General features: G+C 35.7%; 4 protein-coding genes and 1 long non-coding RNA gene across 5 annotated transcripts; 4 read left to right on the forward strand and 1 right to left on the reverse strand.

Moving 5' to 3' along the window:
- Positions 1-370: 370 nt before the first annotated feature.
- LOC122308779 (rust resistance kinase Lr10-like) lies at positions 371-2,637 on the reverse strand. The gene is made up of 2 exons (XM_043121986.1): positions 1,810-2,637; positions 371-1,626 (listed from the first exon to the last, which is right to left on the reverse strand). The coding sequence occupies exons 1-2, from the start codon at positions 2,498-2,500 to the stop codon at positions 482-484; spliced, it is 1,836 nt and encodes a 611-aa protein (XP_042977920.1). The 5' UTR covers positions 2,501-2,637; the 3' UTR covers positions 371-481.
- Positions 2,638-2,836: 199 nt separating this feature from the next.
- Positions 2,837-6,547, forward strand: LOC122308778 (LEAF RUST 10 DISEASE-RESISTANCE LOCUS RECEPTOR-LIKE PROTEIN KINASE-like 2.3). Its single transcript, XM_043121985.1, has 7 exons — positions 2,837-3,642; positions 3,857-3,889; positions 4,004-4,036; positions 4,207-4,233; positions 4,694-4,753; positions 4,892-4,939; positions 5,240-6,547. Exons 1-7 carry the CDS (start codon positions 2,865-2,867, stop codon positions 6,370-6,372), a joined length of 2,112 nt encoding a protein of 703 aa, XP_042977919.1. The 5' UTR covers positions 2,837-2,864; the 3' UTR covers positions 6,373-6,547.
- A 14,567-nt stretch (positions 6,548-21,114) lies between these two features.
- Positions 21,115-29,962, forward strand: LOC122309638 (probable protein phosphatase 2C 8). The gene is made up of 3 exons (XM_043123169.1): positions 21,115-21,536; positions 21,591-21,873; positions 29,388-29,962. Exons 1-2 carry the CDS (start codon positions 21,180-21,182, stop codon positions 21,834-21,836), a joined length of 603 nt encoding a protein of 200 aa, XP_042979103.1. The 5' UTR covers positions 21,115-21,179; the 3' UTR covers positions 21,837-21,873; positions 29,388-29,962.
- LOC122310436 (probable protein phosphatase 2C 8) lies at positions 27,262-29,701 on the forward strand. Its single transcript, XM_043124311.1, has 2 exons — positions 27,262-27,463; positions 29,388-29,701. The coding sequence occupies exons 1-2, from the start codon at positions 27,262-27,264 to the stop codon at positions 29,699-29,701; spliced, it is 516 nt and encodes a 171-aa protein (XP_042980245.1).
- A 33,033-nt stretch (positions 29,963-62,995) lies between the features above and the next one.
- LOC122309642 lies at positions 62,996-64,474 on the forward strand. The gene is made up of 2 exons (XR_006242477.1): positions 62,996-63,417; positions 63,807-64,474. It is a non-coding gene; the product is annotated as an uncharacterized LOC122309642 (long non-coding RNA).
- Positions 64,475-72,089: the final 7,615 nt, after the last annotated feature.

The following is a 72,089-nucleotide window of genomic DNA, read 5'->3' on the forward strand; positions in this document are numbered from 1 at the left end:
ATAGAGGACAGAAAGTTGTAGATGTTCCCTCAAGTCAAATTTGAGCCATATATAACTTAAACTCCATCTTCACCAGATAATTTAATTATTGAGTTTTTAGATGGTTAATACTAATAGTATAAAGTGAATTGATAATTGGATATGAACTCAAAACTTTATATATGATCAACAACTAATTAGAATCATTGAGTTATCGCCATTAATGATTAATGGGTCACGCATTATGCATTACAAGTATACAATACAAAATGGAAATCTTGGTAGACATCACTAAAGCAATGTCATGTCTACCATAAGAGTACTAGTCAATATCGATTAGCTCTTTCCGAAGTACCAAATTTTATTCGAAACAAATATGATCATATCAAGCTCATATGTAAGAAGCAACTTTGAATTCCTTCATGATCATTCCAACATAAAAAATAATAATGTTCAACTACAACATGATTATTTCAATATTTTCAAAACAAACTCATAAAACTTAATCTAATTCGGGGATGACCTCCAACTCTTGGCCTAAATGTGTTATAGGTTTCCTTGCATGGATTCTTGTAGGGCCTGGGGAGGCAAAAGGATTAGGGGGCATAATTAATTTATCTCCTTCTCCTTCCAACATTTGAACCACAAGTTTCATAGAAGGACGGTCCATTGGGTGCCACTGGATGCATTGAAGTCCCACGATTGCAAGTTTTTTTGCAATTTTCATATCTCCATCACCCTCGATAAAAACTCGCAACTCTTCTTTTTGTTCTAAGAGATTGTAGATCCATTCTGGAAAGTATACTTGGCTAGCATTTTCCGACGTCAAGTCAACTGTACTTCTCCTTCCTCCAACAATTTCAAGCAACAACATTCCAAAACTATAAACATCTGCTTTATAAGACACAGTCCCAAAGTTTCTAGAGAACACTTCAGGCGCAATGTAACCCATGGTCCCCCTGCCTGTGGTCATAGATACTGCACTTTGATCCTTGGAACACAACTTTGCAAGACCAAAATCAGAAATTTTTGGAATAAAGTTTTGGTCTAGCAAAACATTATGAGGTTTGATATCAAAATGGAGGATTCTTTGATCACATCCTTGGTGAAGATATTCGATTCCTTTCGCCACACCGAGAGAAATATCATGCAATCTGTCCCAACCAAGAAAATGGCTCTTAGAATTCTCTGAAAATATAAACTTTTCTAATGAATAATTTGAAAAGAACTCATAAACTAGTGCTCGTCTAAATCCATCTGCACAAAATCCAACCAAGCGGACCACATTAACATGATGGATTCTACCCATTATTCCAACTTCATTTATGAATTCTTCACCATTTCCCATGGAACTGTTCAAGATCTTCACAGCAACGTGGATTTCATTAGAAAGTTTTCCTTTGAACACTGTTCCATAGGCACCTTCGCCCAATTTCTCCGTAAACTGATTTGTAATCCTTTTAAGATCAGCGTACAAGTATCTCGTGGGCTTGTAGCTTCTGTAATCATCCAAGAAATTTTCAATTCTCTTCCGATATTCTTTTTCTGCTTTGTCATTGCTATAGACGCGATAAAGTGCGAAGGCCAGCAGTAGGAAAAGAGTCGGACCTAAAATGGCACCTGTGGCAACTAATTTTGTTGATGCACCTGTAAAAATATGGATTTGATATATATTAAACGTGATTAAACGTTTTAATTTATTTATTTATTTTATCATTTCGTGAATCTTGCAGAAAATTCCCCGTGGCAGAAGATCATCGATTATAAGCAAAGCCTGCAAAATTGTTAAGAAATTGAGTAAAGAATTGGTAATTGTATAGAAGATGATACCTTCGGTGTGTTTGGGGATGCATTGAATTTCTGACTCAATACAACTGCTATTAGTACATATACAACTCCTGCCTTTCAGTTCACAATTTCTGCAGGCTGGTCTAGACCAATTCAAATAAAGGATATCATCAGGATGATATACACCATCAGCTGGAATTGATCTAGCGCTATACATCTTTCTACAAGGTAGTGTGGGCAACGAATAGATTCCATCATCATCACTCAAGACATAAACTTGGTGGCTATAGCTAGTGTCACTAAGACAAGAAATGGCCCTCCTATATGTGAGTGCTTCTCCTTCAGTATGGGAACAACTGAAAAAGGAAAAGTCATCAAGGCCCAATCGATATCCTGTGAATTGGAAAGGTGAGGAAGATAAATTGAGTTGCTGGATCCCTCTTGGAAAGCAATGATCAGGATGATATACTTGAAGTTCTTGAGATTTGTAGTCAATCTTTTTGACAAAAAGCTTGACTGAAATTGGCAGCTCAAGCACTGTATCGTGTGTATCGGAGCAGGACAGATGAAACCCAGGAAAGCCACAGTAGTCCGGGTGGCGATCTTTGAGTTGGAAAGGAAATCGGATGGCTGGGCCGTGGCCGTCACACCGCCGTGATACGGCACACTCATCATGTTGGCCTTGCCCGTGGTGTAAGATGAAAAGCACAAACAAGAAATATGACTTTGCCATTCTTATTACGATCGAGCAAATACTTTATTGTCCGATCTGTTTTCTGAGCCTCTCGTGACTAAAAGGAAAACAATCACACTATCTTGGGGCGATCCACTTGCAGTCTCAAATTTATTGAGGCAATGATCGTAAAAAATATAAATAAATTTAATAAGAGGATTAATTAGTTGGTAATCCAACTAATATTAAAATATAAAACTGGGCCTACAAACCAAGACTAGTAATTAATTAGCAATATGTGACGCAGGTGCTTACGTCCGACTAGTTAGTAGCGTGATGTGACGCTGGTGTACACTACTTAAATATTGTTTGTTTACAGCTGTGGAAGTTATGCGCTATACTCTCTCTCTCTCTCTCCCACACAATGAAGATAGGTGTATCCCTTTCTGAAGGACTCATGGGCCTTATCGTTCTAGTTGTGCTGCTACTTCATCAAACTTGCAGTGCTAAGGATACAAATCGGGACTGTGTTCCTTCTTCTTGCGGCAATATCCTCAACATAGGCTCTCCATTTCGATTGGAAGGCGATCCTCCAAACTGCGGGTACTATAACCTGTCATGTCAGGAAAATCAAACCGTGTTACACTTATTTGCCGGAGAATACAATGTACAGGAAATCAATTACATTTCCCAAACAATCCGGGTTGTAGACTCAGGTATTCAGAAGGATAATTACTCCTCCATCCCTCGTCATTTTCTATGCTACAATAATTTCAGTACTCCATTTGGGACTGATCTTACATATTTCAGTCCCTACTTCTTGAACGCCGTAGTTTTGTTGAACTGTGAAAAGCGAGTGGATTCCCCATGGTATCTGAACAAATCTAGTTGCTTTGGCAATAGAGCGTATGCTTCCAACTCATCCTCATCCCAGCCTGAGGCTGGGTTTAGATATGTGATATATAACCACACGGACCTAAGGGATGTGGAGGACTTGTGCCAAGTAGAGCAAATATTTTGGACATCGTGGCGTGGCCTGATCAATCTACGAAATGACCCAAGTAGTATTTCCTGCGAAGACTTTCACAACCTATTGCTATACGGTTTTGAGCTTTCTTGGCTAACCCCGTCTACAGATTATGGAAAGTGCGGCATCTTCGAGTTTAGCGAACAACGTCGTTATTACTGCAAAACACGTGCGGGTGAGTAAACACTGCGGGATCCGATTCCTTATTAAATAAACGATGAAGGCTACTTTAACGAAATTTCTAGGACATAATTTGATTTGTTAGGTTTAAATTTTAAAATTTACTTTTCAAATTAAATTGAACTATATGGATGGCGTGTAGTATAAATAAAATTATTCAATTTCTTTATGCATGTATAACATTATTTATCTTTTCTTTGTCAAACCAGGAATTCTTGGACTGCCATTTCGGGTATACAAAGGTGACCTTTTTATCTCAAAATTGAAGATTAATATGTGATCGAAAGCACAATGAAAATTTTGAATTGATAATTCCAACCACTAACGACGTTTGTTCTTTTCTTTGTCAAAATCAGGACTCCTTGAGCTACCACTATATTTGTTTGGTGGTAAGGCTCATTTCTATCTCCAAGTGTAGGAATCACCACGTGCTAGCTTTTCGTTCCTATACACCGAGCTGGGAAATGCATGAAAGGAAAAATAAATTAATTTATACTTTTCGTTAATTATTTTTCATGGATGCTAATTTATCATGTATATATTTTTTTAACTATTGTAGGTAGTGGAGTAAGGCAGACAACCATCGGTAAGATCATCTAACTCTGTTTTTATTTTCTCTATTAAATTCTAATTTTCATGGGTGATCATATATTCCTTTTTTCTTGTGGTGGGGGAGGGGAGAGTGAGTGATATCATTCCTCCCTCATGAACCACTCCTTCCAAATCATATAGAAACTCTTGAGTGGAGCTTAATACGAAAGCAATTTAATTTGCACAAGGGGCTCCTTAATTTGATTTCCACTCTAAAAACTTCACTCAACAGAGACAGTTGAGAGATCGATTTTCTGATGCCTCTAAATTAATTTGCACGAGGGACTCCGGTCCCACTCTATGAAATTGCTCTTTGAAGCATGAAATTATTAGTCTCGATCAGCATTTGGCCAATTAGAAGAAATTTTTAAGTACCGTTACTTGAAAATTTTTAAGCTGGGTTTTAATTCTGACTTTCCAAATGCTGATGTTATTCTTGTTCTTTGTCAAAGCAGGAAGGCATATCGGTGATTTTATCTACAACTACTATTTCAAGTACGGTTGGAATGAGACAGGTGAGGTTTCAATTTAAGTTTTCGGGACAATTCAATATGAATTAATAAATATTTGATCTACTTAACTATTAATAAATATTCAATTTAAGTTTTCAAGTCACTTTCTTCATTAATTAATTAAATTATTCTTTCTTGTAGGTCTTCAGGAAGTCATAGTATTCGTGAAAAGTTTAATCTTAGATTTCGGTAAGAAGCTGCTTTGTCATTTATTTTCCTTTTTAAGATCATTATGTAGTAGGGGACTGAAAAGTGAAAACTCATCCCCCCGGACTGGACTGACTGAACACCCATAGGGACCCGTCCATTCGGTCAGCGGGCTAAATTATTTTATTATTTTTTCATTTTTTTTGCAAATAAATTAATTAATTTTTTTTTAAATTACTAAAATTAAAATTAAGTAAATTACTTTGCGCTTAATTACTAGAAATGAAATAACACATGATATGTTTCCAGCTTATGATCTATTTTGGTGATGCTTATTAATAGGACTATACCATGGAGCAATAACTATGTTGGGGGTCCCATTTGTACTTGCATTCTTGATATATAAATGGCGCAGGAGACATTTATCGGCGTTTGACATCATTGAAGAATTTTTACAAAACAACAATAATCTCATACCAATAAGGTATTCGTACTCAGAAATTAGGAATATGACCAAGAAGTTTAAGGATAAACTAGGTGAAGGAGGCTATGGCACTGTCTTTAAGGGAACACTTCGAAGTGGCCGTCTTGTAGCTATAAAGATGTTAGGTAAGTCCAAAGCTAACGGACAAGAATTTATCAGTGAAGTTGCAACAATTGGAAGGATTCATCATATTAATGTAGTGCAACTAATTGGCTTTTGTGTTGAGGGATCAAAACGTGCTCTTATATATGAGTTCATGCCCAATGGATCTCTAAATAAATACATTTTTTCACAAGAAGGAAGTCTTCTTCTAAACTATGAGAAAATGCATGATATTGCTTTGGGAGTAGCTCGTGGTATTGAGTATTTGCATCGAGGATGTGAAATGCAGATTCTTCATTTTGATATCAAGCCTCACAATATTCTCCTTGATGAAGACTTTACTCCTAAGGTTTCTGACTTTGGTCTGGCAAAACTGTATCCTATGGATAACAACACTGTTTCTTTAACTGCTGTAAGGGGGACATTAGGATACATGGCCCCTGAGTTGTGCTACAAAAATATTGGAAGCATCTCTTACAAAGCCGATGTTTATAGTTTTGGAATGTTATTGATGGACATGATGGGTAAGCGAAGGAACTTGAATGCATTTGGAGACCAGTCTAGTAAATACTTTCCCAGTTGTGTCTATGAGGAAGTGCAAGATAAAAATAGCATAACCATAGAAAATGGAATGGAAGAGGAAAAGAAAATAGCCAAGCAGATGATTGTAGTTGCGTTATGGTGTATACAGATGAAACCTAACTATCGTCCTTCAATGAATAAAGTTGTAGAAATGCTTGAAGGAAGCATTGAAAATTTACAAATACCTCCCAAGCCTTTTCTATCATCACTGGAGAGGGAACCAGAGGATATTGAAGACAATTCAAATCTTACTTTCCCATCAATTCAATCAAGTCAATATACTCAATCGTCGATCCGAAGTAATTGATATATTGATTGTTGGTTTTACATAAGGAAGCTAGTAGCCCTAACCAATAAGGAAATCATGTAATATTTGACAGTTCAAAAATGCTTCATATTATTATGTAAGAAATTCGTGTTCCTTTTTTTGTGATTGCTTTCCTTATTCCCATTATCTTTTATTAAGAAATTTTGTTTGCTCATATCTTAGTAACGAATTTGACTTGGTATATTTTTATTATTCAATTTTAATTTAATCATGATCTTCACCTGCTTCTTGAGTTTTTCATATATTAGTCATTGTAAAGAGCTCCTGAAATGTCACGAGGCCGTTGCATTGGTTCCAAGGCCCTATGTTGTTTGTAGTCCTTAAAAGAAAACCGTGAGGATAACACTCTAAAGTCCTCCATAACCATTAAAAAAAAAAAAAACACCATTTGAAACTTTCAAAATGGTAAAAAAAAAAAAAAAAAAAAGATCTCCTCTACATAATTCTCAAAAAAAAAAAAAAAAAAAAAAAGAAAGAAAGAAGAGAGAGCCATTTTTGTGACATCTACATGTCCTATTAATTCTTGAAATCCTTCCCAGCCACTATGGCTAATGATTATTTCATGATATGCATATAATTTCATTCTTTTCGGCCATCTTAATTATATTTTGTATTTGAATTTTGTACCCTACACAACAACATTATTACCTCTATATATAACACCCACATATGTCCTTGTTGCTAAAAACATCATTTTTATAACTATCAATTTCTAGAATATTAGAGAGCACCTTGCACACATCCTGTAAAAGTTGAATAAACTAAAATCTTGTCCTTTACTTTTTCTAAAATCTTTATGTGCAATTTTTTTTTATTTGAGATTTTATTTTGGACCAGTTGGAGAAATTAGTTATGACCACAGTCGTAGCCTAGTAAGTTAGTAACTGATGATGGCTCATCACTAGCCTAGACCCATATCAGTATATCTCACGGACAGAATGTAAGACATCCCCAAAAGAGTGGAAAAACCTCAAAGCCTAATGCTTCTCTCTCTCTCTCTCTCTCTCTCAAAGCCCACCCCCCAAAACATGGGCTTCACTACTCTTTATTAAAGAAAATAGATGGGCTTAGTCACTTAACGCTTCCCTAACAAGATTACTAAAGTTGTCTGGATGGAGATCCATTAGTAATTATTGTTATCTCTTTCGATTATTTAAATGGACTCGATTAATTTTTGTAGGATTATACCTAAATTTGATAGATGCCAACTTATTTTTTCAATAAATTTATATATGTTTATCATATTGAGCAAAGAATAATAATTTGAAGAATGAAACACCTACATATACAATGCAGCTTTGATTCAACATGGGATTGATTCTATAGTGATTTGTACTTTATAAGAGGACCTTTATTATCTTACTTTTTTTACTCTCCTTGATAGATTAGATCATGATGAAGATAACTCACAACCCAAACAACCTGCATGCAAGTGATAAGGTTAAGATTGAAGGAAACAAGCAAGGTGATAAGCCTTCAAACTAACCCTATATAATCTTGATAAACATGTAGAGTTGGAGACAGAATCAAATACAAGTGTATGATCATTTATAAATAAATGTGGACTCCCTCTAAGAGTTGGAGAGGAAATCCTTCTTTACAAAACAATGCATACTTATAGTTTTGCACTTATTTACCTGTTTTCAATTTTAAAATTTGTTTATCTTGAAAATAAGCTCAATTTCATGAAATTTTCGAGATGATTGTTAACGTCAACAAAAAAGGAAGAAAACAAACGTCGTCCATTTAAAAGACCGAACATATTATATATTTTAACAGGCATGGTATTGGCCTCACTAATTGATCGAGTGCCATGTTCTAGAACACTCCGTGGCATAGGCTCATTTATGTGTGTATATATTGTATAGTAACAAGTTTCATAGCAAATTCAAATTATCATTTCTTTTTTTTCAATTTTAGTATAATTTATGCCCAAACGTACACATGAAAAGAAATCGTCGATATGATCATTTGATCTTGAACAAGAAAAATGATTTAGTAACCACATACTCCCAACTTATTATGGTATGCCATAACATTAAAACTGCTTGTATAAACATTAATTTCTTATGCATATATAGCATTTTAAGATATATTAAGAGTACCACTTGTCCATATCATCAAACTATCTAATAATTACTTGTCAAATAGTGCACATTTAATAGAAGTGGCGCATGATGAACTAAATATTAGTTTATTTGTATCCATTTATGTTCATTTGACAATATTAAATGAATAATTTAATTGAGATTTTTATTGAAAAAATTACTTGAGAGAAGCTTCGAGCAAAGAATATTAACGAATTTTCTTTAATTTCAATGTGTCACATCATAGGACAACAAAATTTGACATGTGTACTCCAAAAAGACAATAACCAACAACGAGTAAAAGAGATTCTAGAAAATGATCTCCTAAAAAGAAATGAAGAAAATTCTTTTGTGTAGGTTTGTTAACCACAACATCTCCTTGGTATTGCAAGAACCCAGAAAACAGAGCTCATCATTTTGTTCTCTCTTTTCATTTTCTTTTTGGTTTGGCTACTATATCTTATTTATTTTCAATTTGAGTTTTGCTGTTCATCATGATCTCCACACACCACACTTATTTTTATTATTTTTTTCTTTTATTCTTCTTAAATTAATTAAGTTCTTTTACTCATAATCCATACGCCCTATATTTGGTAAGAGAAAAAATATTTAAAAAATTATGTGTGGTGCATGGTGTGAGCATGATGACTAGAATTTTTCAATTCCAAAAATAGTAAAAAAAAAAAAAAAAAAGGTTTTGTTGTGGTGCGTTTTTCTTTTCCAATGGGCTCTTTTCTACATTGGGCCTGCTTTAACTTTGTGTACTTTGCGCGTTGTGGGCTTTCAAGTAAAAACCAGTCGATCAGGCAGGGTTTTTGCTTGTGGTTCGTTGATAATATAGATTGCTATTGTTTATGATATAATACCAATGGATGATTAAGGAAGGTAGAAAGGGTGTTGAATTTTGTAATATCATTCATCCTCATTATAAATATCATGCCTGGCCGAGCTACAATTTGGTTTTCTAAACTTTAGCAGGCAATAAAAATAGAGAATTGGTATGAGCATAATTATTTTACAACTCTATAATACAATATTATTTCTTTTAAAATCAAAACAAAAATTAAAGAAATTTAAAATGTATATTTTTGGATAATAATATACTTATAATTCTTTTTATAATTATTTTACAATCAATCAATGCTAGTATACAATTTCATTAAAATTGAAATTTAATTTTTCAATATTATCCCCCACTTAATATGGAGTTGTAAATAAACTATTTTTCAATATTTTATCAAGTAGTTGTTTCCTATTTGTATATTGGTTCTATCCCTACTATATGGGATAATCCATTATCCAGAATGCTACCTACCATAACAATTTTCTTTTCCTTAGGAGACTTTTCTCATTTGTGGAATCTAAGATTTCTTACTGAGTAATGCTAGATACACAATTATGGAGTGCGTAAGTACTGTGCAATCATTTGTCAAAAAGAGTGTGTGATACTTACACATTCACGACTGCAAATATTATTTCTCTTTCTTACTATATTTTTTTTTCTTAACTATAATATAAGAAAAACTAAGGTTGTACCTGGTAAAGAAAAGTTTATACCTCTCTAAAAATCTATGTTTACAGTATATTTTCCTTTTTTTTGCACTTTTTTTTTTTTTTTTTTGCACTTTTTTTTTCTCAAATAGGTCAACAAATATCTCATATAATGCCTTTTGGTCACCAAATTGGTACGATCTCCAAAACACCGCACTCCCTGAGCAATGATCTATTGCATGGGCCAAGAAATGGTGTCGTTGAACTAGCACATGAGTCTCGCACAGCACAAAAGTCGCACATGAGCTCCATGCATCATAGAGTCCTTGGGCTTAAATTTTTACGAATTACGATGTGTCTGACCCCACCCTATTCCCATCGCCATGCAAAGCCACACGCCAATATAGCGGCCAATCCTCATTTGGTGTTGCCGGTGATATCATTACTTTTCGTATATCGTTATCTCATTATGTTCTGGTTTTCCCATAATGAGTTCATGGAAGTTATGGAAGTACAGTTCTACAAAAGCGCCAGAACAATAGACTGCAGTATTTGTGACAGCCTCTTAGAAATTCAATGAATGAATCTTTTTAAGCTTTAAGAAGCTCTTGAAAATCTAAAATTTTTCAAAATTGAATCAATCGCATAGATTTTAGTTTGTCAACATAGTCAGTATTGCTGCTCACTATGCTTTCAGAATCGCGATTTTATTTATTTGAGGTACCTAGAAGTGTTCAAATGAAATACTGTCTACACCATTAGTTTCGTTTTCATATTTAGAATTTTATAGCGCAATAAAACCCTTTTCAATTTTCGAATGAAATGCTTACTTGAAAAAGTATTTTAATTATTTCGAGGCACTTATGAATCGAATAGGGGTGTAGCCAGTCCGGTTTGGTCTAGTTTTACAGAAGTTTTAGAATTAAACTGGTTACACTAGTTTTGCATTTTCAAGAACCGATTCCACACTGGTTACCCTCCTAAACCGGTACTTCCGGTTTTACCGGTTCTGGTTCGGTTTTTCAGTTTTAATCAAGTGTCAATTTATATTACATATTAATATATCATAATATTATAGTGTTAATACTATAAATTATAATATTTTGTTAATATCATAGTATAATACTAATATATATCATAGTATCATACTAAACAAATTACAAATGTTCATATTTAAGATTAAAATTTTATATTATAAATTATAATATAAAATTATTTTATATATGATATATAATTATATATAAAGATTTCATATATAATTATGTATATTATATATAAAATATATTTTATATATTATTACAAATTTAATTTATATATATTTTTAAACATGTCCAGTACGAGCCAGTTTTTCGATTTAAACTTTCACCCCTAGAGTCAAATTTCAACAAATGATTTGCACTTTAAGAATAGTATGATTATTTAGGATTTTATAGTACAATGTTTACTTGATTTTACAGTACAATGTTTACTTTTTACTTTTTCGGACTAAATAGTAGCACATAGAGCAGTGTTTTCAAAATCACAATATGAAATATCCAAATTAGGTTAAATGTTTTTTGTTTGGACACTTGGTAAGATTTTAGCCATACTTAACAAATAGTATTGGACACTTGGCACCAAAAGGAACCGTGTGATGGAAATGAGAAGGAAATTAAGCTTTATGATAATGCCACCTAAGAAAACCTTATTCCATCCAAGCATCCAATTTGTGTCAAACCAAAGAGAGTTTCAACCCTAGAAAATTCCTAAACATTTGGAATTCAATTGACACTTCAAAAACTTAGTTGAAATTGAAACCCTAAATGCTTTTCCAAAACTCCAAAATTTGCCTTTAAACCCTAAATGGACCCAATTTTAACTTAGTGCTTAATCACTTGATTAGATAACTCCCACATGCTATTAAGTACTCAAATTCATATTGTGACATTATTATTTATTCTATTAAACCTTAAAATTCATGGAGCGGTGACAGAAAATACTATCATGGGGGTGGCGAGTTGTTGCTCACCTTACTTGTAGGGCTGTAAATGAACTAGTCTGTTCGATAGCCCGCTCGGTTAAATTCGAATAAAACTCGACTCGTGAAAAGAAAAAAACTTGCTCGTGAAAGCAGATACCCGCTCAATATGTAAATGACACATACTCGATAAAACTCGATTCGACTTGGCTAAATTTTGTTAAGGCCTAACTCGTTTATGCTCGAATTGACTCGTTAGCTTGACCTGATTAAAATTCATTCATATATTGATAAATATATACATACATATTTTATATATATATATATGTATTAGTTAATAATATAAGCATACAACTTTTATAATGAAATATACAATATGTAATCTAATTACTTATGTCTATATAGTGAATATACTTACTTCATAGGTATATTTTATAATTTGTATAATAATTAGTCGGTAAAATTTAATAATTTCATATACTAGTATATGAGAACTATATATGAAATAAATACATGCTATCATATTAAATATATGTATTAATAATATATATAGGCATATAATATATTGTTATTTTGGATAAATATCAACTAGTTAGATATTAATTATTTATAAATTTTTTAAAATTTTATAATTCAATAGAGGTTATACTTGTTAGTTGTATAAATTTAATATTAAATATTTTATTTTATTTATTAATTATTAAATCTTATTCCAAAAATAAAAAAATAAATAATTCGAGCTCGAGCTCGAGCTCGGCTCGACTTGAACTCATTTGTGGGACGAAATCGAGCTCGAGCTCAAGTTGAGAGTTTAGCTTATTGAGTCGAGCTTGAACAAAGAATAAAAAAAATCTCGAACTCAAGTATTTTGAGTCGACTCTAGCTCGGCAAATCAAAGACCAGCTCGGCTCATCTCGATTACGGCCCTGCTTACTTGTGTGTGGGTGCCAAACTTTTGTGGCTGACCGGTGTGGAGGTGCAAACGAGTGGAGGTGCAGACCTAATTGGTGTGGAGGTGGTGACCTCTTTTACAGGGAGCAAAACCTTGTCGGTAATAGAAATCTCCAGCAAGCTAGTTGGGGTTTGCTACGGCCCGAGCTGCAGACGACAGAACCACTGTCACATGAACTATGCATGCCATGAAGTAAAAGTTGACGAGTTTGCAGTGGCGAGAAGCAGTCTGATTCTTCGACTAGGTGGCTAGCCTTGCCCTTCACCGGGCAAAGGAGGTGATCATGCCTGCCGGCTAAGGCCATTGGGTGCACAGTGGTGTGCGCACGTCAACATGCTCTCACCACCTGTGCTCACAGTGTGTTACTGTTGCGAGGAATTGATGGTGGAAGTTGTCCGTTCTCGTGGTCGGACCTGGGCGGCATGGGCAGCACTGTGCATGGAGGCGACTGGCCCTACACATGAAACAACCGAGGATTGGTTGGATCAGGGCCACGCCATGCATGCAGGTGGCTGGCAGAAAATGCTAACTTGCAGAACCACGTACGACGACAGAAAACATCGGGAAGGAGCTTCAGGGTCGAGGGCTACCTCACCGATGACAGAAAATGCCAATGGGTTAGGAGGCGGCTGGTGGTGGTTGTTGACTGGCTCGCTGGTTAGTGAGTTGTTGTTAGGTGGTGCTGCCCGTAGCATGTTGCACCCTTTGTTCGTCGGATCTGACCATGCCACTAGGCGAGAAGCACTTCTCCGGCAACAGACAATGTCAGTGGTCTCAGTTGTGGCCACCAGTAGTCTTGCAAATCCCTAGGCAACTGATGGGTGGCTTCCTACATGCTCCCACGCTTCTGGTGCGAGATAACAGTAGGGAAATCATTGTTAGATTTGTTCTAGTGCTTGGCCTAGTGGCCAGCTCTGTGCCGAGCTAGTCACTGAGGTGGTGGGCGACAAGCTTGCCATGCACGGGGGGCCCCACTGGGGATTGTGCCGTAAGCCAGCACACGGGACCATGCACATTACGTCCTGTGCATGGTGCATGTCGAGTTCGTGCCCACTCATATCTACACACACACACATACATATATATGCATGTTACGGGATCATATACATATATATGATATGTTTTAACAGATAAATTTTGAAATAAAAATAATAAATGCAAGGTGGAGGAATTTATCTTATATTCTGAAGATAAATTTGTGAGCCAAAGAATCATCCTTATCTTGATTCCGATGTAGATAATAAATCGATTCCACAGATGGTACCAATTGTTAATGCCTTAATTTGCACAACAGATCGAAAGGAAAGAAAAAATCATCCTCAGCCCACGATGATGATTTGGGCTTCGATAAGGTGTTCTTCATGTTCATTCACAAATACGTGATAAATAAACAAATAAAAATAAATATAACGAGACACAGGGATTTACGTTGTTCAGCATAATACCTACGTCCACGGATTGTTTGGTGGCGAAATCTACTATAATAAGTGATTTTACAATCTCTCATAGGCTCACATATTTCATAATACAATAGAAAAATTTAGTCTAAACGTAGAAAAATTATGGTGAGTCTAGGCGTCAGGAGCTCCAATAGAGAGAGTTTGTTTGTCTTATATAGATATTTATTTCTTTAAAGTGATTAGATTGAATTTGCCTTGAAAAGTTTATTCTTTTTAAAAATATAAATCTTTTTTTTTTAACAATCTGAATCTTTTATCTTATTTTTTGACGTTATCTTATAGCTAAATTATATGCAGTTGATTTAACTCATATATCTATTACAATTAATTAATAATTATTTTATTTTTATTTACAAATTACCTTATTATTATTATTATTGATAAAATTCTCCACTGAATTTTTTTTTTTTTTTGAAATAACCTCTGTTTGTATTCATATCAGTAACGTATCAATTGTTTACAGATTTTGTCATCTATAACTTTCTGTTTACAGGCAGGTGGGACACTTTCCATCCACACCCTTTCCTCTTCTATGTTCAGACCCATCTTAGCAAGACTATGAGCCACTTGGTTACTTTCCCTGTGAATAAAACTCAGCTTCCATCCATTGCAGCTTCTGATGGTTTTCTGAAGATCCCCAACTACTTGGCCTTCCCACGATTCATCTTCTTCTTCTCTGTTTACTCTCTCCACAACCTGCAGTGCATCCCCTTCGAACCATACAGAAAAACATCCTAGCTCCTTGCACAGTTCCAAAGCTCTATCTAGAGCTTTACATTCAGCCATAAAAGGAGAGGCAACATCCATGATTTTTGCACTTAAAGACAAAAGTACATCCCCTCTAGAGTCCCTCATTACCACCCCTATTCCAATTCTTCTTTCTTTTTGTTCTACAGCTGCATCAAAGTTCACTTTAACAAAAGGTTCCTCAGGTTTCTGCCACACCATTTCCCTATTAGCTTTGTTCTTTTTCTTCTCACCAGTTTTACCATCACTTTGCACCTGTTGAAAATCCTCCAAGCTGACCAAAGCTCTTTTCATAACACTGGTTGGACTGCAGAATTTATTTTCAAACACCCAAGTATTCCTTCTATGCCATATCGACTGCATAATGGCCACCACCTTTTCCACATCTGTTTGAGACAATTCCCTTTCCATTTGCCTCCAAAGGTCTTCAAAATCCCTACCAATCGAGCTCCATTTATGCACTGGACTGCCCTCTTCTGCCCATACATCAGTAGAAGCAGGGCAGGACCACAAAGCATGCACTATTTCTTCCTCTTCTTGAAGGCAGACTGGGCATATCGAGTCCTCTACCACTCTTTTTTTATATAAACTCAGCTTAGTTGGCAAAATATTGTGAAGGGCCCTCCACATCAAATGCTTCCACTTCCCTGGAACTTGTAGAGACCAAACACTCTTCCACCTCTCCCCCTCTCTCACAGGACTTGAAACTTGTCCTTGCATCTCTTTATATCTTTGAATTTCAGCATGGTATGCACTTTTCACAGTGTACTTACCATCCTTTGTCAAGCCCCAAATCATTTTATCAGAAGCCCCCATTCGACTAAGAGGGATAGCACATATGACAGCAGCTTCCTCTTTACTAAAGACCTCCCTAACCAACTTACAGTTCCAGTTTCTTGTCCCATCATCAACCAATTCACATACCCTTGCTTCAGGACTTAGTACCCTTACTGGAGATTGGACAGAAAAGGAGCTAGGTACAGGCATCCACTTTTGCCCCCAAATTTGTATATCCTTTCCATTTCCCACCCTCCACCTCATACCACTCCTTACTACTTCTTGTACTGACCACAAGCTTCTCCATATATATGATGGCATGCTACCCAACTTCGCCTCAATAAAATTTCCTTCCCTGAAATACTTTTCTTTAAAGATTTTTGCAACCAATGAGTCTTCCCTTTTCATTAGTCTCCACCCTTGTTTTGCCAACATTGCTTTATTAAAAGTCTCCATATCCCTAAAACCGAGACCACCCACATTTTTAGATTCCCCCAACTTCATCCAATTTTTCCAATGTATACCTGCCTCCTTCTTGCCTTGTTTCCACCAGAATCTTGCCATAATTGTCTCAATATCTTCACACAGTTTTTTAGGCAATTTAAACACACTCATAGAGTATGTTGGTATAGCTTGAAGCACTGCCTTGATCATTATTTCTTTCCCTGCTTTGGATAGAAACATGTTTTTCCAGTTCTGAATTTTTTGCCAAACTCTCTCTTTGATCCCTTGGAAGGTTCTATACTTTGCCCTTCCAACCATTACTGGAAGACCAAGGTATTTTTCATAACTATCACATCCAGTTGCCCCTATCTCCTTCACCACTTCATCTTGCACTGGTTTCTTGACATTTGAGCTGAACATGATTGCTGTTTTCTGCTTATTAATGGTTTGGCCAGATGCTAACTCATAGTGGCCCAGAATACCATCAATTCTCTTCCACTCCTCAATTTTGGCTCTACAAAAAATTACACAGTCATCTGCAAACATAAGATGGTTAATCTTAGTTCCCCCTCTTACTGCTGAAACCCCTCTGATCTGACTCTTCTGTTCTGCACTATTCAGTAACAGACTTAACCCCTCTGCACAAATCAGAAAAAGGTAAGGGGATAATGGGTCCCCTTGCCTTAGACCTCGAGAGGGCTTTATATGCATCCCAACCATCCCATTTACAATGATTGAGTAGGTAACTGAGCTCACACAATTCATTAGCAGCTTTGTCATCTTCTCTCCAAATCCCAACTTCAACAACATTCCATTTAGAAAAACCCACTCAACTCTGTCATAAGCCTTTGCCATATCCAGTTTCACAGCCATACAACCAGTTCTTCCCTTTTTCCTAGTATTCATGGAGTGTAACAATTCATAAGCAATCATTATATTGTCAGAAATTAACCTTCCAGGGATGAATGCACTCTGGTTCAGGGATATACAGCCTTGCAACACCTCTTTCATCCTATTTGCCAGCACCTTTGAAATGAGTTTGTAAAACACATTACAAAGGCTTATTGGTCGAAAATCCCTTACTGAGTTAGGTGTTCTCACCTTAGGGATTAAAGCAATCAGTGTGTGATTAATTCCAATCCTCATGTCCCCACCATTTAGAAAATCTATAACAGCCTCACAAACCTCCCTACCAACCACCTCCCAATGTGTTTTATAAAACCCCACTCCAAATCCATCAGGACCAGGGGATTTTAAAGAAGACATTTGTTTTAAAGCCCTTTCCACTTCCTCTGGTTGAAACTGTCTCTCCATTCTTTTTCTCTTTTCACTATCTATTTTCAGCTCCACTCCACCAATACAGGCCTCTACCTGCTCTATTGTAGGGTTTGAGGAAGTATAAATCCCACAAAAGTATTCCCTGAAAGCTCTTTCAATCTGCTCCCATCCCTGCACCACATTCCCCTCCATATCATCAATCTTTGCAATTGTACTTTTCCTTCTTCTTTGAGAAGCACACACATGGAAGAACCTTGTATTTCTGTCTCCCTGTTGTAACCAGTGCCTCTTAGCTCTAATCTTCCATCTCAAATTCTCTCTTTCCAACAACTCCTCCACTTCCTTACTTTTTGCTTTAATTAAAGAGAGCTGTAAATTCTCTTCCCTCTCCTGCAATTTCTTTAGTTCAGCTAATTTTTCTGTTAATTCTTTCTCTGCCCCCTTAAACATCTTTTTACTCCATTGACTCAAAGCCCCCCTACACCCTGCCAACTTATTTTGCACTTTTTCTTGTGGCCCCATCCTTCTTCTACCTCTCTCCCATACTTCCTTCACTACCTCCCTACACCCCTCCCCCACATCCCAACTTATCTCATATTTAAAGGAATGACCTCTTCTTACCCCTCCCCTTCTTATTTCCCAATTTGCAGTAAGTACCACTGGGCTGTGATCTGAGCATACAGCAGGCAAGATATCCACCTTTAACTCCACAAACTTACTTCTCCAACTATTATTAGCAACCATTCGATCTAGCCTCTCCCTGATGACAGATCCATCCTCCTGCCCATTGCACCATGTGAACTTACTCCCCCTCCATCCCAAGTCAGTTAGAGAACCATCTTCTAATACCCTTCTAAAAGCCTCCATCTGTTCCTCCCTCCTATCCCTTCCCCCTTGCTTCTCACTATTACATAAAATCTCATTAAAATCCCCCACTACCAGCCACCCCTTAAGTTGCCCAGGATTAAAGGATGACAAAAGATCCCAAGATCCTTGCCTTTTATTCGAATCTGGGTGCCCATAAAAGGCAGTAAGTAACCACTTGTTTCCCCCATCCCCATCATCAATCCAACAATTGATGTGTCTATGGGAAAAGTTAATCAACTCCACCCTTTCTTCTACCCTCCACAGCAGTAGAAGACCCCCACTAAAACCCCTCGAATCCACCCCTACACAACCCTCAAAACCCATTTTCTTCAACAATGTACTCCCTTTATTTACTGACATCCTAGTCTCCATCAAAAAAACAATATCAGGCCTAGTTTCCCTTATTGTTACATAAAGGGATTGAACTGTTCGAGGGTTGCCCAGCCCTCGACAGTTCCAACTTAAGATTTTCATGGCTGTTGGCGGGGCTGCCTCACAGCCTCCGCCAATACATTTGATACCTCAACCATTCTTCCCCCTTTTTCAGCTTTAATTTTTTTCAGACCCCTCACACTACCTCCCTCTTCTATCCCCTCCCCCAATAGTTTCCTCTTAGAACTTTTCAGAACCTCAGGAAGCAGGCTGCAACCTTTTTCCCTTGCCCTCCTCTTCCATCTCCCCCCATAAACAGTTTCATTCACATCTTCTTCCTCAATATTTTTTAAATTTTTTCCCCCCTCAATTTCTTTCACCACTTCTATACTCCTACTCTGCATTCCTTCTGCATCTCCCTGCTCTCCTCCTCCCTTTTGCATCAAGATTAGTTCACCCATATCCACCTCCTTCTTACTTGCTTCAGGCCCCTCAAACTCTCCTTCTATTTCTTTTTCATAACTCGAATTTTCACCACCCATTTTTTCCTTCCCTACCTCCCTCACCACTTCCACCTCCCTTCTATTCTCATAAAGACTATCTTCACCTTTCTCACCCCCTCCTTTAACTCCTCTTTCTTCACTCATAGCCTCCCTCACCATCCCCTCTTCCCCATTTTCCCCCTCCTTCTCACTCACCTCTTTACCCCATCTATCTCTCCCTTCCATATTCTCACTGCTCCCCTGATAATAACTGTCTCTATTTTTTCTAAAAGAATCACTTCTCCAGAAAGTTCCCCTACTAGTTTTTTCTGCTCGAAGCCATGCCCCAAACTGAGGCCCCTCTCCCCTTCCCCCTCTTATCTTACTACAATCCGATCCATCATGAACCATAAGCCCACATTTAAAACACAATCGAGGCAGTTTTTCATATTTAAAACTCACCCACACCTTCTTACCTTCCACAGCAACCATGCGCCCTCTTGTGATAGCTTGCTGGATTGGGATCTCAATTCGCACTCTCAGTGAGCTACCCCATCCTATGCCATCCTCAGGAACATCGACCTCTACAACCCTGCCCACCGTACTACCAATCATCCTCCCACTCTCTTCACTCATGCTTCCCAATGGTAAGTTCAGCATTCTGATCCAGAACACTTCAGTGTCAAAAACTATTGACTGTGCTTGAGCCAATCCATCAAACAGTTTGAGAGCAAAGAGATGGTTATCAAATAACCATGGCCGGCCATCCATCACTCTATCCTTATCTGCGTGTGTGGAGAAAGTGATGATAAAAGTGTTTGGCCCAATCTCCTTGAACCGTGCCGGCTTGCTCACCCTCCAGATCTTCCCCATCGTGGATTCCACAAATTCCCTCCCAATCTGTCTATCGATCCAGATCTTCCCAACCAGACTCTTCCCTCCCTTCTCTCGCATCCTTTCCTCCATTCCACCAAGCTCAATTGGTGAGCTCTCCTTCTCCGTCAGCCTGAGGTTCTCCCACATTCCTTCCAGCCCCTCCATACCTTCCCCCGTCGGTAGCATTCTTCCTTCTGTAACTGCCATAACAGAATTTCCCACGCTAAACTCCACCTCTAACAGAAAGCTAGAGAGGATACTCCAATTTTAAAAAAAAATCGAGACATCCTTAGTGGACCGGGCTCCATTCAATAAATTAAATTCTCCACTGAATTGACTGTGAAGCTTGTCCTCAATCTCGTTCTGCACAGGTGACTCAATCATAGCTCTCGATATTTTTAATCCAAAAATCATATAATATAAAATAAATATTTATTTAAGGGAAGAAAAAGGCAAATGAGAACTGGACACGAAATATCAGCAGGACACAAGGTACGAGGTCCAAGTCGGGCACGCGATCCTGCATCTCACGACACCCGTACTCTTTCAGCACAGACATGTGCCTTCATGGATGGAACATTCATTGTCAGAGGCGGGAAGGGCCGAACATAAAAGGAAAAAAAAAAAAACAAAAAAAAGAAAAAAATGCCAACCCAAGTTACCCAACACACGAGACGCCACGTATTGTTATTTCTAGCCACCCACCGTCCCTGTTAGACCCCACCGGCACTCATAAAATCTTTCTTTTTCCCATTACCGAATCACTAACCGCCCGATCGTCTCTCCACGCGTCCAATATCTTCATCTCTACCGTCCACGTCTGTGTTTTGAAAAATCGAAGTCAGTGGTCATGCATACCCATCTGTCCCCAATCTAAGGGCCACGTAAAACCAACGGCCACGATTTCATGTATTTTTTTTATATACTACTCCTGCGTCATTCCCCGTGAAAAATAAACGCAAGCCGAAGCCGACGTCCGATCACATCCCTGTGAAAATGGCGTTAGATTCCGAAGAGCTCAGCCAACTTAACTTGACAAAAACGAAGAATACCCGTCGGAAGAGGCTGAAAGTCCGGCGACTAAAGTACACGTATCGAACGAAGATCCACGTCGAGCGACAGAAAGGGAAACAACTACTAGACGAGAATAAGGAAGATTATCACCACACGGTGGAGAAGAAGATATCGTTATCTCTGACATCGTCCTACGAAAACGACGAGATTTTGTCTTTCCGGAGAGAAAGTCCGGAGAGTTTTACTACCTACGGCTCGGTGTCCTTGATAGGGAGGAGGAGAGAGATGGAAGATGCGGTGAGAGTGGAGTTAGGGTTCATGAAAAAGAGTAAGATTGCGGTAAAGTACGACTTTTTCGGCGTTTACGATGGGCACGGAGGGCCCGAAGTGGCGACGGCGTGTGAGGAGAGGTTGCATGGGGTTCTGGTTGAGGAGAGAGATGATCATGTTCAAGGTCATGAGGATGAAGGGATGGATTATTGGCAGAGGGTGATGGAAGCGTGTTTTGGTAAAATGGACGAGGAGGTGAGGGATAACGGGTTGGGAAGGACGGTGGGGTCAACGGCTGTTGTGGCGGTGGTTGGGGGAAGAGGTAGTGGTGGTGGCAAACTGTGGGGATTGCAGGTCGGTGATGTGTAGTGGTGGTGTGGCCTTGGCCTTGTCTACGGATCACAAGGTACGTACGTTTTCTTGCCTTTACTTTGTTTTGTATCAGAAAATTTAAGAAAAATATCCATTGGAAGCAGCGGCTTGGGGGCTTTGAGGTCGACACGTTGTTTGATATGTTGCAGCTGTTTGGTGTAACGAAAGTACTCTTAATAAAAATTCAGCAATTTAATCAGTAAAGAAATTTTGTAGGATGCGGTGCGGTGGAATCGGAATTTACTACGAAGGAATGAGTAAGAAATGTCTTCTCGGAGAGATCCCCGAAGTAAAATAATAATAATAATAATAAATAAATAAATTGCAGGGCGTTAGCTATTTCTTCTGTTCTCCACAATTTTGTTTCCCCAGGCAGCGCTAATTATCTATTGGCGTGAACTTTATTAATTAAATCCCTTAAGTAATTAAATCAACAGTGTTTCGGGGCCTGAGGCATGCATGCTCTTTGTCAATTAATTAAATCCCTTAATCATTCAAGGGATTATTTAGGTATGGTTTGAAGAGTCTGATGAAAATTTTGAATTTTAGATGAAAATTTAAAATATTATATTTTTGTTATAAACTCAATGAAAATAGAGAAAGAAATTCAACAATAGAAAGAGAACTTAGAAAGGTTCTGTAATTGATTTGTATATCAATCTTATCAATTTCTTAAAAAATTCAACGATATATATAGGCGTACAAAGGGGACTATGCTAGTTCACTATGCTAGCACTATGCACTATGCATTTGACGACTAGATAAATGTGGTCATACAATTCAAGATAGTTTATAACACTTTTCCTTTGGATGACCATATTTAAAGAATATGCCTCGTTAAAACCTTGCCAAAGAAAAACTTTGTGGGAAAAAACCAATGGCGAAGGAAAAAGAGTACACTATTCATATGTATCGCCGAGTGCTTTAGGATTGCCTCATTAAAACCTTGTAAAGGAAAACCCAGTGGGATAAAACCTTAGCGAAGGAAAAAGAGTACAATCAGCACAAGTATTCAAGACATTACTTCCCCTGAAAAGTGCATGATAACAGGTCTTCAAACCTCCGCATTCCAATGTTCTGCATAATCTTCTTAAATGTTGCAGTTGGTAATGCTTTAGTGAATAAATCTGCCAGATTTTTTACTTGACCGTACCTTCTTGATATCAATTTCAACTTTTTTCTCATGAATTGCAATGATCTTCTTGTGTGTATCTGAAAGATAACTTGCATTTGTACATCCAACTAACTGTGGACTTGATCCATGTTGATAAAATAATCACAACTGGATCTTTCTGCTGATCACTACTCTTCTGGAGTTGTACTCTTCTGGAGTTCTTGTAAATAACACAGTTAGTGGAGAATTCATCAACATTAAACCGCTAACCTCATTTTTAATAAAAATGGTGGCCAGCCTTTTGAGATCAAACAAGCACCGCAGATTTTCAACTCCTCTGTAGGTGTCAGGCGTGCTGTTAGGTGCTGCAGCTGTCAAGCGTGCTGTCAGGCACCTCAACTGTCAGGCGTGCTGTCGGGCACCGCAGAGTTATGAAGTTATATTTCGTCTCTTTTCTCTTGCTTCACGAGAGATGTTGTATCATAATTTTTTCTATAAAAGAGATATTCAGCTCATCTTCATTCACATCTCATCTTCTTCACTTTTCTGTAATCATACTGCATTTTTACTCTGCAATCTCTTTCTACATTTTTACTCTACAATGGCTCAGCGATCTTCTCATGGCCAATATATGAGGTACTCTGCACCTCGTTCATCAGCTGTTCCTGCTTCTACCACAGGTGCTATCATGCAATATAATGATCTGACTCGTAGGGCAGATAATAAAGCTATCTATGAGCTTGTGAGTCTCGGTACCCGATACTCATCATCCATTGTCGCATTTTCTCAGCGACTGCAATCCAGAACTTGTGGAGTTGACGATCTCCACGAGAATATTGCTATACTTCAGCGACTTCTTCTGGAGTCCAACATGAAGATAGAATCAATAAAGCAAGAGAATAGGAATTTAAAATCCTTGCTTAAATCTTCTTTTCGATTGCCCACCGCTTTAGATAGGGATGCCATGCAGATTCTTGAAGAACAAGAGCATTTGAAGAATGAGGCAAAGTGCCTTAAATTTATGTAATTCTTGTTTCAAGATAATAAAATAATATTTCACAAATATTCATATTTGTGTTTCTATCTTTTGGTAAATGTTCTGTGTGCTTTATTTCTTCTTTAATAATGCACATTTCATATCAAACCCATAATCAAGGGTTTCAGATTTATATTTCAAATATGTGCAGTTTTATGAGCTCTTCTGGAGTTTCAATGACATTTAAATCATATATATAAACTGCAATAATAGCTTGTTTTCATTTGCGTTTGGATTGCTTTAGATCATATAAGGATATTTGAAACTTGATAGAATACATATTTCCAGATGTATTCATATTAGAAGTTTCAGACATTTTCTATCCTTCAGGGATTTTCATATATATATATATATATATATATATATATATATCATGATCCAATGATCCATATAAATATGCAGTTAATCATGCATATCCAAACTCTCGGTAACTTTCAAGCTAATAAAAATCTCAATATGATTTCAACCACTTTAAAAACATATCAATATTGTTTCTTCGAGAAACTAACTTGTGATCTCTATATCACATTTTTATATTAAAAGCTTCAGGCTTTTTATATCATGTATATAAATATCCACTGATATTTAACAAAAATCACCTCTTTAGGTATTTGGACTTCAAGTCAATATTTATCACATTTTACTTAGTGATATCAATTCTGCAGGAATTGAGAAACTGACTCGTGATTTATATATCACATTTTTATTTCCTTTTTATAAATACCCACTGACATTCAACAAGCATCACCTCTTTAGGTGTTTGGACTATAAGTCCCGATGCATCATATTTTACTAGTGAATCAATTCTGTAGGAATTGTTTCTTTCAAATATTGGCCAATATTTTACGTCAGTATTCTTTGACGATTCTTGATTCACTTGCTACATTACTTCTGGTAATGTCAATTGCCATCTCATATGGAAATACGTTGTCGACAACGATTTTATTTCTATCCATAATTTCTCCATTATTCATGAAATGTAACGAGATCTCGTTATTTTCAGGTACCTGTCCCTCTTCAAGGGAAGACATTTTCATGATAAACCTATTCAGGAGGCACTCTTCAGGAGATTTGTACTCTTCAAGAGTTTATATAGGAGAATTTTATATAGAAAATCTGGATGGACTTTATTGCTTGTTTCGTGGGTATGGCCTCTTCAGGAGCACCAATTATTTGTGTCTTTCTCTTTTTGAGATGCTCTATCTTTTGTATCAATAAGTCTCACATGCCTTTAGACATGTCTTATGTTCATTAGACTGCTGAATTTCTTAATTGTCCTTCAGGGACTTCAATCCTCGCTGGGATTTTAACAGCTCGAATATGAGACATTTTTATCTTATTGCATCCATAATTTAATTATCATATGAACTTCTGGTTCACATATGATAATCAAGATAACGTCGAATTATTTCATCTTATTTGCTTCTGACAAATTTTTCTTTCCACTTCTGGTGGTAAGACTTTATAGTAAAAGAATCTTCTGGTTTTTTTATGGACGTCCATATGAAAATCATTCGACTTATCGTAATTCATTTTAGATTATCAAGATAATCATGAAAAGATACAAATATTTTGAATCATATCACTTTTTGATGCATCATAATATTTGATTCAATAATTGTATAATATCATCTCAAAGAGAAAGTTTATAGCTTTTCCAATACGAGCTTCTGGCTCGAAAAGATATTCATTATCACGTTCAATCTCTTAGTTTCTTTGAATGAAAACGCATCATTATTTTCACTTCAGGGAATAGAATGATATAAATTCATTATCATTCACTTCAGGGAATGATATAGATCTAGTAAGACGTGACTAATGATTCTTATCAAAAACTCATTATTTTGCTCAGTCACTGAAAGACCTGATACAAATTTAGAATATATTGTGAATGTTTGCATTTCATATTGCTACTTCAGGAGCATACTCGATATTGCTACTTCAGGAGCACATTCGAGACGTTCATTCAAATATATATTCTTTAGAGACTTTTCTCTACACAATTTCAATTATACAACTTCAGGTGCATTAATTTTAATGAACTTTTGATACAAGTATCAATCATTTAAATTATGAGATACTCAAAAGCTATTATTGATTTAGGGCGATCCTTCAGGGATGCTTCATTTCTATTCTCAGATAAATCATATCATCAATAATTTATAACAAGTATAAAAGAATAAATAAAACTTGTATCTAAACTATGTAAATAAATATAAAATTTATCAAATAATAATAATAAATATAACTATAAATATTCACCTCAATAATTATAAATAATATTTAAAAAACTTATTTAAAATAAAAGATCACTAACTTGAAGATCATGAGAACCTCGTGCAGCTCTCCATGAGGACGTTATCATGTGAGGGTGTGTTACCAACTCCACTTAATGCTTAAAAGCTTTGAAGAAAAGTCCAAGTATCCAGCTAGCTGCCTAGACAAATGAGAGAAGATTCCCTCACGCCATCCCTCAAAAGTCTTTATTTTTGTCTATGCTTTTATTTTCTTTAATATCTATGCTGTCCTCATCTTGGTTTTAATATTAAAGCCAATAAATGTATGCCCCCACATGTTAAAAGCTTGCGTAACGTGTTGAACTTCCCTTACCATGAAATGGAATACCATGACACCAGCCACGTGATGGGCCCCATCCCGATGAAAAAAAGCAACGAATGCTAGAGTCATGGCTATGCACAGAGCTACTGCCCACGTTAGTTTTGTATCGGAGTGTTCGATGATTGTCATGCCCGTTCCAAGCATCGCGAAAGAAAAAATCATGCTGAGGGAGCTGAGGATAGAACCGAGCTCCGACTTGGAGATCTGCCATGATACGATGGAATTCTCAGCTGAGGACATAGTAGCTAGCGAGGAGGCTCAGGATGTGGTCCAGCATAACCAGTGCATCTGGAAGGAAGAAATGGACGAGCGGGGATGTCTCGGCCATGTACGGTGGGTCCGGTGATGGTGAGAGCCATCCGATCTGTGAGCAGGGCCACTGGGGCTAGGTCCGGACAGCAACCGTTCAAACCAATACGCCATGTTGTGCTTCGCCTTCTCGTAGATAGATGAAGGTGTATTGAGGTGATTAGCACTGGCGAAATCCTCTGGTAACACTCTGCTTGCTTCCACCCCGTCGCCGGCAAGGCTCAAGATGGCCACAGAGATCATGACAAAGATGATCAAAAGGGTATTGGCCTTAAAAGGAAGCTCGATCTTGCTTGCGCTGATCGGTAGCGCTCGGGATGGCGCTGCTTCGGTCCCTAACGTCGATGCCGAAGGTTGGACCCACAATAACCTCCATTTTAGTTTCCGGATGGTCCCGATTGAGAATTTCCTGGAGAACTCAGCATGTTGTTGAGGAACATCAAGGAACTGCAGTGGGTGTTTCCACGCTCCAGTCATGGGTCAGAGGCTTAAATGAAAGAGATTTACGTGAGCTTGAGGAAGACAGCCGTGAGCTTGGACTAGTTGGTTCTTAGCAGCCTTTAGCGGCGTGAACAGCTGAACATGGTCTTGAGAGAGAGATCCGAGAGAGAGGAAATATGGGCGAGCCCAGAGAACTCTTCTACCGGGTTTCAATCGTGAGAGGCCGAGCCATTCACGGCTTAAAACCCAGACCTTGAGCCGCCCGGACGAGGATTCGAACACCTCGCAAAGTAAAAAAAAGGGCAACGCAGCAAAACGATTCGAACGAGACCAACATGGTGAGAGAAAGATTTGAGGGTAGTGATCTCCGGAAGGAGCTAGAAGTGGACAATTTTTTTTTTTTTTTTTTTTTTTTTGCATCGTGCTGATAACGTGTTATAAACTCAATGAAAATAGAGAAAGAAATTCAACAATAGAAAGAGAACTTAGAGAGGTTCTGTAATTGATTTGTATATCAATCTTATCAATTTCTTAAAGAATTCAACGATATATATAGGCGTACAAAGGGGACTATGCTAGCTCACTATGCTAGCACTATGCACTATACATTTGACGACTAGATAAATGTGGTCATACAATTCAAGATAGTTTATAACAATTTTAATATTTTTTTTTTTTTTAGATTTAAAAAAGTTAAATTAAAATTTAAAAAAGTTAAATTATTTATTATATTTTATATAAAAATTTAAAAAAATTATAATATTGAGACAAGAATTTTATATTTAAAATGAGGAATTTGACTTGGCCCAACCGAACAGTACCACCCCTGGCCTACCAGTCATTTTGCGACAATCATCTACTGTAGCTACTAGACAGTACTCTATAATTTTGTGAACTGACACCATATTTCTCATTTTGCGGTATGTTGACATGCAGCCCAATTTTTATATTTTATTTCTTCACATATAAGTTGAGGGATAGTAGATATAAAAAAATTGTAAAAAAATAAAAAATAATGATAAAATATTAAATATTATTTGAGGGATAGTAGAGCACTTCACTACCTAAACACAGTTTAAGGAAACGAGCGTAAGATGCTTTGTATATTTGTTTGCTTAAGGTACACTCCGTTTGAAGAAATAAAGTTCATTATTAAAAAATTATTGTTTCAGATAAGTCTTAGATTTTCTCCCTTATTTCAAAACGAGTGCACCTGCAAATATTATTTCTTTTGTTTAAATCAAGAGTCAGATAAACACCACGTTAGACCCTATGATATTTACGCAATATTGTGTTTTCTAATTACCATGTAGAGATGTACGTTTCTCTCTTTGGGAAATCTGGGTCTTTGAATTCGTAGGACCAAGTCTAGTTTTCTGGCTGCATGTGTTGGTCAATCTTAGCGAATGTGTCATGAAGGTGGTGATAGCATGCATTCTTTCATTTACTTCAGCGTTATCTTTTAGGTTGTTAAGTTTTGCCTTATCTGAACGTTCATGGTGAGATTTGAGAATGAACCTGTCCCTTTATTTTTGGAGAGTGCCCCTTTTAATGAGATACTTGCAAACCTTTGAGATTTATGCTCTCATTAGAGTGGCTGTCCTATAGTGCATTTATGGAGGGCTTTGTTAGTGAGATCGGTCAACTTTATCCCTAACACCATTGATAGAGAATTTTTATTTTTTATTGCGTGTTTTTATAATTCATATAAGAATAATATCACTATTTATCTTAAGTTTTGTCATATTTTAATGGCTTTGTATATGTAATTGCATAAATAGACAATATTCACTTAAAACTATATATGTTATATTGACAAGTATGACTTAAGGATTATCTAAACTTAGTATGAAAAACATCATCGCTCTTTGTATAGATTTTCCGACATTTCTAAGCAATTTACATAGATATTTCGGTCTCTAAATTCTGTCTCAATCTCGAGTCTCGAAACTCTGTATCTCTCTTAAGTCCAATGCCCTTTCATGTTATCGCCACATTTTCCTCACTGGCTTCCAAATTTTGAATGCAGGTGATCATTACCTTAGACCGTATGTAATTTCCAAACCAGAAGTGACCGTTACCAAGCGAATGGATAAAGACGAATTTCTCATACTAGCCAGTGATGGCTTGTGGGATGTTATCCCTAATGAACTTGCATGCCGGATTGTGAAGAGATGTCTTGATGGAAAAATGAGGAGCTACATGCAGGAGGTTGAGAATGAAAGCCGCCCGGCTGAGGCAGCGGCATTATTGGCCGAGTTAGCACTGGCTCGGGGAAGCAAAGATAACATTAGTGTTATTGTAGTTGAACTGAGGAAATCTAGAGGTTTTGTCGGTTCATAGTCTTACCTTTCAATCTACATTTAGTCCCTGATCAGCACGGCATTTAATTCTTCTGCCGGATGGGAGCTATATATAAAAATTTGTGAAACACCTGTGTCATAGACTCGTGCTCAATACTACAATAAATTCTTTTGTGTTGGTTTGCTAACCACAACATGCGCCATCCTTGTAATCATCTCCTTGGGTATTACAAGGACTTGGACTGATCAGAAAATAAGGACTTGGAAACGGAGCTCACCATTTTGTTTGATCTCTCTTCCATTTCTTTTGGGTTTGGCACTTGGCTAATGTCTTGTTTAATTCCAAAAATAGCCACAAAAGGAGAAAAAAAAAAACAAAAAAGGGCTTTGCTGTGGTGTGTTTTTCTCTTTTTGATGGGCTTTTTTCTGCATTGGGCCTTCTTTCACTTTGTTTTCTCTGCTTGCTGTGGTAGGCTTTCAAGTCAAAACTAATCAATTAACTAGGGTTTGTTTTCTCGCGATTCCTTGATAATATATATTATTACTGTTTATGAGATCTTGGAAGATCACTTGTGGCCACTTTATTAAAAAAGTAAATCAAATATATGGAGAGATCACTTTGTGGGGGTGTTCCTTTAAAATTATCATGAATTGCAATCTTTAAATGCTTGCCATCTTGCAAGTTTTTTTTTAGATGGATATTTTAGTCAATTATATAAAATTAAATTTATAAATTAATGTAATTTAATATGATATGTTAAATTATAAATTTATTTTTATTATAAAATAAATTTAACGAATTGTAGACTGAATTTGGTTTTGCAATATTTATACTATTTGCTGCCTGCCTGTCTGTATATAGTTTCAACTTCCAGTACCAAATTAATACTGCATGTTTTGTCCTTGAGGGCACTGATGAGAGATTCACATGCCCACAAGATAACATTTTTTTTTCCTATTTAAAATCCCAAGCAAAGCATCAGCTTTCGCCACATGCCAAGCATGCCATGGAAGTCTTTGAGCTCCTCTACTTTTAGAAAAGAGATACATTTAGATATCATGGAATATATATTAATTAAAACTTATATGGTACTGTTTTCTAATTTTTAATTACCACCTTTAAAACATGAATGAAATATGACCGTACGTAAGTTTGGCAGCTTGGTCATTATGTTTTTATTAAATTTATTTTGTAATAAAAATAATTATATAACATAATATATTATATCAAAATATGTTAATTTGTAAATTTATTTTTATAAAATTTCTTTAAAATTAAAGCATTTTTGTTCCTATTTTCATTCCGAGATTACCCTATTTTGCGCATATCCATGCAAACAAATTTATCAATTTAAAACTTTTAAGTTGTGTTTAGAAGATTTAAATCACCTCAATCTATCTCATTACCTTTTCAATTTTTTATATAAAGGTAAAACTCATTTTAACATATTTCATATATTAAAATATATTTTAATGGGATCATAAAATATAACTATTCAAATAAAATTCTGCTACATACAAGAAAATTCGTGTATCAATACTGGTACCTTCATATTCAAAATTTAAATTGACATAATTTTTATTACAGTCTAACTTTCTGACTAATATCAATTCAAAATATTAGTGAACGAAATCGCTTACGTCCACACGCTAATAAAATATATATTAAGCATCTCGATCGTTCTAAGTACGTACCGAACGTGGCATGGCATTCGTGAGTTCCTTTTAGAAAAGAGATTTTACATTTCGTATAATCAAATATATATATATATATATATAATCTTCTTAAAGATATATAATAGAGTTATACTCACTACAAGAAATATGGCCTTTCCCCAAAGGCGAAATTCATGGCAAAAAGTAGAGTTTTTGTGAGAAAAACTATTTTCCCACAAAGTCTCACCGTGGAAAGCTCGTGGCGTAAAACTCGCCGCAAAAAGTAATATAACCCACGAAAGATTTAATTCGTGGGCAATACCTATGTTTTCCCATGACATATCTCGTGGCAAGAGCTAATGAAGCTCATCGCAAAAGTAGGTCCATTTTCGGTAATGTGGGAATGGGAGAAATTACCATGAGATGTATTGGTGGGGTATTAGTATTACCCACTACAACATTTGTGGGAAAAAACTTTTACCGGCAAAAAAAGTATTTGCCGCAAGTTGTCTTCGTGGCAAATGCTTAAAAAAAAAAAAAGAAATTGTAAAAGCAAAAACAGATTGGACTGGGCCAAAAATGATCATAAATAATTGTCTAATATAAGCTAAAAAATTAAATACAAACCAATGCAACCATGAAATGCAATAAACCACCATCCATTAAAATTCAATACACAACAACCAACACAACAATAAAATGCAAAAAAACCACTTTCAACAAAGACATTGGCCTATAGACTGTTAGTAAGCTCATAAGTCAGTATTTGTGATAATATTAGTCAGCTATAGACTTACTCTATGGCCTATTTCCAGAAAAAAAGAAAGCATGCATACCAAATACATAACAAAACCAATTAAAAGGAACAAAAAACAAACTTGTTGAGCCTAAATCCAAAACCTTAAGCTATCTAATTTTGAAGTAGTTTCCATTAGACTCTCCACTTACCCAAGAATTAATGCTTCTAAAACATGGAAAGAAAGGCATAGGATGTTTGAAAGCTATCCATGGTAAACCAAAAATCTGTGAATCAACCAATTGAAAAAGCATAGTCAACTTCAATAAAAGCTATAAAAGAAGCATAGTCGAACTTCATAAATAGCCCATTATACTGCCAATATTTTCAATAGCTAAAGTGAGTCCAAGTTGGCCCGATTTCCCATTTACTACACACAAGATAATTAAATGAAGTCTAACATTTTTACATGGTATAAAGTTTACAACAAATAAATACATGCATATACTTATTGAATCAACCCACCATGAAATGCACAAGATCTTCTATTTCCGTCCACTGAATTGAAAATTTATCTCATTTCCCATTGTAGGGGACATCACTACTTTGTCTTTACCTACTCCATATGAAGTTAAGTCTCTCCTTCATTTTTACAAACACTTGTTGTGCATATTGTAATTCATTTCATTCAAAATCAGCAACCATACGCACATCTATCCTTTCTTACAATCAGCACTCAACACAATTTCTACATGCATCAATACACACATATAATAGCAGAGTCATAACATTCATATCCCAAAGTTTGTCGGCTCAATCAAGTTCCATTTGCTGTCAATATCTTATTTTTAATCAAAACATATAGCCAATGCCACACAGTCCAATTTCATCTCAATAATATAGATATGAGAACATCCAGTTATGCACATTCCATAATTTTAATTCCCAATCAAACATCCTATGACTATCCACAGTCAAGCACACCAGCACATACCACTCTCATAAACCATCAAAGGCAAGAAGTCTTTTATACCGAATAGCTAGTTGCTTCTGTGAAAATCCAAATTTTTCCCATAAAAATACATTTGGTTGCAGATGATAAGCCCCAAATCAGACCCAACAAAACCCCAAAAATCCTCAAAACAGGGCAATAATGATGCAATACCGAGTTAGAATGTTTTTTATATTACAAAGCAACTTTACGGTTGAGTAAAAACTTAAGAAATGACAAATAGATTGCAGTTTCAGCTCCTGACAGTGCAAGAAAGAAGCATCGAAAACATATTACTACTCAATTTGAACAGTTGACGTTCAAGGAACTGAAAACATACAAAAAAATCTAAAACCCCACCCAAAGATTCATCAATTTCCAGAATAAACCCACAAAACAACAAATCAACTAGATTAGCCAATTCCTTTTGATTTATCAGATTCATTTTTACAAACACTTGTTATGCATATTGTAATTCATTTCATTCAAAATCAGTAACCATACGCACATCTATCCTTTCTTACAATCAGCACTCAACACAATTTCTACATACATCTATACACACATATAATAGCAGAGTCATAACATAGAAAATAATCCACTTTAATTAATAACTTGAGAAAAAATACCCCAAATTTCATCTCCTTTCATTTTCACAAATTTTCGTCTCCTTTAATTAAGAAAAAGAAGCGGCTGGAGGAAGACCATCGGAGGGAGAGAAGCTTACCGGCAGCATGTGGCGTCACTGGTGGCGTTGTGCCGTGAGGAGAGAAACTGAGGGGGAAGCGAGATAGCGACAAGGGGAGTGAGCTTCGGTGGAGAGAAAATAGAGCACGATAGAGAGAGGGATGATCGGAATGGGCTTTGAACCTGCGTGATGCGGCGATGGAGGTTGAGCTGTCGACATCGGCGGCGTGGCCTGGTTGGGAGGTAAGCTGGGAAGTTTTGGTTGGGGGGGACGGCGTAATGGAGAGCGGGTGTCGGGCTGGGGACGAAAGAAATGAGAGGGACGGCGTAATAGAGAGCGGGTGTCGGGCTAGGGACGAAAGAAATGAGGGGGGAAAGTATGTTTTAGTATTTAAAACTATTTGCGGCAATTTATTATCGCCGTAACATCTCACAGTAACTCACACCAAATAACAAATAATTTATATAAGGTGTATAATCTTGTTGATTTATTTGCGGCGACATGAAGTCGCCTCAAAAATTCGTTTCTTTGCCGCAACAAGTTGCTTTTACCACAAATTCTGACTCGTCAGACGTAATCTCGTGAAAAATAGCATATTTTTTTCCCACGAAAAGTTTTCGTGTCATAAGCTAAGTATTTCCCCCACATGTAGAGCTTGGAAAAAAAATTTTATAGTAAAAAGCTAAATTTCTTGTAGTGACTGCTCTTTTATTTGTGTCATATACGTGTTATATATGCGTCACTGAACAAGATTTATGTAGTACTTCAACCACCACGTTTAAAACGTGGATACCAAGGGGCCCCAGACTCCAGCGAGCTGTGGGGCAGTGAGAGCTAGCGACATTTCAGTACTAACAAATAATTTATCCTTCAACAACAAAGATTATAAAAAGAAAACAGACATTAAACAACGTTAATTAAGCTATACAAAAGAAAGGGGTCTACCTATCATCTACCACGTGTCCGACAAATCAATATATATATATATCACGAGCAATAGTGGAAAAGTGAAAGAAAGCACTCTCCACATGATTCGTGTCCACCATTCCTTTTTTATGTTGTTTTACTGTATATATTATGTTCCATGCTCCATGGTTTAATGATATTTTTATTACTTTGTTCCTGGCCCCACCACTCTCAATGCAATGATAATTGGTCTAAAGTTTTCTCTATGTTGGTGACAATCTCATGCTTTTTCCATTTCTGCTATGAACATGATAAGAAAGAAAAAGACATTTGCTATAGCTTGCTTTTGGTCCGCCAATTAACTCAAATCTCTTTCTCAGTTTCTGCATGGGAATACTTGCAGAAAAATATCTGTTTCTGCCAACTAATTAGATACTTTTCTTTTTCGACAATAATTTAAGCTACTGTAGTTCGTTCCATACAACTTTGATGGTTTATGCCTTTTTGTTTGCCATATTTTATATATTGCATACCTTTTTCTTCTAATAATGGAAGTAGGTCGCGGTGGTTCATTAAGTACAAGTACTTTTAAATAGATAAGTTTTACTTATGTTATTTTTGTAAAAAGGTGAATCCCATTAAAGAAGAATACATTTTTATATTTTTTAATGTGAGGTCTACTTTTTATGACGGAATTGTATAGAATTTATCTATTAAGACTTGTACAAATCATTTCGATCGGAATATGAGCTGTGATGACTTTTCATTTAGAAGATAACTACAAAGCCAAGCAGTCCACAAATTGAACATGCACTGCTACTTCTGCTGCTATCATCGTGCATAATTCATCATGATTCTATTCTTCATCAACCCAAAACGAATGGTGGTTATTGATTTCTCTTTCAAACTACGTGACAAAAAATACTCATCTTTAAAGATATGGACAGAATTACATGATAAAAACTTATAAAAGAATCAGACAGAAGGGAGAAAATGACATCTTTGATCATGATTTAAGGTCTTTCTATCCCTTTGAGCATATACGTTTAGCCGCGCGTAGCATTTCCCATACCTACTCCAAACTATATGTATGTTGACTACTTCATTGTAAAATTGTAACGATTTAGAATTGCTGATTATAAGTTTTTGTTAGACGAGTAATCTTGGATATAATTTTAGAGTGTGTAAATTTGATATATCTTTTTGAAAAAATATGATGTGAGTCATAAATTTATTTATATTTTTTTAAACGAAAGTGCGGGACTTGCAAATTTTAAAATTATACATATTATTTCTCTTGTTAGATCGGGATCTTTCTAAGTTATTTTGTTAAGTTTATAAATTTAGAGTACTTAAGAATGAATAATACAATTTGTGGGTGTTACCTACTATATTTATTTATTTTTTATATTTAGTTTTAAGCATCTATTCGGTAAATATTATAAGGCTTGGTTTGGATAGAGAGATGCTTTCATCTCATTAAATACTTTTCAATTTCAAATCTTTAATTTTTATCTGATTATTACCTAATTATTACAACTTCTCAAAACTTCAGAATAAAACATAAAAAAATATAATTCAAAAATTTCAATCTGAAAAATAAAAATAATATTAAAAAAAACTATATCTTAAAAATATTTTAACTTTATAATATATTTTTTTTAATTTTGTTTTCCTCATTTATCAAAATCCTATGAAATATTTTAACACAAACCATCTTACTACTATTTACAAATCATTTTACTACTATTTACAAATCATCTTAACTAATTTCATCTCAATTTAAGTATCTAAACAAATCCTAAGACCAACATTTTATATCATCTTTCTCGATCGGTATGGTAGTTTTAGATTTGGCGGTAAAAGTCATAAAAAATTCTGTTTTTTTGGTTGCTATTTTCATCGTGAGTCACAAGTAGCCACGTGTTCAAATTTAAAATAATTAAGGACATGATAATCTTATCATATTTAATTAACAAATTGATGCTTGTGGGGAATATTACGTGGTTATAAATGCTTGTGGTGACAAATTATATGAAATCAAATCCTTGCATGTTCACATGATTCCATAAGAGTTTAGCACGTTTCGATCTGCTTTTGTTAATTAAAATTCCAAGGCTTTCTTACAACTTTATCTTTACTCCAACTAAAACATCAATTAAGCACGTTTTGAATTACCATATCCCATCGAATAATATCCTTTCATCAAGTTGGACACGAAACTAATAATAATAATAAAAAAATGAATTTTTGGATGGTCTCCAAATATATTAATATATATATCAAAGCAAGTGATTAAAATACAATATAGCTGAGAAGCTGTTTGCAAAATTAAAACGTGTCCAAAAATCTGAAAAATGGGAAAATAATTAAATGATCAATAATCGTGCGAGCTATCTATTTGGAAAAAAGAAAATTTTATTATAAAATAATTTTTTTAAATAATTTTTTTTTTTTTTTGTTTTTTGTTTTTAAAGAGCTTTTACAAAACTTATACACTTAAATCCGCACAAATCATTCTACAAAGTAAAAACACATCACTCATCAACAATTGTGTGCGGCTAGTGAGTGATGTATAGCATTCATGCATAGTCCCCTTCTGGGCTTTTATGTACCATGTCGTACTTGCCATTTTATATGATTGAAGATTCCAGATAATTTCTTGATAGGCAATTCAGACAAAGATGTGCGAATCTCATTTGTTTGGAACCTCTGGATAGATGAGATCAAGTTTTTTTGTTTTTGGAGAGGTGAGATCTCATATTCCTCTATAAAACACCACTATCCTTAGGTTTCGTTTAGTTATACAGTTCAAATGAAATAAGATGAAATATTTTATTGAAAGTTGAATAAAATATTATTATAATATAATTTTTTAATATTATTTTTGTTTTAAAATTTAAAAAAGTTGAATTTTTTATTATATTTTGAATGAAAATTTAAAAAAGTTATAATGATTATATGAAATGAGTGAAATAATTAGTTTTGTATAACCAAACCAATCCTTAATGTCTTCGATTCAAACAGGAAATTAATTACATGATCCCAATAATTCATATATATATATATATACAAAATTCTATATACAGTCACTTTTATGCACTTTTTTGCATACTCTATTTATGTAATTGGTTGTGTATTTAAAAAAATTTGATACAGTTGATCATATCAGTAGAATGCAGAAAGAGTATGCAAAAATGACTGTATATAACATTATTCATATATATATATATATAACTTTGATTTTCCTTGTTGGTTGGATCGCAATTTGAATATCTTAGGTTTAAAATGAGATAAATTAACAAATCTAAATATTATTTCCTATATATGTTTTCTTACTATTATGAAATGATTTGATTTTTTTTAAATCTAAACTTAATTTTTTCACAAATTAAATACAGCTTTTGAATAAATATATTATATAAAGAACACGTTGGCATGAGAAATTTTACTTTCTCAAAAAAATAAAAAATATTATGCAAAGAACACAGATCAGTCACTGTTTGTGTATAAATAGGCGCAGTTTTTGTTCTGCAGAGTTATAACAGAGAGACAGAGAGAGAACCATGTGTTTCATATCACTGTTAGTGTCGTGTTTCATATCCCTTTGGGCCAGGCTCCAGCGACTCGAGTCTTCAGTTTTAGGTCTGCAGACTTAGAGAAAAGACAGAGAGTCTAGGGCCTTGGTGGAGGCTGGGTAGTCTCCGATACTTAAGTCAGTATTACCTTAGTAGTTCGTGTGAGAGAGTAGAGAGTTTAGAGAGTGTTTTTTGTACCTGGGGATCAGTTTTTATACTAGGTTTCTAGAGGGAATTGCCCATACCACATGGCAGGAGTATATGTTCCCTCAACTGTTATTTTAGTTAGATTCCTTTAATGTGGCATGACTTCTGGAGTGGTGCCACTAATACGGCATGGCTTTCGGTCCCTTCTATCCTACGGGTGCATGCCATCAGGCTCTTCATCCCTTGCTATCAGAAGATTAAGGTCTCCCTGCATTTCCTGCCCACTTGCCTATACAGTGTTTCTTGTGGCTAGTCGTCGTAGGGGAGTGCCGGTGCAAAGTGCCCCCCTCCTTCCTTGCATTTTTGGACTTCTCGTGTAATTGTGGTCATGGGCCGACCTCAACTTTGAGGCTGGGGCCCTTAGTGGGCCGAGGGGCCGTCTAGTTGGACCGGGCTCCCCGTATCTGGGCTTGCCTTATGGACCTGTGGCCCTAGTGGAAAAATCCGTTAACAACTAGAAAGCCGTCAATGAGTCTCATTGCTCCCAAGAGAACCAACATGGCCTACATTTCTTTATGTTGTCGCCATTATTGCTACATATAACTTATCATAGTTGATTGAGTTAACTTGTGGAAATCCTTAATGAATCATATGTTATTGGAATGGTTGCATGTGAAACCCACTCTTCTCAATGATATCATTGATCCCGCATTTCTCTTCTCAAACCATGCCCTTTATGACCTTAGCTCCTGTTATCCTTGTAATGCCCCATTGCAATACTAGAAGACCTAATATTCAATCTCCAGTGAAACTTCAAAAAACAAAAACAATATGCCAACATTGGGCCATTGGTTGTTCATGAAATAGCTCAAAGACATCTTATTGCCCTTATGCCAATCTTAGTAGCAAATCGCTCATCCATCTCAATAGCTCATGATAAGCTTACAATTGGAGAGAAAACTAACCAATCCAAGTTAAATATTTATGAAATTTACAATTTATATAGTCATTTTTCTTCCTAAATAAAAAAATAATAATGGTCCGTTGAATATATATAAAGCAAAAAAATGTTGTTTTAATAATAATGCAAAGGGCTTGAATCTCTTTAAAGAGAGTGGGCTTTTCCTGCATCAGTCGAAATTGATTTCGTTTAAATGTTAATTTTATTGTATTGTATATTTCACTAACAGTTAATTATATACTTAAAACTTTCCTAACAAGATTACAAAAGTGATCAAATGGAGGCCCACTAGTTGTTATTATCTCTTTCAATGTCGAGGGGCATGTCTTCTACATATATAGTGGTTGAGCTAGTCTTCTATTGAAGTGGGTTATGCGGTCTACCACTTGCAATATTTACACCAACAAAAATTCTCATGCGTACGTTGCGTATATATTAGGGTAGAAAAAGAAGATTGAGACTGCTTTGGATTTTTTTTATAAGAAAAATATAAATTTTTTTCATTGAAAAAATGTAAAAAGATATTCCAAAAACTAAGGTGTTTTTTGAAAAACCCATTTTTTAATAATGTAGAAAATTAATTTTATGTTTTTAGAGAACATGATATCGTTACGAACTCATATAGATATATTGTACGTGTCCATGCTCCATAGCAATTTATAAATGTGAGACCCACTTGTTAGATGATTGAAGAAAAAAGTTCCACAATCGAGATGACCTCATAATGTGGATTGGGATTCTCGATCTAAACCAAAATAAAGAAAAGTCATTAAATTTGAAATGTCATGCACTGTTTAATTAAGCAGGCGGTGGACGTGCAGAAGATGTCTTTTGACTAGAAAAATCAGCACCAATACCGAAGCATGTTTTCTAATTTTCACGACCAATCGATAATTAGGAAATCCCTTGGAACCTATTGGGATTTATAAGTGTGTGCATGTAAACAAATTGAATTCGTACGTACGTGCAGGTTAGACTTTAGGATCAATTATGGATGATCTAATTTTATTCAAACATGACTTAATTAGTACTTTACTATCAAGTTACATTTTATATTCAAGAATATTTTATTTATTTCTTGTTGTTTGGAGTCCCTAAAAGAAAAGTACCATGGGATAACCCTCTCATCATTGTGCATCATTCATGACCTTATAAAAACATCACCCCAGAGTTTGAAATCCCTTAAGTATAAAAGGATAAAGAAAAAGAAAAAAAAAAGAGTTTTTACTTTATACAATCTCCTCTGCATAATAAGCCATTTTTGTGAAGGCTACATGTCCTATTAATTGTCGAAATCCTTCTCAATCAGGCTACCGTGGATGGATGTTGTTTCATGATGTTCTTATAATTTCCTTATTTTAGGCCATGTTAATTATATTTTGTTTAATTTCTTTGTGGCTAAAGTATTTTTCTTATATTATAATGCAACGCGTGGATGATTATCAATTATGATAGTCGACATGAATCCATGTGAGGTTTAAATTAAACAATTCGTTAGGAGATAAGTCTTTTATGAGGGCCATCTTCTGTGACATTGATTAGAACCTAAAATCAATCTATCAACAAAAATAGTGACAGGCTTCAGTGCAAGTAGTCTGTTGGAATGACGCTAGCTGTGATCTTTTGAGTGTCAAATAGCCCGTTTCTATATATATATATATGGGACGTTGATTATGTGGCCAACCAATTCTTACCAATCAGATTTCTGCATTGTATACATACGTATTGGGCTAGAAAAAATGAAACAGATGATTGCGACTGCTTAGGCTACATACTTTATTTTCTTTTTCTTTTTTTAAATAAAATCTTCATTTGCAAAAAGTATATAAATATTCCAAAAATTAAGACGTTTATCTACTAATAATTTTAAAACAAATTCCTATATATGCTCTGATTTTTCAAGACTGACGAAAGATAATGTTCTCGCTAGATAAAATATTTATAAATTCACATTTTATATAGTAAAGATTCTGAGAGAAATAACTAATTCAGGCAGCCTGCATGTGTCCATAGCAATATGTAACAAATGTGAGACCCACTTGCATGTTAGACCTTGATCTGCCAATAATGTATAATGTGGATTGGAATTAATATCTAAACCACAATGAAGATCAAAAGTCATAACGTGCGTGGATGGTCAGTGCATTCAGTAAATGAATTAAAATAAGTTTAAATTTGTTGGAGCTGTCAAATCTTAGATGAATTGAGGTTCTGATTTGTGAGGAAAGAATTGGAGATGAAAGCAGAATTGTTGAATTGGAAAAATGCTTGAATGAATTGATAATTACAGAGTACTTTTGCTATATTTATACAAGGCAAAGTAAGAAATAATAGACTAACTGTTTTAACTAACTTTTCTTCTCCTCTTCCAGTTTGACACGTGTAGCTTTAGATTTTAACTCCATTTGTTCAATTCTTGAGGCTATATTCCAACACCCCCCCTCAAGATGAACATGTATATTTAGGATGTTCATCTTGCGGAGAGTATGATGAAATGGAAGAGAGCCTAGAGGCTTGGTTAAAATATCTGCTAGTTGTAGTCTTGAAGGGACATGAAAGAGCTTGATGATGTTTTGTTGCAGCTTCTCTTGAATAAGATGACAGTCTATCTGTATGTGCTTTGTTCTCTCGTGTTGGACTGGATTTGTTGCAATGGATAATGCTGATTTGCTGTCTGTATAAACCAAAGTTGGTTGCTTGTGGTTAACATTTAGGTCCCGCAGTGCATAAAGGAGCCATTGAATCTCACAAGCTGTTGAGGCAAGGGCCCTATATTCTGCTTCTGCAGAGGATCTGCTTATTGTAGCTTGCTTTTTACTCTTCCATGAAATTAGTGAATCACCCAAAAAAATGGCAAAACCTATTACACTCCTTCGAGTGTCAACACACCCTGCCCAATCACTGTCTGAGAAAGCCTTGAGCTGCAATTCTGATGAAACTGGGAAGAATAAACCTTGTCCAGGAGTTGCCTTTATATCTGAGAACTCGAATGGCTGCTTGGTAATGACTAACAGCTGGTTTTGCTAGAAATTGACTAAGAACTTAGACTGAATAGGCAAGATCAGGTCGAGTTATTGTTAAGTATAACAACCTCCCAACTAATCTTCTGTAGGCTGAAGGATCTTCATATAAATCAGCATCTGAAGCAGTGAGCTTCAAATTTGATTCCATTGGGAAGGCTGCAGGTTTTGCACCAAGAACTCCAGCTTGTTCAAGTATGTCTAGAGCATACTTCCTTTGGCAAATTGATATGCCAGTTTTAGATCTTGCCACCTCCAATCCGAGAAAATATTTGAGTTCCCCCAAGTCTTTAATTGTAAACTTATCATGTAGAAAACTCTTGAGTAATTGTATTTCAAGCAAGCTGTCACTTGCTAAAAGAATATCATCTACATAGCCTAGTAAGGCTATGAAGGATGATTCAGATTTCTTGATAAACAAAGAGCAATCTGAAGTACTTTGAGTAAAGCCATAATCAAGCAATGCTGTGGACAGTTTAGCAAACCATTGCCTAGATGCTTGCTTCAAACCATAGAGACTTTTTAAAAGCTTACAAACTTTATTTTCTCCTTTGACAACCAAACCAGGAGGCAACTCCATGTAAACTTCTTCATGCAATTCACCATGTAAAAATGCATTATTAACATCCAATTGGTGAATATGCAAATTTTTAATAGCAACTACAACAAGCAGTAGCCGAATGGAAGTGATCTTTGCTACTAGAGAAAAAGTATCAAAGAAGTCTAATCCCTCTTGTTGAGTGTAGCCTTTAGCTACCAATCTTGCTTTGTGTCTTTCTATAGTTCCATCTGCCTTATACTTGATTCGAAATACCCACTTACAACCTATGGTCTGTTTATTTTTAGGAAGAGTAACAAGTTCCCAAGTTTTATTTAACTCTAAGGCATTTATTTCATTTTGCATTGCAGCTTGCCATTCAGGAATTTTAGCAGCCAATTTATAACTTTTAGGCTCTTGAGAGGCTGAAAGAGATACTAGAAAAGCTTTATGAGAACTGGACAATCGATGTACAGAAAGGAAATCAGATATGGGATATAGAATACCTTTATTATGAGAACAACCATCAATAGAAGATGAGTGAGTTGCATTTGGAGCTTGTGAAGCAGTACCACAATAATAATCCTGCAAGTAAATTGGCATTTGTTTAATTCTTGAGGATTTTCTAAGAGTTTGTGAAGCTATCTGAGGAACAGATTCATTTTCCAAAGATAGTTGAGTATTTGCAAGAGTCTGGTCTGAAGATAGTTGAGGGTTTGTATGATTTTGATCTGAGGTGAGGTTAGGATCTGAGGTGAGGTTAGGATCTGAGGTGAGATTAGGATCTGAGGTGAGGTGAGTCTGATCTGAATTAAGGTTTTGATCAGAATGAATATCAAAAGAATGAGAATAGGAACCTGAAACAGAATTTGTTGGTGGAAATAGGAAGGTATGTGTTTCAGGATTGGATGGAAAAGCCTTGAAAGGAAAAACATTTTCAGAAAAGACTGCATTTCTGGAAATTAATACCTTATTTGTATTAAGATCCATTAATTTGTAGCCTTTTATGTCAGAAGGATAACCTAAGAATAGACATTTTGTAGCTCTTGGATCAAATTTATGTCTATGATTTGTGAGAGTTGATGCAAAACAAAGACAGCCAAATACTTTGAGGTGAGAAAGATTAGGTGGTTTACCAAATAACATTTCGAATGGTGTTTTGTTTTTGAGAAGGGGAGTAGGAATTCTGTTTATAATGTGTGCTGCAGTTAACACACATTCACTCCAAAAGGTTAGAGGCAAGTTTGATTGAAACATTAAAGCCCTTGCAGTGTTTAATAAATGTTGATGTTTCCTTTCCACAACTCCATTTTGTTGTGGAGTTTCCACACAACTTCTTTGATGTATGATGCCTTTATCATTATAGAATTGGGTCAAAAGAAATTCAGGTCCATTGTCTGACCTTACTGTTTTGATAGGAATACTAAACTGAGTTTCTATCATTTTATAGAAATTTTTGAGGATAGAAGGAACTTCAGATTTCAGCTTGAGCATGTATACCCAAGTACAACATGTATAGTCATCAACTATAGTAAGAAAGTATTTGAAACCAGAGTAGGAAACAACATTAAAGGGACCCCATATGTCACAATGGATCAAGTCGAACATTTTATTTGAACTAGTTTGAGATACAGGAAATGAAAGCTTTCTTTGCTTTGCTAACTGACATACATCATAGACATTGGTAGAATTGAAAGATATAGAGGATTCTAGCTGTCTAAGAAAAGGTAATCTTGAGTTAGAGACATGGCCTAATCTGTAATGCCAAGTATCTAATTGATTTTGAGTAATAGCTGAGACAAAAGATGATGAATTAAACTTGGGTTTATTGCAGGTAGCAGCTTTTGAAGTAGCTTGAGGTAGGTGGTACAGTCCATGCTTCTCAAAGGCAAACCCAATCATCTTCTTTGTTGATTGGTCCTGTAAAAGGCAATAGGAGTCAAAGAAAGAGACACAAACATTAGACTGCTTTGTTAGTTTAGAAACTGAAAGTAAGTTGAATGAGAAATTGGGAACACATAACACATCATGCAAATATAGTGTGTTTGTGAGACAAATATTGCCAATGTGTGAAGCTGGAACAGAGTTTCCATTTGGCAAATTTATAGAAGTATTGATGGACTTAGGTGGTGAGGAATATAATAGTGGTGAACAGATCATATGATCTGTTGCACCTGTATCTAGAATCCATGAAGAAACAGATTGTAAGGATGAAGAAACAGAATAGCAGAGGTTTGAAGGTTTACCAGAAAATTCAGAAGTAACAATGTTTACAGCTGGTGGAGGTGTTTGAGTAGGTATTGGATATGAGTTAGAATTTGCAAGTGCTAGCAATTTATTGAATTCCTCAGAGGTTAAAGAAAACTTTTGATCCTCGTTACTGTTTTGAATATAGACCTCAGAGGTTGATATAGCAGCATGAGCAGTGGGTGAACTTCTCTTCCCTTTTGGTCCAGTCCAGCCAGGAGGGTAACCATGAAGTTGGAAGCATTTCTCTATTGTATGTCCATTGTACCCACAATGAGTGCAATGTAAAGATGATCTCTTCTGTTTATCTTTGAGAAACTTCGATGGAATAGATGACTGACTATTCTGTTTTGCAAGAAAGGCATGAGTTTCATTACTAACAGAATTGTTGAGTTGTCTCTGGCTTTCCTCTTGAAGTAGTAAAGAGAATACTTTTGCCATACATGGCAATGGTGAAGCCATAAGTAACTGACTTCGAATTGAAGCATAAGAATCATTTAAGCCAACCAAGAATTTTAACACATAATCAAACTGCTGTCTGGCAAGCAGAAAATCAAACAAGTTGCATGTACATGTTGCCATCTTTCCACAGCTACAAGTTGGAAATGGTCTGTAATTCACATACTCATCCCATAAGGTCTTGAAAGAACTGAAATACTCAGTGATAGACAAAGAACCCTGAGTAATAGAACTTAAAGATTTTTCAAGATGAAAAACTCTAGGACCATCGCTTCTTAAGTATCTGGTTTTCAGTTCTTTCCAAAGATCAATAGCAGATGCAACATAAAGAAGACTATTTCTTATTTCTTTCGAAATAGAATTCATTAACCATGAGAGAACCAAATTATTGGCACGTAGCCAAGCATTGTGAAGAACACGCTGAGTAACATGAGGAGCAAGAATTGTACCATCAATGAATGCTGCTTTGTTCTTGACTGTTAGAGCAATGGTGATTGATCTACTCCATGCGATGTAGTTGTCACCAGTAAAGATTTCTGAAACAAGTAATGCACCAGGATTGTCACTTGGATGCAAGAAGAATGGACTTGATGAATCATCCGAAGGATTGATTGTGTGAGGAGAAGTATGAGAATTGAGAGAATTTTCATCATCAGAAGTCATTTCTGGAATTTCTCCAAGAATTGCAAGAACTGCCAGAAATGCAAGAATTTCTCCAAGAACTGCAAGAATTGCCAGGAATGGAAGAAAATAGAAGAAAGTATGTAGAAGAAAAGGATTTCAATCTTTGTGAGATCGAAATGCAAGAAAGTATGTAGAAGAAAATCTCTGATACCATGTCAAATCTTAGATGAATTGAGGTTCTGATTTGTGAGGAAAGAATTGGAGATGAAAGCAGAATTGTTGAATTGGAAAAATGCTTGAATGAATTGATAATTACAGAGTACTTTTGCTATATTTATACAAGGCAAAGTAAGAAATAATAGACTAACTGTTTTAACTAACTTTTCTTCTCCTCTTCCAGTTTGACACGTGTAGCTTTAGATTTTAACTCCATTTGTTCAATTCTTGAGGCTATATTCCAACAGGAGCCAATCGCTAATAGCCAGCTTACAATTTTAAAAACTAATCGAATGCATAAATATCCCACTCAAGATTGTCATATTTTCCACTACTGAGATAGCCTTAAAGCAAATCGAGCTACCGCCTCTCCAATGCAGTCGTTGCAAGTGACTATGAAGAAAGTTCAAATCAGTCTTGGTCATCAATTCAATCAAGGGAATTGTGGTCATCAATTCAATCAAGGGAATTGAGTCAATATACACAATCGTCAATGCAGTTTAATTGATATGTTAGTTTGTTGATTTACCTGCATAAAAAACCCAGTCGCCCTAACCAAGGATGGCAATCTTCTCATACTTCATAGTTCAAAGGTTCTTCATATTATTATATATGTAACAAATATATAAGTGTTAGCTTTCCTTCTTCCTATCGTCATTTATTTCTAATGAGTTCTATTTGCTTATACTAAACTATTGAATGAGTTCTAATGAGTTCTGTTTCAAAAAAAAAAAAAAAAAAACTATTGAATGGGTTTTTAGTTAATTTTCCACAAGGTGTGAGTTAAATATTCAATTTTGCATATTCTATGGGACCAATCAATATATAATTTAGTCCCTTTCAAAAAAAATATATATATATAATTTAGTCGCACTTATATGAATGCATATACTAATTTTGGGCTAGCTAAGTACTAGCTTATCGTAGAACAACTATTATTAAGTACTGTTAGATGCAATCACCTCACAGCTCCACGCCATTTAGAAAATATTGAACTATATATATATATATATCTAAACTCATGCATGCAAAAAAATATATCACTATATATACATATTTATGCGTATATAAATGTAATATATACATATATGTCTCTCATGTATGTACATATATATAATGTTTACAGCACCCATCAAAGTTTATAAAGTTAGAAAAGCTAAAATGCTATAAATGAAAATGTTCTGATCTACTATATACCATTATCTCACTATGATGATGTATATAATTTTGAATTTCTTTTTCTCTTTTTTTTTTTTAAAAAATAAAAAATAAAAAATAAAAATAAAGATGATTCAATGGCAAGGGAAAGTAGCACATTTTCATGTATGATAAAAGTTGAAGAGGAGTGCAGCATTGTTAAAAATGAAATCCAAATATTAAGCGTGATAGCGATATAAATAAAGAAGATACATGATATTAGTCATTTTTCATTCTTATAATTACATAATAATGTGGTCGGATTTTTATGTAATCACAAGTAAATAGTAGGTTAATTAGAGAATAATACAAATTAAAAGGATAAGTTCAAAATAAACATAATTTATCAGGCTTCAATATCAGGCTTTAATCTAATTCATTCCCCCAGCTTTTCATCAATAACCAGCAAAAAGATTGATGCATGTTATCCACATTCGCACAAGTATATAGTAATCTTCATGACGAAAGCAAAAGAAGGAAAAGATAAAATTGAATGCATGTCGTACGAGGGGAGATAAATTCTCATTAGAGTTTGATAATTATAGGAAAGAAAGAATACGTCTTCCATTCAAAAGACCGAACATATATAAATATATATATATATATATTTATATATTTATATATATATATATATATATATATTTCAACAGGCGTGGAACCAGCTAGCCTCACTGATTGATGGATTACCATGTTTTGGAAAACTCACTGGCTTAAAGCCTTAAAGGCTCATTTTTATATATCCTCATTGAAAAAATTATTTGAGCAAAGCTTTTCAAATATAATAACGAATGTTCTTTCAACTTGTCACGTTATGGGACTTACATAATCTGTGCTACGTGCTCCTAAAAGCACTAACCAAACGAGCAAAAGAGACTCTGGAAGAAAATTATCTCCTAAACGAAAGAGCAAAGAATTGAGATCATCAAGAAGACGAAGGCGTAGCCAAATATGGGCCTAAAATTGTGAAAGATCTTCATGATTGAGATAGGAAAGTACGTATGGGCCTAAAATGTCGAAGATTTTATATATAACTCAAGATAGCATTTGTGATTTAAGTTGGTACATCATATAGTTTGATCATGGATCCGTGATCCGCAATATTGCCTCCCTTAACAATTTTTCTTTTCTAGCTTGGAAGGCTTTTTCGTTTGTGGAATCTAAGATTTCTTTCTACATGATCTACATTTTTTTAAATATTGTATTAATAGGAAAAGTAAAGCCGTAATTGGTAAAGGAAAGAGAGACATATCCCTCTCTCTCTCAAATGTTTTTTTTCTATCTCTTCTCACTAAATCTCGAAAACTTCCCTCTACTCTCCATGTTTATAGTGCTTTTCTCTTATTTTTTGCACTTTGTTCACTACAAGGTCAAAAAATGTTTTATTCAATTTTCAACTTTCATTTCAACTCACTATCCAAACAGCGCCTTAGTGTCTTTTAGTTACCAACCCAATACAATACAAGCATCGAAACATTGCACTCCCCAACACTAATCTACTACATGGGTAAAGAAAAGTCATTGTCAGACCAGCGCATGAGTCTCACATGCACATGAGCTCTAGATATGCGCCCCCATTACTCACACACATAAATGACTACATAGTGGCGTCAACGGACTTCTTGGGCTCAAATCTTCACACTTTGCATGAGCACATTCTATTCTCGTCTCTGTGCAAGACCACGCGGACGTACAGTAGCCCATCTTTATTTGCTAATTTCAGCAATACCATGGATTTTCTTATCTAGCTATCTCATTGTATTCTTACTTTCCCTGAATGAGAATGTGGAAGCTATGAAAGTGAAGTTCTCCTTCAAAATGAACTAGGATAGTGAACTAGGACTGCTCATTGGACTTGACCCGACCCGACCCGACCCGATTGCTATCACAACTGAAAAACAACATTTATGAACCGCTTACCATTAACCGAGTACCTGACCCAATTTGTTCGTGTAATTATCACTCACCTCTGTGAATATCGCAGCCTTGCTCACCCTCCATACTTTAGCCATTGTTGATCCCAGAACTTCCTTACTGATGCTTCTCGTCAAATAGACCTTCCCCACCAAGCTGTGATCCTCCTTATAATGTAAATCATTCACCTCTTCATCATCGAACACTATGTTTTCTGCCTCCCCTTCCGATAACCGGAAGCTCTTCCATTTTTCTTCTAGAATATTCATCTCCACCACCGTTCTCCACCGTAACTAACCCTTCCTTCATTCCCTCCACTCCAGTCCTTGCCACTAACCACCTCCCAAAAGAATCTTTTTCCTTTTTTGTTATAACTAACCCCTCGTGCCTTACACACACTATGACTTCACCTTTCTTTTTCTAGAGAGAGAAAGAAAGAGAAGAATTGCATATTGATCCGATTCAAGTCTTGTTCCCCCAAATTGCTTTTTCATTACCCTTTTGCTAATCTTGGTAGTAAATCACTCATCCATCTCAATAGCTCATTATATGCATACAATTGGAGAGAAAATTAACCAATCCGAGTTAAATATTTCCAAATTTTACAATTTAAACAATCTTTTTTATTCCAAAATAAAAGCGAAATAATGTTCCGTTGAATATATATAAAGCAAAAAAGAACATGCAGTTTTTTTGCTAAATAAAGGCAACATGCACAAATCAAAGCAAGATTTCTGTTCAATTACTTCTAGCGAGAGAGTTGTTGATAAGAAAAGTTACAATAAACAAAGCAAAGAAGGAAAAAACATGAGACTTAAAAGAGAGAGACAAAGAGACATGAAGCAAAGGATTTATGATGTCTTTGTGGGAATCTAATGCGTGGAATCATCTTCAATACATGTGCTAATTCTCCATCCATTATCGCCCTCTTCAACTGTATGTCTCTCTTTCTCTCATGCGATAGCAGAATTTGTTGTCTGGTTGTTCTTCGAGGAAGCCTAGTATGACATGATGGCAAAACTTGACCTCTATACATATTTGATTTTAGGGGGCATGTTTGGAGCTCTCCTTCAGACGGTCATAAAGCAGCAAAGCTATTTTTGGACAACATTATTTGTTGTTTGATTTGTTTGGTCTGTTCAATGTGACAATAAAAATCCATGGTACAAGAAAAATAATTAGATTTCATAGCCAAAAAAGCAAAAGCCATATAATTTCTATGAAAATAATAATTCTTTTCCTATCGTTTTGAAAAAAACAAAAAAAAAGACTTTCGTAGAATATAGAAGTTAGAGATCTATATATGTTTTCCTCTTCCCACATCACCTCTTTTGGTAGTGCATGCCATAGACCCCAAATTTGTGGTATGCCCTCACAAATGACCCATTCTCTCATTCTAAGTAGCACAAATGTTAATTAGGTCTTGATATTTGAAATGGAAGAATCTATTCTACCAAGGTACTAGTCAAATAAATCAATTTTTAGGTTTTGTTCTAATTCTAGTTTTTGTTACTTTTAATTACATAATTTAATAGCTCAAACTGTAGTGACATATAGGCCGGAAATATATATCTAGCTCTCTCTCTCTCACACACACAATATATTTAAATTTGCAACGAAAAAAAAAAATCATTTCTATAAGCATCAATCTCTAAAAGATTGTTCTTTGTACACAATCCGAAAAATTTACCAAAATAAAACCTTGCCCTTATCTTTTTTAAGATATTTATATGCAAACAATTCTTTTGAGATTTTATTTTGAATAAATTGGAGACATGAGGTATCATCATGGTCATACCTTAGCAATTGATGATGGCTCATCACTAGCCTAAACCCATATCATGCCTTCCAAAGAATAACCCACCAAATGAGCGCGGAAAACCTCAAAACATGTTGCTTCTCTCTCTCTCAAAGCCCAAGTACCCCCCAATAAATGGCTTCACTACCCTTAATAGAAAAAATGATGGGCTTAATTACTTAACACTTCACAAACAGAAGTATTAAAGTTAAGGGGTCATAGACGATAGAGTTGTTGTTATCTCTTTTAATTATTTAAATGGATTTATTAATTTTTTTTTATTAAACCTAATTTTGATAGACGCCAACCTTTAGGTTTTAAATATAATTTTATATGTTTACCATATTAAGCAAAGAATAATAAAATAAAAATATTAAAAATATGTTTACCATAAAAATATTTTATATGTTTACCATATTGAGCAAAGAATAATAAAATAAAAATATTAAAAATATTATAGAGAATCTCATCTCAATTCATTTCATTCCAACAACCAAACACCATTCAAAAATAATATTTTTTAATTTCAAAATTTCCAAAATTTTCAACTAATCATTACAATTTTACAAATTTTTCAAACAAAACATAAAAAACGATTGAACTTTTTCAAATTTCAAATTAAATAAAAGTATAAATATTAAAAAATTATATTATAATAAAATTTTAATTTTATAATATTTTTATTCAACTATTTCTCTTTCATTTTTCAAAACCTCATAAAATTTCTTAACTCAAATCATTTCATTACTATTCATAAATTAATTATTTCATTATTATTTACAGATTTTTCATTTCATCATATCTTATCTCAATATATAGACTAGACCTTAGCAGCTCATAGGCGCAAAGAAGATGCCAATGACTAGAAAAATCAGGTCGAGTGATAAGCATGTTTTATACGAATTACCATTGATATACTTTGGAAAATGTCAGGAATTTATAAGGTTGTGTAAACAAATTGAATTCGTAAGCGGTAAGACTTCACCGACTCGTGGAAAATCAAATTTTATTTGTTCAATTAATTTTAAAAGTTCTCCAAACAAAATATTTATAAAGACTAACTATATTCACCAACTCGTAGAAATCCAGTTTAGAAATTAATTTTGGATTCGGATTTCTAATAACAGATGGAATGAATTCTTTGATACTAACTCCTGTGGACACCACTACACCTCCATCGTTGCTGCCTTTTTTTACACATTCCTCCTCGACTTCATCTTCATCCTTCATTCTATTTTCTTCTTGCACTATCGATTTTTGTGTTTCTTTGATTGAATCCGTAGCTGCCAAGTCTTCTTCGTCCTCCGAGTCTTGCCAGTCCACGAGGGATTGCTTCAAAAACTTGTAACTTTTGTGGTATCAGTGGACCGAATTCCTTGAGTTGCTGAAGCACTTAATGAAGTTTTTTGCCATGAGCAACAAATTTATTTACTATTTCTTGAATCTTTGTTCTCTAAGGAGAATCGTATGACTTTATATACCAATTATTATTAACCCCACAAATTATATCGAACAAACCGCAAATGGAAAATGGAGAAACTTGGAAATATATTGATAATTAGGAAATGGCTCGAGGCAAATCGCAACCTCCCAATGAACCAACTTCTTACAAGATAATTCATAATAATCTTCCCTACCCTTTTTCCCTTCTCTTATGCTCTTCAGGAATGGCAAATTAGACTAATTAACAAAAGATGCGTGTACCGTAAAATGTTAAATTACAAAAGGGCAAATTGGTAATTAAGTAATATCCTAAAAATAACTAACTAGTTTCTAGAACACTTAAAATGAAACACATCGTCCCATTCTCTCAGCACTTCACTTATCTTTATTCCTTTTCAAGCTGCGTTTCGACTATAAGGTTTAAGGTAATGGGCCGATCCTTTGGGCTCCCAGCTAATAAACATTTTCTTCATGGGCCGAGTTACATAGATCGATAAGATCTTCCACGAGACCATTTTCGACGTGAGGGGGTGTTTTCCTTTCTTATTTTGTTGCGTTCAATGTCATTCATTTTTTCATGAAAACAATTTGGGCCATTTATTAATTTTTTCCAACTTTTCTTTAGTGTCATATTAAGAAAATCAATTTGTGGGGCCTTGACTAGGGGTGGATCCCTCGACAATTGCCTAAGCCCCCTGCCCCTTGAGCCGGCCCTAATTAAACTTACTTTTGAATGATGCCAACTTAATTTTTAAATAAATTTATATATGTATATCATATTGAGTAAAGAATAATAAAAATACAAAAAATATGTCTGATTATATATATACACTTTCATTAAAAGTATTTGTAATAATCTTGGTTTTTTCCATTATCTCATCTAAAATATTTAGGGCAGGTTTGATAGATGAGAATTCTCATCTTAAACTCAAAATTCACATCTCATCATTATAATTTTCTCAATTTCCACTCAAAATATAATAAAAAGTTTAATTTTTTCAAATTTTAAAACAATAATAATATTAAAAAAATAATATTTTAAACTTTCATCTCAAATTTAAAATTTTAATCTCTATTCCTAAACATTCGAACGTGAGGATTCAATGTTGAAACGTTTGAACCTATCCATAAATACGTTCGCACGTTTGTGGTATTACCGACTTAATGTTTGAACATATTGAGTAATTCGTTCGAATGTTAATCTTCAAACGGGCAGGACAAACATTACATTCAAACGTTCTAGTCTTCTAGCTAATTTCCTGAATGAGATCAAAATTATTATATTATTGAAAGTTCAATCCGATATAAATAAAACTTTAATGCACTTATAAAATTATATATATCCCGCCGGAATTATATATATATATAGTGGTCCAGCCCGCCTTCTATGAGACGACGTTGAGTATAATATTGTGGTGATCTACCAGTACTTGCAATTACATCAGACAAAGTACGTAATTTGAAAAATGTTGCTTAATTTTCTATTGTTTACAAATAATAATTTTAAAACAAATCCTTATGATCAAAATGAAAACTAACGTATTAATGTGATAAATTCGTATTTTAGTAGCATTCTAAGAACTTGATCAGGCTGGTTGCTTCCATGTGTCCATATATATCTTAACAATTTATAAATGTGAGACCGGCCACCGGCCACTTGTTAGCTGATTGACACATGGAATATTAATATATCCCGCCAGTAATAATATATGTGGATTGGTATTATCTAAATCATCAAAATGAAGAAAAAGTTATAATTAGGTCCACGGTCAAGTCGTACGTCGTGATGCAGTACTAGTGTATGGTCGTGAAGAAGATGCCAACGACAATAAAAATCAGCAGTACCAGAAACGGAGCAATATGGATAATGTAATTTCCTGCGAATTTATAAGCTTGTGTAAACAAATTTAATTATTAGATTAGCCTTCTAATTTCTTCCACTTATATAAATATAAAAGGAGCGTCCTTAAAAACGACATGATTAGTTAAATACTAGCTAGGCTGATCAGGCTCTAAAATTCGCCATGTTTATTTATTCCAAAATCTTCTTCGAAAGAGAAGATCAAGTGCTATAGCCAATAGAAAAACTTACTGAATGATATATAATTAATAGGAATAACAATTAATTCAAAACCTACCGCCCAATGAAGTTGCAATTGAATAGCACTGGAACTTTATGGAAAATCCAATGCAATTGTAAGCTGGAGTACTGCATATTTAAGTAAAGATCCCATACGATATATGGACGTTGCCACGTGATATGACTGATCTGAACCTTCCAACTCGCAAACCAATGTGAAGGGTTTAGCATGATTTGACCCAAAGTTTTTTAAATTACATTGTGATTAATTTGACTCTTGCTTCATGTGTGGTTGTAGTTATACTCAATGAATGATATATTCCCTCCATATATATATTGGATTATATATCTTTGAAATTTAATTGCACATAGTCCTGTAATATTAAAATTTATTTTTAATAAAGTGACTTATTTACATTAGTTGATTATGAAACAAATTGTAAAAGAGTTGTAATATTATTACTATAAAATAAAATAAAATAAAGATAACAGAAAAAACTGTAAAGTAAACCCATGGTTCCAACTTGGGTGATGGAGACCACCAAGCAGAAGATCATCTTCTTCTACAATGGCATGACAATGGATTGGAGATATCCTTTTGGTTGTTTTGTGCTCACTACAAGAAAACTGTTTATTTGCAGCTAGTTAATTCCAGTTAAATAACTATTTACAGTTAAAATTGGCTACAAATAATCTTTTAGTTACAATAAATTAATCACAAAAATTCATTTTTCTTATAGTAGCCGTATGTGTATATATGTGAAAGTGCAATACATGACACTTTCTTTTAATGAGTTGGAATCAGAGGCAAGGAGGTGAACTCTAATTTGTTAGCATAAGGATATTTTTTCACCATTTGCATTACAAGAACTTCGTGGGTTTTCCTCTTTTTTATAAAAAGAAAGTGAAAGATATAGATAAGGTTTACAATTAGTCCACAACTTTTGATTAATTCTTTCAACTAATTCGTTCAACCTTTTGATTAATTCGTCGAAGGATGCAAGTATTTCAAAGGAACAAAATAATAATTGGAAACGAGCTCTACTCTTGAAGATTTATTAGTTCACAATTAAACAAAGTGAAAACTAGCTTGAAATTGTTATCGTAATATTTAACCATCAATTGAACTATGCTTATTCAAGTACATGGCATCCATTGTGAGTAGTTTTAATACTCGCATAAAAGTATATATTAAGACTCAAGTAGGAGAGATCTAGATGACGGAAAGTTGTAAACGATCTCTCAAGTCAGATTTGAGCCATATATAACTTAAACTCTATCTTCACTAGATAATTTAATTAATGAATTATTAATTTGATAGTTAATACTAATAGTATAAAGTGAATTCATAATTTGATACAAACTTAGAATTTTATATATGACAAACAATTAATTAGAATCATTGAGTCACTGCCATTAATGATTAATGAGGTCACGCATTATGCATTACCAGTATACAATACAAAATGGGAGTCTTGGTAGACATCACTAAGGCAGTGTGTCTACCATAAGAGTACTAGTCAATAGAGATTAGCTCCTTCCAAAGTACCAAATTTTATTCGAAACAAATATGATCATATCAAGTTCATATATAAGAAGCAACCTTGAATTCCTTTATAATCATTCCAACATCAAAAGTAATAATGTTCAACTACAACATGATTATTTCAATATCTTCAAAACAAACTCTTAAAACTTAATCTGATTCGGGAATGACCTCCAACTCTTGGCCTAAATGTGTCATAGGCTTCCATGCATGGATTCTCGTAGGGCCTGGGGAGGCAAAAGGATTAGGAGGCATAATTAATTTATCTACTTCTCCTTCCAACATTTGAACCACAAGTTTCACAGAAGAACAATCCATTGGGTGCCACTGGATGCACTGAAGTCCCACGATTGCTAGTTCTTTTGCAATTTTCATATTTCCATCATCCTCGATAAAAACTCATGTTGGCGTGAGTTATATTTGGAAACAAAGAAATTATAGGCAGCCTATATTAGCAAGACCCCGTATGATGTAGATAAAGAGTCAAGCGTGATTCTAGTCGAAATTGTAGTATTGATAAGTTTAGGTTTCCATTCTTGTTATTTATGTATATCATTCCTATTGTAAACGTGTATTTGAAATATATGGAATTACTGAAGTTTGACATGGTATTAGAGCCATATGATCTCTAGCTCTCTGCTCTTGCTCCTTAAACTTCAACACGTTCTTCTTTCTCCTTGTCGATGGCGAATTCCGACAACTCCCACACATCTGTCGATATGTCCCAACTATCTGACTTCATCCTTGAGTTGACTACCAAGATGACCAAAGTTTTGAACAAAGCCCAGTCCCCGAATATTACCATCGAAACTTCCGCTACCCCGATCGACATCATGTTGGATGGTTCCAACTATGCCCTATGGTCCCAGGTTGTCGAGATGTATATCTCCAGCAAAGACAAACTGGGATATATCAATGGTGACTCTCCCAAACCGACCCCTCATTTCGCAAGTGGCGTACTGACAACGCGATTGTTAAAGGTTGGTTAATTAACTCCATGGACTCCTCACTGATCGGCAACTTTATTCGTTTTCCCATGGCTAAAGCAGTTTGGGATTCCGTTGCCACTGTTTATTTTGATGGTAGTGATACCTCTCAAGTTTATGATCTCCGATTCCGTGTGACTCGACTGTGGCAAGCATCTAGTACTCTTGAAAAATATTACATTGTCGCCTAAATCCTATGGAATGCCCTATTGATATCCAGCACTATAATAGACTCACTCAAGAAGATCGTGTTTATGTCTTCTTGGATGGACTTGATGATCAACTAGACAAAATCCGTGGTGATGTCCTCCAGATGAACCTGTTTCCTACTGTCGAATGCCCATGTTCGATGAGAGGCCACCAGACAGTAGGTGATGACCACAGGGGATGTCGAAGTCACCCAGGGAGCAGTTTTAGCCTCCAAAGGCCTCACGTTGAGCCCCTCTGTCCATGGCAAATTTGCCAAGACCCAACCTCCCACCAATGGTACCAAATGCTCTCACTGTGGCATCCAGACACACACTCAGGATAACTGATTTAAATTGCATAGGTACCCTGACTGATGGCATGACCTACAAGCCCAGAAATGCCATGACGTTGCTGACATTGATGAAGGTACAAGCAAGGCTGCTGCCAAACCACACCTTTCTCTCATTCCGCAAGCCGCACGGTCCTAGGATACCTCTCCTCACTCGGACCCAGGTACAATTGGTTTTGCTCTTCTTAGTCCTCATAGAGATGCGAACAGCTTTGCTTGGCTTCTTGATTCTGAGGCCACTGACCATATGACCTTTGATGCCAAGGACTTCTCGGAGACTTATCCTCCACGACGCACTAGCATTGCCAATGCTGATGGCATTATCTCTCTAGTAACTGGAGCAGGCTCTATGAATTTATCTCCCTCTCTACATTAATCTAACACTTTACTTGTCTCGTCACTTTCCCATAAATTGTTGTCTATAGGTCAAATTATTGCTGACCTGGGGTGTGTTGTATTAATTTACCCTACTTTCTGTCTTCTTTAGGATATTCTCACCAAGAAGATAATTGGGCGTGGTACTAAGCGGGGGGGATTATATAACGTGGATGACTTCATTATGGGATGGGCACATCACATGCACCATCCTACTAATGCTAAAGAGAAACAGATTTGGCTTTGGCATCGTCGCTTGGGGCATCCATCATTTATCTATTTGAAGCATGTTTTTCTTGATTTGTTTATGCATTTACAACCTTCTACTTTGAAATGTGACACTTGTATTTTGGCCAAAAGCCACCGAACCACATTTCCGTTGAGCATGAATAAAAGTGACACTCCATTTGCGTTAATTCATTCTGATGTATGGGGTCCCTCACCTATTACTACTTTGTCAGGATTTCATTAGTTTGTCAAATTTGTATATGATTGTACCCATATGACGTGGCTTTACTTAATGAAACACAAAGATGAAGTTGTTATTGTGTTTGAAACCTTTCATGTTATGGTTTGTACTCAGTACGACGTAAACATTTAGGTTCTCCGCTTTGACAATGGTGGCGAATACGTCAATCACCGACTTCAAACTTATTTCACTCACCATGGTCTTATTCATGAAACTTCATCCCCACAAACACCATAACAAAACATTGTTGTCGAGCAGAAGAACAGGCATCTTCTTGAGACTGCTCACGCGCTTCTACTTGGTGCTCAGATGCCAAACGGTTTTTGGCCCGATGCCGTATCTACTGCGGTTTATCTCTTCAACCAGATGCCGTCCAAGGTCTTGAATTTTCAAACCCCACTTCATGCTCTGTCCACCTGTGTGTCACTCCCCACGGCACTGATGCTTCCTCCTCAGGTCTTTGGTTGTGTTGCATTTGTACACCTCCATAAGAATCAACGTAACAAGTTTGATCCGTGTGCACTTCGCTTTCTCTTCTTGGGCTATACTACTCATAAAAAAAGGTACCGTTGCTATGATCCTACAACCCGGCAACTTTACGTGACTATGGATGTATAGTTCTTGGAGACTGATCTATTCTTTTCTCCTTCAACATCAAATTCTCCTTTTTAGGGGGAGACAAATGGTGAAGAGTTGAATTGGTTGAGACTTGATGGAAGCGCTTCTCATGATACCGAAGTGGGTGTTAGAGACAGATCAATGCATGAGCGTGCTTATCCGAATGGGACAAATGATAAGCCAAGTTCTCATGAGCCGAATGAATATGGTGATTTGTATGAACCACATGAGTGTGATGATTCGAATGGACTGAATGCTAAGTCACCGCATGAGTTTGATGATTTGTATGGACCGAATGCTAAGTCAGGTTCTTTGTTGAGTTTTGAAGACAGTATATGTCTTGATGTGGAGCCCAATATATGCATTAGTGTTCCGATACCATCTGTGATAGAAGATGAATCCCCCTACTCTGAAGTACCTGCTTGTCCATCTCCTGAGAATAATCTTGGGGTAAGTAATCTCACTACACCTTTACGTTTTGATAACATAGACATGTATGTGGGATATACCTTACCTTTCAGGCACAACCATGGCAAGCCACCCAATAGATATTCACCAGACTTTGAAGAGCGAAGATCAAGGTACCCAATCTCCAACTATGTCTCCACCAAGGACTTCCCTGGACCTCTCAAAACTTTTGCACAAGAGCTCTCCTTGTGTAAGGATCCCACTAGCGTCTAGGAAGCATTAGAAAGCCCAAGGTGGACCCAAGCTATTGAAAAAGAAATGAAGGCACTACTGAAAAATAATACATGGGCTCTCATCCCATTACCTGAAGAAAAAAAAAAACAGTAGGGTGCAAATAGTTGTTCTCTATTAAACACAAGCCAGATGGATCTATTGAGTGGTACAAAGCAAGGCTGGTAGCGAAAGGATATACACAAACATATGGCGTTGACTACCAGGAGACTTTCTCACCGGTAGCCAAGCTTAATACAGTTAGACTGTCATTATCTCTTGCAGCAAACTTCGACTGGCCTTTGCATCAATTTGATGTGACGAACGTGTTCCTCCACGACGATCTTGAAGAAGATGTTTACATGGATGTCCCTCCAGGATACATGGCACCCTAAAAAATCGAAGTAGTGTGTAAATTGCAGCGATCTTTGTATGGATTGAAACAATCGCCACGAGCATGGTTTGGGCGGTTTAGCTTGGCAATAAAGAAATATAGCTTCAAACAAAGTAATTCTGACCATACTTTGTTTCTAAAGCATCAACAGGGCAAGGTAATAGCTTTGATAGTTTATGTAGATGATATGATTATCATAGGGGATGATGCAGAAAAAATATCTCGAATTGAGAAAGAATTGGCTACCAAGTTCAAGATGAAGAATTTGGGAGGACTCAAGTATTTTCTTAGAATTGAAGTGACAAGGTCTAAACATGGTATATTTCTTTCTCAACAAAAATATATACTAGAATTGCTAGCAGATGTGGGAATGTTGGAGTGTAAGCCTGCAGACACCCCAATTGTTCAGAACCACAGACTTGGAGAATACCCGAGCCAAGTTCCAACTGATAAAGGAAGATACCAAAGGTTAGTTGGTAAACTCATTTATCTCTCACACACTCATCCAGATATTGCATATGCTGTGAATGTTTTAAGTCAGTTTATGCACAATCCAAGTATGAGTCATATGGAAGCAGTGATTTGAATCCTTCAATATTTGAAGTCATCTTCGGGCAAAAGGCCTTATGTTCTCAAAGCATAATAGTTAGCTGAAAGTTGAGGGCTATACGGATCCGGATTGGGCAGGTAATATCACTGAAAACATATCAACCTCAGGGTACTTTATGTTTGTTGGAGGAAACCTTGTAACCTGGAGAACTAAAAAACAGAAGGTGGTGGCATTGTCAAGTACTGAAGCTGAATTTAGGCGAATGGCTAAAGGTCTTTGTTAGCTCCCCTGGTTGAGAAAGCTCCTAACTAAAATTGGTTTTGCTCTTACTTTAGATATGGACATGTTTTGCGACAATAAGGCGGCAATTACTGTTTCTCACAACCCTATCCAACATGATCATACTAAACATGTGGAAATAGAACAACACTATCTTAAAGAAAATCTGGAAGCAAAAACAATTCGGTTTCCATTTGTGAAGTCTAAAGATCAATTACCTGACCCAAAATAAAAATATAAATAAAAAATATTACCCGACCTAAAATAATAATTTAAAACCCAAACTCAACTCAAAAATGTTTTACATTAAAATAACTTAAATGTAATACACTAAAAAAAATATTACAAGGAACCGAGTAGAAACAAGCCCGCATGCGTCAAAGTCCAACGAAAAACATGCGGCCCACGTGAAACCCATCCAAAACACCTAATCGACTAAGTTTTCATAAAATAAAGGGGCATAAAGGTAATTTAAATTAACACTTCTCTTCTACCATCTAGGTTAACAGGGGTATATAAAATTTCCTTTTAAGGCCACTGCACAAGAGGAAGATCAACAATGTGCAGCGGCAGCACTTACCCAAGGAAGAACAAAGAGACAGTGGCACCATGGGAGGGCGTGACAGATGCTGGGCTGAGGTGATGTTGCGGTGAAGACACCACCGATTTGGGTGGCTAAACACGGGGGAGAGATAGATGAGAGAGAGAAGATGGAGATGAAGAAGGAGACGAGGGAGGTAGAGAAGTCGTTGGAGATACTCACTGAGAGGCTGCAAGAGGCGGCGTCAAGGTGGCTGGTGAGATGGAAGACCATGGAGTGGCACGTGGGTGAAGGAAAGGTGGCTGGGTTAACTCATGGTGGGGGAAAAAATTTTCCAAAACTCTGTTTTGGGGGGCTAAAAACAGAGGCTCTCATTGAACATCCGAAGGTAGCAAGCATGGGGTTCACGGCACAGGGAGACAGTGGTTTGGGGTTGCTTCCGTGGATGAGCTTACAGTGGCTTGGGCTGCTCTGTTTTCGGGAAGTAAAACAGAGGGTCCTCCGCGAGGTTGAGAGGTCTGGGTGGAGGTTTAAACTGCTGCGTGATGGAGGCTGCATGCGTGGAGTTGGGCAGCATTGGAGCTGTGGTGGGTCTGCAATGCTTAACGTGGGGGAGAATGAGGGGTGGGTGCTCTGTACGTAGAGAGAGGTTGCGGCTTGAGGTTTTTTTATGCAGGAAAATCTAACCGAAGTATATATAGGGAACCAAAAAATAAAACCTAGGAAAAGAGACGTGTATGAAGAGGGAAATGGACGTTATACGTCATGAAGTGGAGTCAAAGAGCCTGTCCAACTTTTGCAATACGTGAAAATAAAGTGATAAAATTAAATAAATAAATAAACAAATAAATGAATTGACTATTTCTTGAACCTTGACTCAAACTTAAAATAAAATCTAACTTGTTTAAAAAAAATTATATCGGTCCTTAAAAAGAATTTTAACTTAAATGATAAAACTGACGGAAATCTTAATTTATCAAAAGAGATATTTAGACCTGTAGTCTATTTAAAAAAATATATTTAAAAACTCAAATAAATTTTTCACACATAAAATAAAAATTGAAAATAACTTAGCACTGAACCCGTGCGTTACATTTAGAGAGTCGAATATTGTCGATGCCCCGTTGATGCCATATTTACTCGAACCATATCTTTTTATGCATATTTGGAGTCAGGAATATTTGAATGATATTAATGACTATTTGGGAGTATTTTGATTTTATATTGGAATATTAGGTGCTTATTGAAAAGACAAAAAGGACCAGAAAGTGAGTGCATTGTACTTGGAGATGCTTCTGTAATTAGTTACTTTTATTTTGGAATTGCAGTGGCCTCGAATATTCCGTGTTGATTATGGGCATCAGGAAACTGCTTCCAAGTTTGGAAAACACCCGAGATCTTTTCAGGTATTGACCAAGCGGTTTTTGGGCGATGAGAATGGTGCTGTGAAAGGACTTGAAATTGTACGCGTCCACTGGGAGACGGATGCTAGTGGAAAATTTCAGTTGAAGGAAGTTGAAGGCTCTGAGGAGATCATTGAGACTGACCTTGTCCTACTTGCCATGGGATTCCTTGGCCCAGAGTCGGTTAGTTTCTTTACTTTGCTTAGCCCTTACAATTTACCTGTAGATTGAAACCAGTTGCCAAGTTAAGCTCCTTTCCTACATAAAAGCAAAGAAAAATTCTTCTTGTCATCCTTATACTTCATACATCATATTTATTTTATTTTTTTTTTCATTTTTTCTATAATAAATATGTAGTGTGTGGATGATAAATAAAATAATTCAATTAGTTTAATAAGAATAAAATGAAATATGAAATAAAAAAATAAAAAATAATATTTTAATATATAAAGTGTGTAGTGTGGGATGATGTGTAGCATTCCTCGCAAGCAAATACTACTTAGATAAAAATTGTTGTTCCAAGTTGTCTTCTCTGCTGACGTTTAGTGGTATTCTGCCATTTGATTTTCCAGATTGTAGCATAGAAGATGGGATTATCAAGGCTGAGTATGGCCGTTTCTCAACCAATGTGGATGGTGTCTTTGGGGCTGGCGATTGCCAGCGCGGACAGTCCTTAGTGGAATGGGCGATCTCTGAAGGCCGGCAAGCAGCCGCACAGGTTGACAAATATCTCATACAAGTGGAAAAAGACCTTGCTGTTAGCCCTGTGATCCGGGAAGACCTTATCAAAAGGCATAATGGTCTTCCCAATAGGCACCAAGACAGCAGCAAACACACAGTAATGACATAGGCGACCTCGATTTTCCTCCCTATACAGTATTTTAGAGAAAATGATACATAGAAAATTATTTATATGTTGATCTTTCTCACGGGCAACAAATGATGCTCAATTCACAGACAACAGGAGGAAGAAGTGGGTTCATTGGGGTTGGCAAGGATTTGCAGAAAGCAGGAACTATTTTCAATTGGGCTGTTACTGGGTATTATAGGTTTTCGAATGTTGTGTTAAATCTCTTCATCAATTGATGTTTATATTTTCTACCCCGTGATGCTTTAAAAGGTTAGGCTCATGTAGTTGTTATTAAGAAATAAATGTACAATTCTTTTTTCTTAATCATTGATTAAGAATTACATGTTGGAAATTCTTGATACCGTATGAAATGTGAGTTTTTGAGGTTGCTAAGCATGCTTGAATCTGCTAGCTCCGAAATCTTTTGACTCGAATACTTTTGAGTTGGATCTCATTTGTGCACATTTGGATCTCTACACGTGATCTTAAACAAGGATGAGAATTGTGGGGCCATGAAAGTATAAATAAAACGGGAAGAAATTTGTTGTTAATATGATAATTTGCACGTGTATATACCCACCCAGATAGAAATTGGCTGAAAATAAACATTAGTATTTAACGATACAAAGTTACAGCAATCAAGGGTTATCCAACCAAGTGTGATTCTCAATTCTTTTTCAACTTGGACCCTAAGATCTGGATGCCATCTGATAGAGCAAATATGCGGAATTTGACTTAATTCAATCAGTGAATGAGTTGTTCGTGAATATGAAAATATTATCGATTATTAAATAATACAACTTGTATAATTTTTTTGTTTGTAATTTTTTCCTCTAAGGTTGAAAATGCATATTTATATTTTTTCAAGATGTAATTCGTTTTTTGTTATGTCTTTTGTTTTAGAAAAAGAAAAAAACACATAATTTCTTGGACTTTGTGCATAGTGTCTGCTGGACTTTTGTCATAGAGTGTATCCTCACTTCGTCTTAGATAGAGCATGAGGTTTGTTAACTCTGTCTTGGACAGAGTTGTGCTGTCTCTCATACTGTGGTCTGTAGAGATTTGCAGCATGGACTAGATTATGTCAGTCACAGTTGTGTACTGAAGAACTACTTATGTTATAGTTGGCTTGTAATGTATGTTTTAAGTCAAAGTTGTAATATCTATTATTAATAAATGCAATATGTTTTATTAAAAAAAAAAAGGTGTAAAAGTATATCTTTCTTTATAATGAGAATATCTTGCATAACTTTGCATTTAAATTTTTTTACAGCATTATCTTTCTTTATAATGAGAATATCTTGAACATTTAAAAGTATAAAAGAAAATCATGTTCATAATACTAAGCATGTTTAGGTCCTTACAAATATAATCGTCACCATTAAAGATATATTTGTCAAAATTAAGTAAATCTTGAATAATTTCGAACTATAGCCATGTTTTTGGAAAGAGAAAACCTCCTCTTTCCCACGAAACACTAGTTAAGGTGAAGTCAGGGTGTGACACAAGAAGAACGTCTAGTTCTAGGCGCTTGGGCGAGTAGCGGTTGATTGCCAAACCATTCTTGTAAAGCATAGCTTCTTATTCTTCCTAAAGCTCTGCACCTCGAGGCCCCTATCACGTAAGGCGTTTCATCAGGCGCCTACCCCTCGAACTTCCATTTCAATGTGTTGCCTAAATAATAAAAGAACTTATTCATGAATATAAAATTTAACATGGCGACAAGTTTGAAACTCAACTCGTGTTTAAATAAAAATTAAATGAATACCCTAAGTCCAATTACTAGAATTCCATGTGTGAAATTCAATACGAATTTCCTTTTCTGATAAACTCTCATTTCTTTGTGCCAAATACCTATCAAACCTGTAGGGGTTATATGCCAAATACCAGCCTACTGTGGAAATTCTAAAAAAAAAAAAAAAAAAAAATAGGAGAATATGGTCCGACGGAGAAGAGTAAATCAAACGAATCCATCCATTATGTCTGGACGGATCAAAGCAGGTCCTGTGATCCTTTCCTCAAAACTCCTTTGCATTCTATCTGTTACATAATTACCATAACAGAGTATTTTAATTGCATTATTATGCCAAATGATATACAGAAGATCCAAAAGTCTAGATCGATTGCAACTCCATGGTACTAGTTCTTGGTTAGATCAGAAGCATCCACCCAACTGCAAAAGATCATAGGAACAAAACAAAATCAATGCAAGTATCTAGTTGAAGAGTTGCTGGCTAAGCGGGTTTGATTTTCTAATCCAAGTGCCTGTACCTACTAATGAATGCATTGGATATTTATTTTTCTTTTCGATATTATGAATGCATTGCATAAAATCAAGTTGTCATAACAGGTTTTTTTCCATCATTAGTTTCCAGAAAATATAATCCAACTTCTTGCCAAGGGCTATGTACCCCTAGGATTGGTTGGGATGCTGTTCCTGGACACCCGGTGCCAATAAAAAAAAGAAAAGAAAATATAAACCATCCAAGGCTCAATTAGGCAGGAACTTTTCCATAAAACATAGAGCCCAAAACAAAAGTATCTCAGGGGTCTGTGGAAAACCCATTTAGACAAATTCTAAAGTATAGAGGTTAAGATCAGATATGATATATCCCAGATTCAAATATTTGAATTTTGATAATGTCAGGAGATATTTTGCTCACCAGAATAGCCTCTATCTCTTTGTCCGAGACTGGTGTTCGTTTTGGCTGAAGAGAAGCTTTCCCTCCCACAGCAGTGTTTGTGGGTGCTGCTGGAACATCTGACTTTGAAATGGTAATGTTACGAGCATCCCTACTTTGAGCTTGAGATGTAGAATCTGTGCATGGAAAATTATGGAAATCTGAAATAGAAATATTTGTAAATATACACTAAGAAGAAAACTATCAAAGCAAATTAGCAAATCTGTACTTGAGATTGATTCAAGTAAATGCCCTAGTGTAATCCAAAAAAATAAATATGGGGAGAGACATGCCTTACCATGCCTTTAAGTATGGTTAATCATTGAGAATACCTCAGTAAATAAAAGAAAAAAAAGAGTAGAAATACTTCAAGTAATGCTTAAAACTTCACACAACCAAATATACCTTATCTGCTCAACCAAAAAACATAGCAGTATCCAAAATGTCATATATGCATTAATCATGAAGCCATTTCCCATCTCCTCAGGATTTCATTTAAGTATAACGTATCAAAATATATGGCCTATAAAAAAAAGTATCAAAATATATGGAACCATTTTGAATCAAACCTTTTGGTACCATCAAATCTGCGAGTGATAAGCACAGCAGGGGGAAGAGGAAGATCTTTGTTTGTACATTGATTGGAGACAAACATTCTTAGGCACGATTAAGTTAAATAGGCATACAGGGCAAAGGCAATACACAGACCAACAGACTACACAAAGGAAAACTGACATGTCATAATGCCTTGCCTACACCATTGATGAAGCTTAGATTCTTCAAAATGAATAAACAGAGAGGGTTCGAAAACTAGCCAGTTTATAAGTACCTGGGTTTCAGCAGAGACATCTTGATCAAATTGTGGTCTGATATAGCGATATGGTGCAACTTAAATAAGACTTTAATAAATTAATTTATGAGGAAAAGGCCTCGTCCCTTTACATGGGATCAGCTAAAAAACCTTCATCTGATCATTATAACATTACAAAACATTCTTCATGCAGATATCACATCCTTGCCAACCTTACCTTCTGGTTTTTAGTGCCCTCAACCAAAGATTTATTGATGAATGCCATGGCCTTACCTCTTCTCAGGAGTGAAATCAATTATCTATCTTACCCATATCTAAAGAGTCTCAGCCAACATTTTCTGACAATTTCCCTAATTAGTAGTACGTGAATCTTTTAATTGATGCAATCAAGCCATCGACATGAGCGAATTCTATGGTATTGTGAAATGATAAGCCCTCTTGTCTTGACCTTACCCTCATAATTGGCCTATATTGCCTCGCTTAGTTTTTGTGATGCCCAACTTATTGTACTAGTCCATACAACTGCAGCCATAAAGTCCATGCTAACGTCACCTTTTCCTAAAGTTATGGTTACCAAGCCCACAATCTCATCCATCTTTTTCCACCTCATCCCTTATTTGTGCTGAAAACTAACTTTTCATCACAAAGGCAAGAAACTGATCAGTGGGCTACGCAAATCTGCTGCTGCAGCATCATAATATATATCATGTCATGCCGCTTATATAGCTTCTATTCTTAAAAATTTGAATAAGCCTAAGGTGTACCATTCATGGTCATGATTCAGTGGTGCCTGGACTTTTGCACAGATATCTCAACCAATCTATTTACAGAAGACAGGATAAAAATTGAAAAACACCTTACCAGATTAAATCTGTAGAAGAACAAAAGGGAAGCCGAAAATAACCTGTATAATGGAGAAGAAAATAGTTTGATTGGTATAATTGAGCTCAGTAGTCAGTACTACTCATAAAGCCGTCAATGAGTCTTATTACTCACAAGAGAATCAGCATGGCCTACATTTCTTTACATTGTCTCCTTTGTTGCGGCATATAAATTCTCATAACCGAGTTAACTTGAGTAAATCCCTAATGAATCATATATTATTGGAACGGCTGTGAAACCCACTCTTCTCAATGATACCATAGCTCTCGCATTTCTCCTCTCAAACCATGACCTTTCTGACCTCCTGTTATCCTTGTAATGCCCCACTGGGATACTAGAAGACCTAACATTCAATCTAGGGTGAAACATTAAAAAAAAAAAAAAAAAAAAAAAAACCAATATGCCATTATTGGTCTTTCACGAAATAGCTCAAAGACATCTCATTACCCTTCTGCCAATCTTGGTAGACAATCGCTCATCCATCTCAATAGCTCATGATAAACATATAATTGGAGAGAAAATTAACCAATCCGAGTTAAATATTCACGAAATTTACACTTTATATAGTCTTTTTTCTTCCAAAATAAAAACGAAATAATGATCCGTAGAATATATATAAAGGAAAAAAAAAAAAAAAAAAAAAAAAGCAACATGCACAAATAAAAGCACAATTTCTGTTCAATTACTTCTAGCGACAGAATAATTGAGACGAGAGAGAAAGAGACCTGAAGCAATGGATTTGGGGTGTCTTTGCGGGAATCTAATGCGTGGAATTCTCTTCAAGACATGTGCTTCTCCACCCATTATCGCCCCCTTCAAATTTACCTCTCTCTCTGAACGATTGCAGAATTTGTTGTCTGGTTATTCTTCGACGAAGCCTAGTACGACATGGCAAAATTTGACCTTTATGTTTGGAGCTCTGCTTCGGGCGGTCGTACGGTTGTTTTGGATAACATTATTTGTTGTTTGATTTGTTTGTTCGGATCATTATGACAATAAAAATTCATGGTAAAAGAAAAATAATTAGATATCATAGCTAAAATAGAAAAGCAGCCCTATAATTTTTATGAAAATAATAATTCTTATCTTTGTTATAAATGCATGAATGTTCTTTGTGGATGAAAATTTAGATTCTACCTCTTAAAATTTTAGCTTATTTAAATCTCAATTCTTGAAATTTCTGAATTCATAAATGTATTTTTTATCACCTTAACATATTCCTTATCTTTGTATGCCTATAAATGAGTGTCTTGAAGATCATTTGTACAATATAAAAGAAATTGAAGTGAATGATATTAAGCTCCTGAATAACTAAGTTTATATTGCAATAATTCAATTCTCTTTCTATTTAATTTGTTAGAATCCCTAAGAAAGTGGCCACGGGCCAAGCCTCGTCATGACCATTGACATGCCTCGATAGCCTCATCGACGAACCACAGGCACGCCATGGCCCATGCCATGACATGTCCTTGCCGTAGCCAGCCAGCACGTAGCAGTACGCTAGTAAAGTTAGTGACTAGGCCAGCTTGTAACAGCATGCACAGCATAGTGTGCACGCGTAGGCCACTAGCTTGCCCAGTGCGCAGGCTAAGCTTGGCCATGCGCACAACCCACTAGCTATGCAAGCGCATGGGAGCACTAGCCATGCACAAGGTCAAGCCATGTGCACAGCAGTCCCAGCCATGCACCAAGTCAATCATCACGGCAGCTAGGGGTGCTACCCGCATATGTGGGGGGATGGAATTCCATCCCGCCCCCGGGAGGCGGGGCAGGGCCCCCCGCCCCGGTGCCGGGGGGGGCAACGCCTCGCCCCCTGCCCACTTCAGGAACACTATGTTTCGTTGGGCTTAAAAAAAAATTTGGATCTAAAAAATATTTTTTTAGACCCAAATTATTATATAATTAAATCGTAAATTAAAATTTATATATATAATAATAATTTAAAAACTATTAACACAAGAGAGTGAGACTTGTTCACAAGATTGCAAATGACATGGACACCCTAAGCCACCTTATATAGAACTCCAATGCCATACAAGAGTCTTACTTGAGCAACGTGGGACTTAATCTCACTCTCTTGTGACTCTTATGAACAAATCTAACAAATTGTAATATATATTTATATATATACAATTTGTAAAATATAAATATATATTTATAAATATAAACTAAAGTGCGGGGCGGGGGAAAAGCGAGGCGGGGTTGAGCCCTGCCCGCCCCCCGCCCCCCGCCCCCGCTTAGTATATTTCATGCGGGGCGGGATGTGCGGTGCGGGGTACCCCGTCCGCCCATGCGGAGGCGGGGCGGACGGGGGCAGGGTGGCGGGGGGCGGGCCCCCGCTGCCCACCCCTAACGGCAGCAACCCCCATGGCCCATGCCATGGGCCATTTGAGCCAAGACTTGCACCTAGGCTAGTCCCACGGCTAATCCTAATATTATTACTTATTATCTATTTATTATTTCTTTTATTTTAAAGTCTTTTATTATTTATGAGACCTACTAGTGTTTCCACTTTGTAAACTTATTAGTAGGACTCTTAGTATTTCATTTTGCATCTTTTGGCAAATTCCTTAGTTGACGGATTGTTTGTTCTTGATATCTATTTTCGGTACTTAGCACTTGGGCTATTTGGGTACAACCTATGTGAATCCCAAATAGAGGATCTTTACCTTAATGTTTGTGGATGGGTGATGATTTATTTATCAATCTTATGATCAGTTTCATTTCTCTTTTTCATTGTTGATTTACTTTCTTTGTAATTTTCTTTTTGCATTCATCATCTTTGCAAATCCATCATTCTTCACGCCATTCTCCATTCCATTGGTTCATTTATCCATATAGTACACTAAATCTACTTTTCCAAGAAGATCTAGCCGTGTTGGCCAATTCCATATACATCCTACCTACCAAATACTATTTTAACCTGTATCCATTTATATTCCATCATAGATCTATTTCATAAAATCATAAAACCCTAGATCTAGTGCCTCCAATATTCCTAGCCATAAACCTTAGATCCATAAGGAATTCCTATATTTTAGAAAACCCTAACCCTAGCCTCACTTCCATAATTACTACATTACCCTAAGAGGCGTCAACCATAAACACCAAATCCTAATTTTCCCTAAGTGGCACCAACCCAAGAGATACACCACAACCCATCCACAACATTCCATACATCATATTCATTCCATATATTTCTCAATCCACAACCACAATACAAACCATCATTATACACCAAACACCATTACTCAAGTTCCATACTCAAGTAAAGACAAGCAAGAAGACGAGGCACTTCAGTTATCTTAAGGAGAAGCGGAGCGAGAAGATCTTAATGTTTAGGGACTAGACCGAGGTCCCTAATATTATTTTACAACGCGTTATCAGTATGAAACTCTAACCAACCGTTATGTTTTTTTTTTTTTTTTTTTTAATATTTAGCAAGATACTTAACTAACATTCTCCAACAATGTAAGTTTTTCTTCTATAAGTATTGATATTTGCATACAGTGATATAAATCATTTTATGAAATATTGATATGATCTGTATGACATTATATAAAGTATGATGTTATCATATCAATGCGATAGATATTCTTGTTTCACATATGTTAGTTTGACTTTAAATATT

The sequence above is a fragment of the Carya illinoinensis genome, chromosome 5 (assembly GCF_018687715.1).
Source record: "Carya illinoinensis cultivar Pawnee chromosome 5, C.illinoinensisPawnee_v1, whole genome shotgun sequence".
In the NCBI taxonomy this organism is placed as follows: domain Eukaryota; kingdom Viridiplantae; phylum Streptophyta; class Magnoliopsida; order Fagales; family Juglandaceae; genus Carya; species Carya illinoinensis.

Excerpts from the sequence above, each read along its gene's own strand:
- LOC122310436 (XM_043124311.1), top strand. The coding sequence starts at position 27,262 with ATGCCGAAGGTTGGACCCACAATAACCTCCATTTTAGTTTCCGGATGG. Across the intron at positions 27,464-29,387 it reads CCGTGAGCTTGGACTAGTTG|GTGATCATTACCTTAGACCG; the intron begins GTTCTTAGCAGC and ends TTTTGAATGCAG.
- LOC122308778 (XM_043121985.1), top strand. The coding sequence starts at position 2,865 with ATGAAGATAGGTGTATCCCTTTCTGAAGGACTCATGGGCCTTATCGTT. Across the intron at positions 3,643-3,856 it reads TTACTGCAAAACACGTGCGG|GAATTCTTGGACTGCCATTT; the intron begins GTGAGTAAACAC and ends TTGTCAAACCAG. Across the intron at positions 4,037-4,206 it reads ACCACTATATTTGTTTGGTG|GTAGTGGAGTAAGGCAGACA; the intron begins GTAAGGCTCATT and ends TAACTATTGTAG.
- LOC122309638 (XM_043123169.1), top strand. The coding sequence starts at position 21,180 with ATGGCGTTAGATTCCGAAGAGCTCAGCCAACTTAACTTGACAAAAACG. Across the intron at positions 21,537-21,590 it reads TGAAAAAGAGTAAGATTGCG|ACGGCGTGTGAGGAGAGGTT; the intron begins GTAAAGTACGAC and ends CCCGAAGTGGCG.
- LOC122308779 (XM_043121986.1), bottom strand. The coding sequence starts at position 2,500 with ATGGCAAAGTCATATTTCTTGTTTGTGCTTTTCATCTTACACCACGGG. Across the intron at positions 1,627-1,809 it reads CATCCCCAAACACACCGAAG|GTGCATCAACAAAATTAGTT; the intron begins GTATCATCTTCT and ends ATATTTTTACAG.